We start from the raw sequence: 71,681 nt of genomic DNA on the forward strand, positions 1-71,681 counted from the left end.
GAGTGCACAGTACAGAGGGAGGAGGAGTGCACAGTACAGGGGGAGGAGGAGTGCACAGTACAGAGGGGAGGAGGAGTGCACAGTACAGGGGGAGGAGGAGTGCACAGTACAGGGGAGGAGGAGTGCACAGTACACAGGGGGAGGAGGAGTGCACAGTACAGAGGGAGGAGGAGTGCACAGTACAGAGGGAGGAGGAGTGCACAGTACAGAGGGAGGAGGAGTGCACAGTACAGGGGAGGAGGAGTGCACAGTACAGAGGGAGGAGGAGTGCACAGTACAGGGGGAGGAGGAGTGCACAGTACAGAGGGAGGAGGAGTGCACAGTACAGAGGGAGGAGGAGTGCACAGTACAGAGGGAGGAGGAGTGCACAGTACAGAGGGAGGAGGAGTGCACAGTACAGAGGGAGGAGGAGTGCACAGTACAGGGGGAGGAGGAGTGCACAGTACAGAGGGAGGAGGAGTGCACAGTACAGGGGAGGAGGAGTGCACAGTACAGAGGGAGGAGGAGTGCACAGTACAGGGGAGGAGGAGTGCACAGTACAGAGGGAGGAGGAGTGCACAGTACAGAGGGAGGAGGAGTGCACAGTACAGAGGGAGGAGGAGTGCACAGTACAGAGGGAGGAGGAGTGCACAGTACAGGGGGAGGAGGAGTGCACAGTACAGGGGGAGGAGGAGTGCACAGTACAGAGGGAGGAGGAGTGCACAGTACAGAGGGAGGAGGAGTGCACAGTACAGAGGGAGGAGGAGTGCACAGTACAGGGGGAGGAGGAGTGCACAGTACAGGGGGAGGAGGAGTGCACAGTACAGAGGGAGGAGGAGTGCACAGTACAGGGGAGGAGGAGTGCACAGTACAGAGGGAGGAGGAGTGCACAGTACAGAGGGAGGAGGAGTGCACAGTACAGAGGGAGGAGGAGTGCACAGTACAGAGGGAGGAGGAGTGCACAGTACAGGGGGAGGAGGAGTGCACAGTACAGGGGGAGGAGGAGTGCACAGTACAGAGGGAGGAGGAGTGCACAGTACAGAGGGAGGAGGAGTGCACAGTACAGAGGGAGGAGGAGTGCACAGTACAGAGGGGAGGAGGAGTGCACAGTACAGAGGGAGGAGGAGTGCACAGTACAGAGGGAGGAGGAGTGCACAGTACAGAGGGAGGAGGAGTGCACAGTACAGAGGAGAGGAGGAGGAGTGCACAGTACAGAGGGAGGAGGAGTGCACAGTACAGGGGGAGGAGGAGTGCACAGTACAGAGGGAGGAGGAGTGCACAGTACAGGGGAGGAGGAGTGCACAGTACAGAGGGAGGAGGAGTGCACAGTACAGAGGGAGGAGGAGTGCACAGTACAGAGGGAGGAGGAGTGCACAGTACAGGGGGAGGAGGAGTGCACAGTACAGGGGGGGAGGAGTGCACAGTACAGAGGGAGGAGGAGTGCACAGTACAGAGGGAGGAGGAGTGCACAGTACAGAGGGAGGAGGAGTGCACAGTACAGAGGGAGGAGGAGTGCACAGTACAGAGGGGAGGAGGAGTGCACAGTACAGAGGGAGGAGGAGTGCACAGTACAGAGGGAGGAGGAGTGCACAGTACAGAGGGGAGGAGGAGTGCACAGTACAGAGGGAGGAGGAGTGCACAGTACAGAGGGAGGAGGAGTGCACAGTACAGAGGGAGGAGGAGTGCACAGTACAGGGGGAGGAGGAGTGCACAGTACAGAGGGAGGAGGAGTGCACAGTACAGAGGGAGGAGGAGTGCACAGTACAGAGGGAGGAGGAGTGCACAGTACAGAGGGAGGAGGAGTGCACAGTACAGAGGGAGGAGGAGTGCACAGTACAGGGGGAGGAGGAGTGCACAGTACAGGGGGGGGAGGAGTGCACAGTACAGAGGGAGGAGGAGTGCACAGTACAGAGGGGAGGAGGAGTGCACAGTACAGAGGGAGGAGGAGTGCACAGTACAGAGGGAGGAGGAGTGCACAGTACAGAGGGAGGAGGAGTGCACAGTACAGGGGGAGGAGGAGTGCACAGTACAGAGGGAGGAGGAGTGCACAGTACAGAGGGAGGAGGAGTGCACAGTACAGAGGGAGGAGGAGTGCACAGTACAGGGGGAGGAGGAGTGCACAGTACAGAGGGAGGAGGAGTGCACAGTACAGGGGAGGAGGAGTGCACAGTACAGAGGGGAGGAGGAGTGCACAGTACAGAGGGAGGAGGAGTGCACAGTACAGAGGGAGGAGGAGTGCACAGTACAGGGGGAGGAGGAGTGCACAGTACAGAGGGAGGAGGAGTGCACAGTACAGGGGAGGAGGAGTGCACAGTACAGAGGGAGGAGGAGTGCACAGTACAGAGGGAGGAGGAGTGCACAGTACAGAGGGAGGAGGAGTGCACAGTACAGGGGGAGGAGGAGTGCACAGTACAGGGGGAGGAGGAGTGCACAGTACAGAGGGAGGAGGAGTGCACAGTACAGGGGGAGGAGGAGTGCACAGTACAGAGGGAGGAGGAGTGCACAGTACAGAGGGAGGAGGAGTGCACAGTACAGAGGGAGGAGGAGTGCACAGTACAGGGGGAGGAGGAGTGCACAGTACAGAGGGGAAGGGGGGGCACAGTACAGAGGGAGGAGGAGTGCACAGTACAGAGGGAGGAGGAGTGCACAGTATAGGGGGAGGAGGAGTGCACAGTACAGGGGGAGGAGGAGTGCACAGTACAGGGGGAGGAGGAGTGCACAGTACAGAGGGAGGAGGAGTGCACAGTACAGAGGGAGGAGGAGTGCACAGTACAGAGGGAGGAGGAGTGCACAGTACAGAGGGAGGAGGAGTGCACAGTACAGGGGGAGGAGGAGTGCACAGTACAGGGGGAGGAGGAGTGCACAGTACAGAGGGAGGAGGAGTGCACAGTACAGAGGGGAGGAGGAGTGCACAGTACAGGGGGAGGAGGAGTGCACAGTACAGGGGGAGGAGGAGTGCACAGTACAGAGGGAGGAGGACTGCACAGTACAGAGGGAGGAGGAGTGCACAGTACAGAGGGAGGAGGAGTGCACAGTACAGAGGGAGGAGGAGTGCACAGTACAGAGGGAGGAGGAGTGCACAGTACAGAGGGAGGAGGAGTGCACAGTACAGAGGGAGGAGGAGTGCACAGTACAGGGGGAGGAGGAGTGCACAGTACAGGGGGAGGAGGAGTGCACAGTACAGAGGGAGGAGGAGCTGCACAGTACAGGGGGAGGAGGAGTGCACAGTACAGAGGGAGGAGGAGTGCACAGTACAGAGGGAGGAGGAGTGCACAGTACAGAGGGAGGAGGAGTGCACAGTACAGAGGGAGGAGGAGTGCACAGTACAGAGGGAGGAGGAGTGCACAGTACAGAGGGAGGAGGAGTGCACAGTACAGGGGGAGGAGGAGTGCACAGTACAGAGGGAGGAGGAGTGCACAGTACAGAGGGAGGAGGAGTGCACAGTACAGAGGGAGGAGGAGTGCACAGTACAGGGGGAGGAGGAGTGCACAGTACAGAGGGAGGAGGAGTGCACAGTACAGAGGGAGGAGGAGTGCACAGTACAGAGGGAGGAGGAGTGCACAGTACAGGGGGAGGAGGAGTGCACAGTACAGAGGGAGGAGGAGTGCACAGTACAGAGGGAGGAGGAGTGCACAGTACAGAGGGAGGAGGAGTGCACAGTACAGAGGGAGGAGGAGTGCACAGTACAGAGGGAGGAGGAGTGCACAGTACAGGGGGAGGAGGAGTGCACAGTACAGAGGGAGGAGGAGTGCACAGTACAGAGGGAGGAGGAGTGCACAGTACAGAGGGAGGAGGACTGCACAGTACAGGGGGAGGAGGAGTGCACAGTACAGAGGGAGGAGGAGTGCACAGTACAGAGGGAGGAGGAGTGCACAGTACAGAGGGAGGAGGAGTGCACAGTACAGAGGGAGGAGGAGTGCACAGTACAGAGGGAGGAGGAGTGCACAGTACAGAGGGAGGAGGAGTGCACAGTACAGGGGGAGGAGGAGTGCACAGTACAGAGGGAGGAGGAGTGCACAGTACAGAGGGAGGAGGAGTGCACAGTACAGAGGGAGGAGGAGTGCACAGTACAGGGGGAGGAGGAGTGCACAGTACAGAGGGAGGAGGAGTGCACAGTACAGAGGGAGGAGGAGTGCACAGTACAGGGGGAGGAGGAGTGCACAGTACAGAGGGAGGAGGAGTGCACAGTACAGAGGGAGGAGGAGTGCACAGTACAGAGGGAGGAGGAGTGCACAGTACAGGGGGAGGAGGAGTGCACAGTACAGAGGGAGGAGGAGTGCACAGTACAGAGGGAGGAGGAGTGCACAGTACAGAGGGAGGAGGAGTGCACAGTACAGAGGGAGGAGGAGTGCACAGTACAGGGGAGGAGGAGTGCACAGTACAGGGGGAGGAGGAGTGCACAGTACAGAGGGAGGAGGAGTGCACAGTACAGGGGGAGGAGGAGTGCACAGTACAGGGGGAGGAGGAGTGCACAGTACAGGGGGAGGAGGAGTGCACAGTACAGGGGGAGGAGGAGTGCACAGTACAGGGGGAGGAGGAGTGCACAGTACAGAGGGAGGAGGAGTGCACAGTACAGAGGGAGGAGGAGTGCACAGTACAGGGGGAGGAGGAGTGCACAGTACAGGGGGAGGAGGAGTGCACAGTACAGGGGGAGGAGGAGTGCACAGTACAGGGGGAGGAGGAGTGCACAGTACAGGGGGAGGAGGAGTGCACAGTACAGGGGGAGGAGGAGTGCACAGTACAGAGGGAGGAGGAGTGCACAGTACAGAGGGAGGAGGAGTGCACAGTACAGGGGGAGGAGGAGTGCACAGTACAGAGGGAGGAGGAGTGCACAGTACAGGGGGAGGAGGAGTGCACAGTACAGAGGGAGGAGGAGTGCACAGTACAGAGGGAGGAGGAGTGCACAGTACAGGGGGAGGAGGAGTGCACAGTACAGAGGGAGGAGGAGTGCACAGTACAGAGGGAGGAGGAGTGCACAGTACAGAGGGAGGAGGAGTGCACAGTACAGAGGGAGGAGGAGTGCACAGTACAGAGGGAGGAGGAGTGCACAGTACAGGGGGAGGAGGAGTGCACAGTACAGGGGGAGGAGGAGTGCACAGTACAGAGGGAGGAGGAGTGCACAGTACAGAGGGAGGAGGAGTGCACAGTACAGGGGGAGGAGGAGTGCACAGTACAGAGGGAGGAGGAGTGCACAGTACAGAGGGAGGAGGAGTGCACAGTACAGGGGGAGGAGGAGTGCACAGTACAGGGGGAGGAGGAGTGCACAGTACAGAGGGAGGAGGAGTGCACAGTACAGAGGGAGGAGGAGTGCACAGTACAGAGGGAGGAGGAGTGCACAGTACAGAGGGAGGAGGAGTGCACAGTACAGAGGGAGGAGGAGTGCACAGTACAGGGGGAGGAGGAGTGCACAGTACAGAGGGAGGAGGAGTGCACAGTACAGAGGGAGGAGGAGTGCACAGTACAGAGGGAGGAGGAGTGCACAGTACAGAGGGAGGAGGAGTGCACAGTACAGAGGGAGGAGGAGTGCACAGTACAGAGGGAGGAGGAGTGCACAGTACAGGGGGAGGAGGAGTGCACAGTACAGGGGGAGGAGGAGTGCACAGTACAGGGGGAGGAGGAGTGCACAGTACAGAGGGAGGAGGAGTGCACAGTACAGAGGGAGGAGGAGTGCACAGTACAGAGGGAGGAGGAGTGCACAATACAGAGGGAGGGGGAGTGCACAGTACAAGAAGGCACAGTACAGAGGGTACATAATGGGGCGCAGAATTGCACAGTAAAGGTGGGGGTAGGAGGGCACAATACAGGGGGTCAGGAGGGCACATTACAGGGTCCAGGAGAGCACAGTACAGGGACAAGAGAGCACAATATAGAGGGTGGAAGGAGAGCACAGTACAGGTCGGGGTGGGAGGGCACAGTATAGGGTGCAGCAATGTAGCTGAGGAAGCACAGAGAAGCTGCTGCCACGGATCTTACCTGTTCTGATGGCCTGTCACTGGGCTAAATCTACAATTGGAATAATATCTCTTCCCCATATAACCCCGTTTCTTCCTCTCACAATTTTGGTGCTTTGTAGGGGTTAAGGAAGAACCCCGAGGTGGAGCATCTTACTATTGCTGCTTCTTGTGAGGTCGGGATGTGTACTGCTCCGATCACATGGGATGAATAGGAGAGGAGGGCCGGTGGAGATCGGAGCAGTACACAACCCACCCACACAAATAACAATAGTAAGATGATCTGCCTCGGGGTCCTTTCTTAACTCCTGGAAAGTAGTGGGGGGATGTCATTCTGATTGTAGATTTGGTCCAGTGACAGGCTGCTGCTGTACCCACACACCAGATTCCAGGACACTGCCAGGGACACGGCTATCCCGGGACACCTTAGTAAAAAGCTTGACTGACTGTCCCTGGAATATTGGTATGATGTAATGAAAGATTATCAAGGGGCCCCTGGGCAGTGCCCATGCATTAAAGTGGAGCTCCACCCAAAAGGGGAAGATCCACTTACTTGCCTCCTCCCCCCAACTGCCACATTTGGCTCCTTTTGGTGAGGATCGGGTACCTAGTTTTCACAGATGAACTCAGTCTGAAGTTTGGCCCTCCTCCTCCCTCCCCCGCTGCTGAGCCATTCACAAAGCCCAGCGAGCTTCACGCATGCGCAGTAGGGAATTGGCTGTATTTATAGCTGTGGACTTTTATTTTTTCTGAAGGGGCCTAGAGCTCCTCTTTAAGATGGCTCCGCTCTCCCATAATCCCTCATCTCTATGGTCAGCTCTATATTTATTCTCCAGGGATTGGCCACAATGTTCCCGATTCATCAAAGGACAGACATCTCCATCCAATGATATGATTACAATGTGGTCAGATTTATAGATCCTTCTAGAAGTCATATAATAGAGCCACTAATGTTCTACTAGTAAGGCTCACTGACCCACCAGGAAATGTTACCAATGGAATTAGTGGTCAGTGGGCGTGGCATGCTGATAATGTGTCTCACTGATTGGACTAAACCTGGCAATATTATCTCCTATACCCAATGCCGCCATCTTGTGCTATAACCAAATATCATAGAGTAGGTACCCTTCATGTATTCATAGTACTTGTGTGGATGTCGTTATTGATTAGCAGAACATCAGAAGACTTAAAGTGACTCTGAATACATCCCAGTGTACAGCGAAGTCAGATTTAACCCCTTCATTACACTCACCTCTCCAGTCAGCAGGCTGAGGATCTCCATGATGAGGTTCAATATTGTCTCATTCCAGGGAAATCCCTTCCTTACATTCTTCACAAAACTCAAATTCTGCTGATTGTCCATCATGACGTCCTTGTAGAGATCCTTGTGTCCTTCTAAATACTCCCACTCCTCCATGGAGAAATAGACAGTGACATCCTGACACCTTATAGGAACCTGACACACACAATGATACAGTCACCATCCAGACACATCCCTTGTCTGTTACTGGATAATGTCCCAGAATTCCCAGAATCCTCCTCACCTCTCCTGTCAGCAGCTCCATCATCTTCTTGGTGACTTCTAGAATCTTCTCCATGTTGTGTCTCTCAGGTTTTAGGGAGTCACATGGAGGCACTGTGATGGTCATATGATCACCTGACTTCACCAGAGGAAATCTCTGTATTGGAGAACCAATAAGAATATCATGTTAGAATCCCAGAATCCTCCTCACCTCTCCGGTCAGGTCTGTGTTTTATTAATAGAGATAAGAGTGATGTCATGTGACCTCCCAGAATCCTCCTCACCTCTCCGGTCAGGTCTGTGTTTTATTAATAGAGATAAGAGTGATGTCATGTGACCTCCCAGAATCCTCCTCACCTCTCCGGTCAGGTCTGTGTTTTATTAATAGAGATAAGAGTGATGTCATGTGACCTCCCAGAATCCTCCTCACCTCTCCGGTCAGGTCTGTGTTTTATTAATAGAGATAAGAGTGATGTCATGTGACCTCCCAGAATCCTCCTCACCTGTCCGGTCAGGTCTGTGTTTTATTAATAGAGATAAGAGTGATGTCATGTGACCTCCCAGAATCCTCCTCACCTCTCCGGTCAGGTCTGTGTTTTATTAATAGAGATAAGAGTGATGTCATGTGACCTCCCAGAATCCTCCTCACCTCTCCGGTCAGGTCTGTGTTTTATTAATAGAGATAAGAGTGATGTCATGTGACCTCCCAGAATCCTCCTCACCTCTCCGGTCAGGTCTGTGTTTTATTAATAGAGATAAGAGTGATGTCATGTGACCTCCCAGAATCCTCCTCACCTCTCAGGTCAGGTCTGTGTTTTATTAATAGAGATAAGAGTGATGTCATGTGACCTCCCAGAATCCTCCTCACCTCTCCGGTCAGGTCTGTGTTTTATTAATAGAGATAAGAGTGATGTCATGTGACCTCCCAGAATCCTCCTCACCTCTCCGGTCAGGTCTGTGTTTTATTAATAGAGATAAGAGTGATGTCATGTGACCTCCCAGAATCCTCCTCACCTCTCCGGTCAGGTCTGTGTTTTATTAATAGAGATAAGAGTGATGTCATGTGACCTCCCAGAATCCTGCTCACCTCTCCGGTCAGGTCTGTGTTTTATTAATAGAGATAAGAGTGATGTCATGTGACCTCCCAGAATCCTCCTCACCTCTCCGGTCAGGTCTGTGTTTTATTAATAGAGATAAGAGTGATGTCATGTGACCTCCCAGAATCCTCCTCACCTCTCCGGTCAGGTCTGTGTTTTATTAATAGAGATAAGAGTGATGTCATGTGACCTCCCAGAATCCTCCTCACCTCTCCGGTCAGCAGGTAGATGATCTCCAGGGTGAGGTTTAGTATCTTCTCAGTCATGTGACTCCGGTCCTCCTCCATCCTCATTGGTGCCGTCATTTGATCTATACAGGTCTCCTTGTAGACGGATAACTTTGGGAAATGAAAGTAAGAATTATTTGGATGGTGTTGGTCACACAATAATAGGATGTGGATGTGAGGGGGGTAATAGGAGGGTTGCTGTACATTTAACAACTACTCCCCCCCATGGGAACACATTTAGTTTGGACTGTTTGGTACATTTTTGAGGTGTGGGACCCTCTTGTCCTGCCGGATCAGATATTCCCCTTTCTATGTTGGGTTTGTTTGGTTTCTGAACTGGATTTGATTAGTTTTAGATCTGCAGACAAGGAATGATAAATACGATCCTTCCTTTGACTTGTTTGCTCTGAGGCAGTGATGTGAGGACAATGTCGGGTCATCATGATGTCCAGGAAGGGGAACTTGCTGACTTTTGGTCGGAGTTGTCGGCTAATCAGGATAATTGGCAGAACTCCGGCTGCAAGGCTCCAATCTCCGGCAGCCTGCTGACTGATCGGAGTGATGTCACTGTCACTCTCTGCAGTAAGAGAAGGGATCGGATTGGATAGCAGGAGGATGCTGCTGGTGGAGTACAGAACTGTGGGGGGAGGAGTCAGTTTTGTTCTCTCCAATAACAACCCATCTGCCATCTATGCTGCTTATGAAGATTATAACATGTAAGTGTACTATTTGTTTTTATGGAATAAATGACTTCATCATTCTAATGAGGATCTCGCGCTGTCATTTCTTTGTTGTTTAATCTCCTTGGATCTTCCCGGATCTTTATCTGACAAGCTGCAGGACCCTTGTATGTTGGAATGAACATTTGTCCTCATCATGCTGTTACCATAGACTGCTGTCTGTTGGGCTGGACCTTGTAGTGCACATTACTGGTGTGTGTTTTTTATTTCAGTGCTGGTAGGAGGACAGCAGGGGGGAGGGGTTTGTTCTCTTGGTCTATTTTGTATCCTGTAACATATTTCTAGAACGGTGAAATGGTGAGGTGAAGGCTTCCTTCACTTGCTGGCAGAAGGTCTTTAAAAGAGAAGTATGATTTTTTTTTTCTTTCAGATTCATACTTACCTAGGTGGATGCAGCATCGGTCCCCCGGCACCTCTTCACTGAGAACCGATCGATCGAACATCTGCGATGGCTCGGTTCTCACAGCTCTGCCCCCCGCACTCACTGGAGATGTGGAGGGGTGGGGAGCGCCCGTCTCAGTCTCTCAGTGGCTCGCTGAGAGGCTGAGATGGCCATCAGTCCAGACACCTGGAAGATCCAGACTTCATTGTGGTGATGATGCGGTGCCTGGACTGATTCCAGTGATGTCCCCAGAGAGAGGACTTCATCCCGCTCTCTGCTGAAAACAGGTCACAAGAGTGCAAAACGAATTGTACTCCTGTAACCCATAGGAGAAGACCAGCCAAGTGATCTCAAGCTGGACTTCTCCTTTAAGGAGGTGAGAAAAGTATGTGCAGGTGGGGTGAGAGGACCATCAGAGACCAACAGCCTGTGTAGTGTAATAATTGTCCTTTGTAGGCCATGTATGGTCAGGATGGTCATTGTCTTGTCTATTTATTGTCAGTGATGTTTGTTTAGAGGAACATATTACTAGAATTTATCTCCAAAATGAAGAGAATGTTCCGGCCCCATAAGTGGGGAAATGTTCTGACCCTGAAGGGGTTAATCTAGGTTTCCACACTATATATGTGTGTATCATCATCTGCTGGAGATAAAAGACATCACAGTGACTATGGAGGAAGAGGACGGACATGACGGGGGTTACTGGGTGTAAATAGAAAATAAGATCTTATTACCTCGTCTTCTCTCTACTTCCTCCTGACTCACCTCTCACCCGGAACTTCCTGTCTGTACCTGACATCACTTCCTGTTTTCCATAGAGACTTCCTGTCTGGGTAGAAGTGAGATCACCATCTTGTGGAGTTCAGAGGAACTGCAGCCCCAAGAAACGTCTCATGATAACCATTCCTGAATAACAGGGCTAAGTTAAAAACATAACTCCCGAAATTGAACTTTTTGGTGAATAAAATTCAAAAATATATCAAAAAGCATAACAATATACATATCAGTCCACTCATAATGAATATGTAAAACATAAATTGCAAGGATGTAATGTTTACATAGGAATGGTGGCGGAGATCTCTCAAAGTAAGAACATTTCCTTGTATATAAATAAAATAATTAATGTGAAAAAAGCTGTAAAACAATAAAAAAAATATATAGACTTCAGCCATAAAGACATTGTGATTCAAGATCTTCTAGATCACATAGAAGGAGGACTCATCGACATACCTCCCAACTTTTTGAGATGGGAATGTGGGACACCTATTAGTAAAAGTATGTAGCATCAGACACACACCCTGCCACGCCCCCTTAAAGGAGAATCATACAAAAAAATGATTGGTTAAACCCACAAGTGCTTTTTACCACTACTATTCCTTTACAGTGACCGGTAAAATTTACAAATGCAGCAATTTAGAAATTGGATGAAAGGTTTAGCACTGGGAAACAATTTTTGAAAGATAAAAAGTGCATTTTATATACAACTATAAAGATCAGACCAAAATGAGGGACACATAAGTAGGAAAGAGGGACAGAGGGACATTGTTCCAAATCAGGGACAGTCCCTGAAAATCAGGAACAGTTGGGAGCTATGCATTGGTGATTTCATACATTTGTTTGGAAGGATAGAACAATCCTCAGAAGGGATCATGTAGGATGACAGGAAAGTCTCCTGACTGGTGAGATCCAACAGACATCCCAACTCTCCCACATTTCGGCTGTGGCTCCCTGACACTCGCAAGTGCCACACAATATCCTGATTATGGACGGGTGCGCGGGGTGCACCCAGGGGCGGCGATACCGCTAGGCAAAACTAGGCAGTCACCTAGGGCGGAGACACAACCGCTGGCTTACCTACTCTCCATTGGGAGGAGAGAGGGCACCTGATGCTTGTGAGTGCCTGTGCGGCTGTGCCTCAACCTCTACCCCTCCCCTACCTGGTGGCTATGTGACCAGTGGCATAGCATGGGAGGAGGCAGGCGGGGCACCACCCTGGGGCCAGGTGCAGAATGTAAAGGGGCACTGTTGTACTGTCCCCGGTGTGATGGCCATTTAGCAGGGGCAAATAGGTCCAGCACTAGTGGCACTACGGCATCAATCCACATAGCCCTTGGGTGCAGGTGGGCATCCATCGCCACACACGGCAGTAATCAGCGATCTGAGGGCAGATAGGTGGGTGGACCTGAGAGAGCCCAGGACTCAGAAGAAGAGCTCCTCCGGCACCGCCTCTTCCTCCTAGACTCCGCCTCCCGAAGAGGTGAGAAGCAGCTGGGCAGGCGCAGCGTACCGTACCCCGTGCTTCCAGAGCAGCATGGATTGCTCCAACTTCCTCCGCTCTCTAACGTCACGTGAGGCCCGGAGCGAGGACTTTCCTCTAAGGACAGGCTGATTTGGGACACAGAGGACAGCCAGGAGCAGCTGACTGGCTGAAAGGATCAAAGCGGATCTTCACAAGAAGACAGACTGGCATTGAATGGAAGGTACCGTACCATCACATCATCATCATACACACACAGGTCTGCAGACAGATTCTAGTACAATGGGACAAAGGAGGGACTGCAGATAGGGACAGGGCTAGGGGTCTCACTCATCTCTCCCCTCACTCCCCTCTTTCAGCCCTCACTCTCTCTCTGAGCCCCCCCTCTCTGTCAGCCCCCCTCTCTTTGTCAGTCCACACTCCCTCTCTCTCTCAAACATCCTCTCAGACCCCCCTCTCTGTCCACCACACCATGTGTAATTCATATACAACATAAAGTGCTTTGTGCTCAAGATGCTGTTCCCTGCAGATCCACTGCTTCCACTTTGCTCCTACTTCATTAATCTCATAATATTTGTTGCTATATAAAATAAAGTAAAAACCTGTGCAGATGTATGTAATCATACAATATTTTGTGCTCAATATAGTGTTCTCTACAAGTTCACTCCTTCCACTTTGCATCTACTTCAACAAACTTATTTTGCTCAAAAAAATTTCTCAAATAAATAAAAATCACCACTAAGGGGGCGCCCTCACCATCCCGTGTGTAAGAGGTGGAAGAAGGCGTGGCTACACTACAGCTGGCACAGTTTGGAGCACCGAGAACTTTACACCTTATCAACTTTTCATTGATTGGTGGATTTTATTGAGCAAAATAAGTTCATTGAAGTAGATGAAAAGTGGAAGCAGTGGACTTGCAGAGAACACTATATTGAGCACAAAATATTCACATGAATTTGCACAGATTTTTAGTTTATTTAATATAGCAGCAAATATTATAAGACGAATGAAGTAGGTGTAAAGTGGAAGCAGTGGATCTGCAGGGAACAGCATCTTGAGCACAAAGCACTTTATGTTGTATATGAATTTGCACATGGATCAGTTTACTTCATTTATTGATAAACACCATAAGATGAATGAAGTAGGTGTAAAGTGGAAGCAGTAGATCTGCAGAGAATATTATTTGAGCCCCTAGCACTTTATATATGAATGTCTCCACATATTTTAGTGTATTTGTGATGATTTATGTGCACACACAATAGGACAGCGCTGTGACACATAATGCTCTTCTAGTTGATAAAGGGAATACTTACCTTTGTTACAGCAGCAGTCCGGTATAAGTTATTTTTGTAGGTATTTGAGTTGTTACACATAGCGCCGGTTTTATTCTATTTATATTGGTGACATCATTGTCCAAATCTGGGGATCAGGAGCCATTTCCACCCTTTACTCTCGGCTGGGGTTCTTTGCAGGTAGGTGCAGTCAGGGGAGGAAGAGCCTCACCCGCCATGAAGGTAAAAAAACAAAACAAAAATAGAAGATTGAGCTTCTAGGGTCGTAGCTCGGCTTCCTGGGAAATTTGGGGCTCCTTGTTCAGCCTGTCAGAAGCTACTTACAGAGTGGACAGTTTAACTGCTTGCCGCCCGCCCACCATCAAATGACCCCGGGGCGGTGCGGCTCTCATTCTGGGACGCCGTCATATGATGGCGTCCCAGAACGGCCGCTCTCGCAACCTCAATCTCGCGTCCACGGCTCTTTACCCATGTGATCGGCTGTGTCCAATCACAGCGGGTCACATGTAAACAAGGAAGTGCCATAATCAGCTCTCCTCGCCTCACACTGACAGGGTGTGTGGCGAGGAGAGCCGATCAGCGGCATCTCCTCACAGGGGAACATCTAGGAATGTAATCAGGGCACTGATCACAATATTGCAAAATAGTGTCACAAATCAGTGCCCACCAATGCCAGCTATCAGTGCCCACCAGTGGCAGCAATCAGTGCCCAACACTGCCCACAAGTGCCCCCAATCAGTGCTCATTAGCGATGCCAGTCAGTGCTGCCAATCAGTGCCACCTATCAGTGCTGCCCATCAATGCCCATCACTGCTGTCCATCAATGCCCATCAGTGTCGCCCATCATTTCCACCCATCAATGCCCATCTGTACCGCCTATCCGTGCTGCCTATCAGTGCCCACCAGTGCCGCCTATCAGTGCCCACCAGTTCCGCCTATAAGTGCCCACCGGTGCCGCCTATCAGTGCCCACCAGTTCCGCCTATAAGTGCCCACCAGTGCCGCCTATCAGTGCCCACCAGTGCCGCCTATCAGTGCCCACCAGTTCCGCCTATAAGTGCCCACCAGTGCCGCCTATCAGTGCCCACCAGTGCCGCCTAACAGTGCCCATAAGTGCAGCATATTAGTGCCTCCTCGTCAGTGCCACCTAATCAGTGCCCATCAGTGCCGCCTCATCAGCGCACATCAGTGAAGGTGAAAAATTACTTAGTTACAAAATTTACTGACAGAAAAAAGTAAAAAACATATTTTTTTCAAAATTTTTGGTCTTTTTTTGTAAAAAATAAAAAACCCAGCAGTGATTAAATACCACCAAAAGAAAGCTCTATTTGTATGAAGAAAATGATAAAAAATGTGTTTGGGTTCAGTGTAGCATGACCGCGCAATTGTCATTCAAAGTGCAACAGCGCTGAAAACTGGCCTGGGCAGGAAAGGGGTGTAAGTGCCCAGTAGGCAAGGGGTTAAATCCAAGCTGGTACACTCTGAGAGGATGAGATCACAGAGCCTCTCCTCACTTCTTATCAGAGGCACTGAGCTCAATCGACACCTTGGAGTCTTGGACCAATGGTAAAGTAGCATTGGCCAAGCTGTCCAATAAAAATGCTGCAGTGGAGGCACGCCTCTCACTGCAGTGTCATAGAAGGGGGTGTATCTAAAAGACAAACACTCCCTTCCAGCCCCGCCCTCTTATCTAGAAGGAAAAAACACGTTTATGTGTATAAGAATTACCCACAATCCCATGATTTTCTCACACAGTTAGGAGGGAGAATGAGAATCTTCTGCTGATGAAAAGGTACGAGCTAAATCATATATTATTATGTTATAAGATAATCATTTATTATTTATCTATTTACTGTGACATTTCTGGTTATAACTTCAAACTTCAGTAATTTGTCTGTTAATCCACCTGCTTGAGTACAGATTTTGAAAATATAGTAAATTACCTTAAAAATAATATATAATAATTATTTGTCTATTACTTATGGTAATTAACCCCTTCCCACCCAGGCCAATTCTGACTTCTCTGCTACATGTAAAAATCATCATTTTTTTTTACTAGAAAATTTATCAAAACCCCCAAACATTATATATATATATATTGTTTTAGGAGAGACCATAGAGAATATAATGGTGGTCATTGCAACTTTTTATATCACACGGTATTTGCGCAGCAATTCTTCAAACACGTTATATTTTTAAAGAAACTGTTTCATGAATAAAAAAAAAACAATAACGTTAGCCCGATTTTTTTTATATAATGTGAAAGATGATGTTACACCGAGTAAATAGATACCAAACTTGTCACGCTTTAAAATTGCGCACACTTGTGGAATGGCGCCAAACTTCAGTACTTAAAAATCTCCATAGGCGACGCTTTAAATTTTTTTTACAGGTTACATGTTTAGAGTTATAGAGGAGGTCTAGTGCTAGAATTATTGCTCTCGCTCTAACGATCGCGGTGTATGTAACCTGTGTGTATCCGGCTCTGATACTATCCAGTCCCTCACCAGCCACTCACCTCACCGCACGTCCCTGATACACACACAGCACAAGGCCGTGTTCACACTACCAGACATTTCTCTGGGCTGCAGTTCTTCTGATCTCCACAAGGTGGTGATCTCATTTCTACCAGGAAATCTCTATGAAAGACAGGAAGTGATGTCAGATACACACAGGAAGTCTCTATGGAAGACAGGAAGTGATGTTGGCACACACAGGAAGTGATGTCAGATGCAGACAAGACGATCCATGAGGTATAAAGTACAAAGGAGACATTGCTGGAAGAGGCAGCAGAGGCGGTAATAAGATCTTATTTTCTATTTACACCCAGTAACCCCTCATCATGTCCGTCCTCTTCCTCCATAGTCACTGTGATGTCTTTTATCTCCAGCAGATGATGATACACACATATAGTGTGGGAACCTAGATTAACCCCTTCAGGGGGATCAGTTGATGATGAATATATCTTCCTTCCAAAGCTGGCCATACATGGTTCAGTTTTATCGTTCATCCAGCGGGATGAGAGGAAAAAACTGAAGTGATTCCCCCATCCACACATTGGAGGGGGATGGGGGAATCCTCCCCGCTGCACTATTGTATTCTGACAATGGGGGGCGCTCCTCCGCTCTCAGAATACACAGATCAGTGATGAAGCTATTGGCTGCAGCCGCTGATGGAGTGACTTTTATCCGGCAGTGACCACACATGGATGGAAATGTGACCGATCCCTGCTGAACCAGCTGAATTTCCATGTATTTGTAGCACTGGTAGATTTTTCAATCTACCGCTTATAGGTAAATTTAGTGGGTCATCTGTTCTGTACATAGTTCAGATTTAATTTACAGTTAGATTAGCCTCTGTTCTAGTTTGGCTGTGTTGCGTGCAGTTCCGCATTCTGCCTGTGGGTGTCGTTGTCACCATGGGTCGGTGTTGGAAAGCAACAAGCTGAAGTGTATGGATGCTCTTCTGTCCCGGAGACAACTCGGCGGAGGTGGTCCTCCGGGTTGCATTCTGGGAGAGAGTATTTATAGGACAGATGCCATGTGTTAGAGAACTTTACCTAGTGGCCCTCCTGGTCTAGAGATATGTGTTAGTGAGTTCTAGCTGGCAGCCTGGAGGGTTGCGTTGCGGCAGCCGAGCGGGTGGACCCAGAAGTCTGTCTGCGGCCTGCTGTTGCTGGGATGGTCCTGTGCTGTCTGTCCTGCGGGAAGAAGCCGGACAATCGGGAAGATCCAGGGGAGGACCCATCTTGGAAGGGACCATGCAAGGCTGGTCTTAAGAAGGGTCTGGTGACTAGAGGAGATATCCTAAAGTAATCTACCGCACAAGTACTGTCGGGTCAGCTTAAAGGTTCTGGTACTGTGTTTGCTGTTCATCGGGGACTACTACATCCTGTGGCAGAGGATCGTACAGGTTTTGTTTCACCCAAGTCTGTGGCAGAGACTTTTTGTTTGTGCTGCATTCCGGCTGCTGGGTTAGTGAGAGAAACCTATCCGGGTGGGCAAAGATTTAATCCTGAGCTGAGGATACGTTCATCCCTGAGATTTCAATTCCTTAGTGCTACACCAAGAAAAGGTATTTGAACTTCCCTGCAACTCTTCTTCTACCTCTTTCCTGATACTTCTTCCAGTTATATCCCATTAAAGCATTGGAAAAGTACTCAAGTGACTGGTGCCTACATTGTCTGATAATAAGCTCAACGGGACCCTAGAACCGGTACTGGTGAAATTACAGGTAAAAAGGTGACGGTAATAGCCCGCTAAAAATCAGCAGCTCCACCGTGAGTTAGTGCTACATATCTATCGTCACCATAAGTGACCTCCTCCCCTCCCCCTCATCTCCTTCATTATGTAAGTCATGCTGAGATAATCTCCCATTGGCTGAGCAATATTCTCATTTGTCTCTGAGCTCCTTCTTGCTATTCCTCGTCCTGCCTGTTGTTTCCTTGGATTGATTTTCTGTGTAGTGACCCCGGCTTCATCTCTTGGATGCCTCGTCTGTTGCTTGTCCTGACCTTTATCCTGATTCCTGGATCTCCTCCTCATCTCTCCTCCATATCCTCTTACACAGCTTTTCTCCACACCTGCAGTGATCCTGGGGGGTGGAAACTTGGCACCAGCACTCAGCAAAATCCATCCCCACCATTAGGAGCTCTGGGGAAAAAAGGGACCCCTCTGTCCTCCTCCCCACGGTGTCTCTCTCTGTCCTCCTCCCCACGGCGCCCCCCTCTGTCCTCCTCCTCCCCACGGCGCCCCTCTCTGTCCTCCTCCTCCTCCTCCTCCTCCCCACGGCGCCCCTCTCTGTCCTCCTCCCCACGGCGCCCCTCTCTGTCCTCCTCCCCACGGCGCCCCTCTCTGTCCTCCTCCTCCTCCCCACGGCGCCCCTCTCTGTCCTCCTCCTCCTCCCCACGGCGCCCCTCTCTGTCCTCCTCCCCACGGCGCCCCTCTCTGTCCTCCTCCCCACGGCGCCCCTCTCTGTCCTCCTCCCCACGGCGCCCCTCTCTGTCCTCCTCCCCACGGCGCCCCTCTCTGTCCTCCTCCTCCTCCCCACGGCGCCCCTCTCTGTCCTCCTCCTCCTCCCCACGGCGCCCCTCTCTGTCCTCCTCCTCCCCACGGCGCCCCTCTCTGTCCTCCTCCTCCCCACGGCGCCCCTCTCTGTCCTCCTCCTCCCCACGGCGCCCCTCTCTGTCCTCCTCCTCCCCACGGCGCCCCTCTCTGTCCTCCTCCTCCCCACGGCGCCCCTCTCTGTCCTCCTCCTCCCCACGGCGCCCCTCTCTGTCGTCCTCCTCCTCCCCACGGCGCCCCTCTCTGTCGTCGTCCTCCTCCCCACGGCGCCCCTCTCTGTCGTCGTCCTCCTCCCCACGGCGCCCCTCTCTGTCGTCGTCCTCCTCCCCACGGCGCCCCTCTCTGTCGTCGTCCTCCTCCCCACGGCGCCCCTCTCTGCCGTCGTCCTCCTCCCCACGGCGCCCCTCTCTGCCGTCGTCCTCCTCCCCACGGCGCCCCTCTCTGCCGTCGTCCTCCTCCCCACGGCGCCCCTCTCTGCCGTCGTCCTCCTCCCCACGGCGCCCCTCTCTGCCGTCGTCCTCCTCCCCACGGCGCCCCTCTCTGCCGTCGTCCTCCTCCCCACGGCGCCCCTCTCTGCCGTCGTCCTCCTCCCCACGGCGCCCCTCTCTGCCGTCGTCCTCCTCCCCACGGCGCCCCTCTCTGCCGTCGTCCTCCTCCCCACGGCGCCCCTCTCTGTCGTCGTCCTCCTCCCCACGGCGCCCCTCTCTGTCGTCGTCCTCCTCCCCACGGCGCCCCTCTCTGTCGTCGTCCTCCTCCCCACGGCGCCCCTCTCTGTCGTCGTCCTCCTCCCCACGGCGCCCCTCTCTGTCGTCGTCCTCCTCCCCACGGCGCCCCTCTCTGTCGTCGTCCTCCTCCCCACGGCGCCCCTCTCTGCCGTCGTCCTCCTCCCCACGGCGCCCCTCTCTGCCGTCGTCCTCCTCCCCACGGCGCCCCTCTCTGCCGTCGTCCTCCTCCCCACGGCGCCCCTCTCTGCCGTCGTCCTCCTCCCCACGGCGCCCCTCTCTGCCGTCGTCCTCCTCCCCACGGCGCCCCTCTCTGCCGTCGTCCTCCTCCCCACGGCGCCCCTCTCTGCCGTCGTCCTCCTCCCCACGGCGCCCCTCTCTGCCGTCGTCCTCCTCCCCACGGCGCCCCTCTCTGCCGTCGTCCTCCTCCCCACGGCGCCCCTCTCTGCCGTCGTCCTCCTCCCCACGGCGCCCCTCTCTGCCGTCGTCCTCCTCCCCACGGCGCCCCTCTCTGCCGTCGTCCTCCTCCCCACGGCGCCCCTCTCTGCCGTCGTCCTCCTCCCCACGGCGCCCCTCTCTGCCGTCGTCCTCCTCCCCAGGGCGCCCCTCTCTGCCGTCGTCCTCCTCCCCAGGGCGCCCCTCTCTGCCGTCGTCCTCCTCCCCAGGGCGCCCCTCTCTGTCGTCGTCCTCCTCCCCAGGGCGCCCCTCTCTGTCGTCGTCCTCCTCCCCAGGGCGCCCCTCTCTGTCGTCGTCCTCCTCCCCAGGGCGTCCCTCTCTGTCCTCCTCCTCCCCAGGGCGTCCCTCTCTGTCCTCCTCCTCCCCAGGGCGTCCCTCTCTGTCCTCCTCCTCCCCAGGGCGCCCCTCTCTGTCCTCCTCCTCCCCAGGGCGTCCCTCTCTGTCCTCCTCCTCCCCAGGGCGTCCCTCTCTGTCCTCCTCCTCCCCAGGGCGTCCCTCTCTGTCCTCCTCCTCCCCACGGCGCCCCTCTCTGTCGTCCTCCTTTCCACGGCGCCCCTCTCTGTCCTCCTTCCCACGAAGATGACAGAGCGGGGTTTAAAAAGGAAGGGGTGTGGCCTTGACAGGAAGGGGTGGGTCATATTTAAATTAGGGGGTACACAAGTTTAGTCAGGCCTAGGGCAGCACAAAACCTAAATACACCATTGAATGACAAAGGTGGATGATAGAAGGTTATGTCCATAGAGTATAATGGGAAGTAAAATATAAAGTCATTTACAGACAAATCTGAGAAGCTCAGCAATTTCCCCTCCCCCACAGGTGTTCCTCCAGTAGAGGAACAGATTGTATGATTGTCATTATTTGGGATTACAGCTGTTTTCTATGGAATGACAGATAAATGATAGAAAGGAATGTCCATAGAGTATAATGGGAAGGTGAGATGTTACCCGGAGTCAGAACCATTGGTCATATCAGATCAATCCTTAGCAGACATTCTCTCCATGTTCAGTGATGATCATTAAAATCGAGAGTAATTGGATTATAATTGTTTTCTATGGAATGAAAGAATGAAATGCCCATAGAGTAGAATGTAGATCAACTTTTTTGCAGGCAAATGGCGTCCCTATGGGGGGGGGACCCTGGGGCAGCTGGCACCCGGGTGACACCCACCAGAGGGTGACTCCAGGTGTGGACTGATACTGAACGCCCCGGCTCCCTCTTTCCCTTCCGGGATCTCTGTAATCCCTTCAGCTCCACGTGATGTGCGAGGGAGGGTGGGGGTGGACGGAGTGACACTGACAGACAAGGTGCCCTATCGTCCCCCCACAATCACATCTCTCTTGGACTGCAGCCTGCGGGATCCTCCTCGGCTCTGATGTTCACATACACAGGCCGGGAGGAAGAGCGGGGGAGGAGGCATAGGAGGGACACCTGCCCTATGAGGTCTGTAATAACAACAGGAGTCTTACATGGTGATTGGGAAGGGGGGTTCTGGGGGGCCTGGACAGCTAACAATTGTGCTGCCAAGAGTGATTTTAGGGAGGGTTGGGGTTAAAGGATATGTGCTAGGGGGTGCTTTGCTTTGGGTAGGATATGATTTGTGCTAGAAGGAGGAGGGCCCCCAGCACAATTCCTCCCCCCTCCCAAAGCACCCCCTAGCACACATCCTTTAACCCCCCCAAATCAAAGATCCCTATCCCCCCCAATCCCATCCTGGCTCCATCCATTCCCCCCGATCCCATTCCAGCTCTATTCATTCCCCCATCCCAGCTCCATCCACCACTCCGATCCCATCATGGCTCCATCTATTCCCCCGATCCCATCCCGGCTCCATCCATTCCCCCAATCCTATTCCGGCTCCATGCATCACCCCGATCCCATCCCAGCTCTATGCACCATCCCGGCTCCATCCACCACCCTGACCCTATCCCAGCTACATTCATTCCCTCAATCCCACTCTGGCTTCATCCATTCCCTCAAACCCACCCTGGCTTCATCCATTCCCTCAATCCCACCCTGGCTTCATCCATTCCCCCAATCCCATCCCGGCTCCATCCATTGCCTCCGATCACATCCCGGCTCCATCAATTCTCCCCGATCCCATCCTGGCTCCATCCATTCCCCCCGATCCTATCCCGGCTCCATCCACTCTGCCCGATCCTATCCCGGCTCCATCCACTCTGCCCGATCCTATCCCGGCCCCATCCACTCTCCCCGATCCTATCCCGGCCCCATCCACTCTCCCCGATCCTATCCCGGCTCCATCCACTCTCCCCGATCCTATCCCGGCTCCATCCACTCTCCCTGATCCTATCCCGGCTCCATCCACTCTCCCCGATCCTATCCCGGCTCCATCCACTCTCCCCGATCCTATCCCGTCTCCATCCACTCTCCCCGATCCCATCCTGGCTCCATCCATTCCCCCCGATCCTATCCCGGCTCCATCCACTCTGCCCGATCCTATCCCGGCCCCATCCACTCTCCCCGATCCTATCCCGGCTCCATCCACTCTCCCCGATCCTATCCCGGCTCCATCCACTCTCCCCGATCCTATCCCGGCTCCATCCACTCTCCCCGATCCTATCCCGGCTCCATCCACTCTCCCCGATCCTATCCCGGCTCCATCCACTCTCCCCGATCCTATCCCGGCTCCATTCACTCTCCCCGATCCTATCCCGGCTCCATCCACTCTCCCCGATCCTATCCCGGCTCCATCCACTCTCCCCGATCCTATCCCGGCTCCATCCACTCTCCCCGATCCTATCCCGGCTCCATCCACTCTCCCCGATCCTATCCCGGCTCCATCCACTCTCCCCGATCCTATCCCGGCTCCATCCACTCTCCCCGATCCTATCCCGGCTCCATCCACTCTCCCCGATCCTATCCCGGCTCCATCCACTCTCCCCGATCCTATCCCGGCTCCATCCACTCTCCCCGATCCTATCCCGGCTCCATCCACTCTCCCCGATCCTATCCCGGCTCCATCCACTCTCCCCGATCCTATCCCGGCTCCATCCACTCTCCCCGATCCTATCCCGGCTCCATCCACTCTCCCCGATCCTATCCCGGCTCCATCCACTCTCCCCGATCCTATCCCGGCTCCATCCACTCTCCCCGATCCTATCCCGGCTCCATCCACTCTCCCCGATCCTATCCCGGCTCCATCCACTCTCCCCGATCCTATCCCGGCTCCATCCACTTTCCCCATCCTATCCCGGCTCCATCCATTTTCCCCATCCTATCCCGGCTCCATCCATTTCCCCTGATCCCATTCCTGCTCCTTCCATCACCCTGATCCTATTCTGGCTCCATCCACCACCCCAATCTTATTCTGGCTCCATCCACCACCCTGATCCTATTTCGGGTCCATCCACCCCCTCATCCTTTTCCAGCTCCAGCTATCCCCCCCATTCTATTCCAGCTCCATCCATCCCCCCAATCCTATTCCATCTCCATCCATCCGCCCATCCCATCCCGGCTCCATCAGTTCCCACGGATCCCATCCCGGCTCCATCAGTTCCCACGGATCCCATCCCGGCTCCGACCATTCCCACCGATCCCATCCCAGCTCCGACCATTCCCACCAATCCCATCCCAGCTCCATCTATTCCCACTGATCCCATCCCAGCTCAATCCTTTTCCACTGATCCCATCCCAGCTCCATCTATTCCCACCGATCCCATCCCAGCTCAATCCTTTCCCACTGATCCCATCCCAGCTCCATCCATTCCCACTGATCCCACCCAGCTCCATCTATTCCCACCGATCCTATCCCAGCTCCATCCACCACCCCAATCTCATCCCAGCTCTGTCCATTCCCACCGATCCCATCCCGGCTCTGTCCATTCCCACCGATCCCATCCCGGCTCCATCCACCACCCCAATCTCATCCCGGACTCATTCATCCCCTGATCCTATTGCGGCTCCATCCACCACCCTGATCCCATCCACCACAGGGGGGGCTGACACCATGCTTTGCCACACCAGGTGACACCAACTCTATTGATGCCATTGGAGAGATGTATTTCTTCTAAGACAACTGCCTCATTTAAAGGCTTTACATTGCCTGTAAATAGGACAGTTGTTTCATGTTGAATGATCAGGATAAACAAATACATTTATATATGAAGATGCAATCCCAAACTTTGCACTATTCTTTTTACTTCAAATCTTCACATACATTATAGGTAATCTGAGAAAAGCGACTGCACAATTTTGAACATATCCATGTTCTTCATCATATGAGAAAAAAAAGGGGAAGGGGGAGGGGAACTTGGTGGGACTTTATATGAAACGTATGTGAATACGTCTCCATCCCTGATTCAGTAGAAACAAAAAGAGAACTATAGTGGGACTTTATATGAGGTATGTGCGGCGGCAGAAACGCAGTCAATGTAAAAAACACACAAATGTTTATTGCTGAATAAAACATAACAGGTAAGAAAATACATTCATATATTTGTGTCCATAATGACAGCATATAACAAGCATAATATGTAGAAAATTGTCAATAACAGTAAATAATACATTGTATAATAAATATATGACCACTACCAAGATAATATACTGCAGGATAAGAACATAACATCCATCCTAGATGACATGGACCACCTCAGAAACAGTATAGAAGTAAAATCTGTATATATAAAATTGGTTAAACCATCCAATGAAGATGAGATGCATCCAATGAGCCCTACGCGTTTCGTAGATTTAATCCACTTTTCTACTTTTCTTATACCTGTTTCTCCAGCTTGTCCTTGGTGGAGGTCTCCATCCACTTCATTCATGTTTTTTACAAAAGTGCGATCACTCTCTTAATACATTTTTTAAAATGATCGTATTGGAGTCTATGCGAGCGTACGAAGCCCCACTCCTCTCCCCCCTCCTCTCTGCAGTACCGGCATTCTAACTGTGGGGGCCTGGCTGTGGCTTCACATCCGGGCACGCACTGTGCGCTGTGAATGGCCGGGCAATCTTCTGGGACCTGTGACATGTCCCAGAAGATTGCAGGAAGGGGGGATTGGTGATCTTCCTTCCGACGCCGCAGCGCCTGGGGAGGAAGTGGGAGCTGGGTGACCGTAAAAACTGGGTACCCATCCCCCCCCCCCAAAAAAATGACATTCCAAATGTGGCATGTCAGGAGGTCACCTGCACTTAAAGCGGAAGTTCCATTTTTGGGTGGAACTCTGCTTTAAATCCACGAAACACGTAGGGCTCATTGGATGCATCTCATTTTCTTTGGATGGTTTAACCAATTTTATATATACAGATTTTACTTCTATACTGTTTCTGAGGTGGTCCGTGTCATCTAGGATGGCTGTTAAAGGGGTTGCAAATCCTCGTGCATCCTATGCATTAAGATGAAAATACGCCTGGCAGTGACAGGCCCCCCCACCCCGTTTTACTTACCCTGGAACTTGACCCTCGTGCTGTCTCTCTGCCCGGGGTTCTCGGCTCTTGATTGGATAGACTAATAGCAGCGGACTTCTCAAAGAGGTTGTAAACCTTCGTGTTTCACATTCTATGCATTAAGGTGAAAAAACTTCTGACACTGACCAGCCCCCCGTTTTACTCACCTGAGCCCGTTCGCTCCCTCAGCAGAGACGCGCTGTACCTCTATGCCCGGGGTTCTCAGCTCTTGATTGGATAGATTGATAGCGCAGCCATCGGCTCCCACTGCTGTCAATCAAATCCAATGACGCGGACATCTATGATGGAAAAGGACCTGGGGGTCCTAGTAGATGATAGGCTCAGCAATGGAATGCACTGCCAAGCTGCTGCTAACAAAGCAAACAGAATATTGGCATTAAAAAGGGGATCAACTCCAGAGATAAAACGATAATTCTCCCGCTCTACAAGACTCTGGTCCGGCCGCACCTGGAGTATGCTGTCCAGTTCTGGGCACCAGTCCTCAGGAAGGACGTACTGGAAATGGAGCGACTACAAAGAAGGGCAACAAAGCTAATAAAGGGTCTGGAGGATCTTAGTTATGAGGAAAGGTTGTGAGCTCTGAACTTATTCTCTCTGGAGAAGAGACGCTTGAGAGGGGATATGATTTCATTATATAAATACCGGACTGGTGACCCCACAATATACAAATACCGTACTGGTGACCCCACAATATACAAATACCGTACTGGTGACCCCACAATATATAAATACCGTACTGGTGACCCCACAATATATAAATACCGGACTGGTGACCCTACAATATATAAATACCGGACTGGTGACCCCACAATAGGGAGAAAACATTTTTGCAGAAGGAAGTTTAACAAGACACGTTGCCCCTCATTAAAATTAGAAGAAAAGAGGTTTAACCTTAAACTACGTAGAGGGTTCTTTACTGTAAAAGCGGCAAGGATGTGGAATTCCCTTCCACAGGCGGTATTCTCAGTGGGGGGCATCAATAGTTTCAAAAAACTATTAGATAAGCACCTGAACAACCACAACATACAGAGATATTCAATGTAATACTGACACATAATCACACATAGGTTGGACTTGGACTATATGTAACTATGTGAGGTGAGGAGGATTCTGGGAATATCATTTAATTTTACTATTTGTGTTCAGATCTAGAGTTTTCCTCCTGTGAAGTCTGGAGATCATATGACCATCACATTACCTCCACCTCCCTCCCTGATAGAATAGAGAAATACAAAGAAGATTCTAGAAGTCACCAGAGAGATCATGGAGGAGAGGTGAGCGGTGCTGGGAATTCTGGGACATTATCCAGTAACAGACAAGGGATGTGTCTGGATGGTGACTGTATCATTGTGTGTGTCAGGTTCCTATAAGGTGTCAGGATGTCACTGTCTATTTCTCCATGGAGGAGTGGGAGTATTTAGAAGGACACAAGGATCTCTACTAGGACGTCATGATGGACAATCAGCCGCCCCTCACATCACCGGGTAAGAGGAGACTTTATTGTAAAGGAGAGAGCAGTACGGAGGCTCCACCTAGATCCCCCATCATCTGATAAACACATAGAAACAATGTATTCAGTCAGTGTGTGTGTTTCCTACAGATGGATCCAGTAATGGGAACCCACCAGAGAGATGTCCCCGTCCTCTGTATTCCCGGGATTCCACACAGGAAGGTCACACCATCCCTCACCATCATCAGGTAGATGAGGAACAATCACTGATAGTATCATTAGGATCTGTACATTATCTGCATTGTTACCATTGATGTCATTTTTATTATATATTCAGAGTGGAAACCTGAGAGATTCTAAAGTTGATATTAAAGAAGAGATAAAAGAGGAGGATGATGAGGATGGGGTGATGGAGGAGTTTCTAAAAGAACACAAAGATCTGTTCCAGGACACCATGGTGGAGTCATTCAGCTACAGAAACCCACCAGAGAGATGTCCCCGTCCTCTGTATTCCCGGGATTCCACACAGGAAGATCACACCATCCCTCACCATCATCAGGTAGATGATTGACAATTATTGGTAGTTCTGATTTATACACAGCATGTTTGTTACAATGAATGTTTTATTATATCATTCAGAGTGGAAATCTCGGGGATGATAATATTGATGTTAAAGAAGAGTATAAAGAGGAGGATGAGGAGTATGGAGTGATGGAGAAGTTTTCAGAAGGACACAAGGATAAGATGGAGCCACCAAATACCAGGAACCCACCAGAGAGATGTCCTCATCCTCTGTATTCCCGGGATTCCACACAGGAAGATCACACCATCCCTCACTGTTACAAGGTTGGTGGGATGGAGCATCTAGAACATGGACTCCTAGAGATGATGTATGGATTTTTTATGTGATGTCACAATAATAAAGCTTATATCTTACAGATGATATTCTCTCTCATTTTCTTGATTTAGAGTGGAGATCCAATCGATATAGAATTTGAGGTTAAATCAGAAGAAGAAGAGAGGTATGTGAGGGATGATCAGCAGTCTATGGAGGAGGATGGAATAACGGGGACATTTATAGAGGAGGACACTCCTACAGAGATCAGCACAGGTGGGTCATTAACACTAAATACATTCCTCCACCAATACTGCTCACTGATTGGTCCAGAGTAGGGCGGGGACTTGGTGATAATCTTCCTTCTCTGTGCTGCAGACACAATGTATGGATGTAGAATACTGCATTTATAGAAATTCTGGGGTTCAGCTGGCAGCAAAAGGTTTATTTTCACCATAAATGTTGCTCTACCTAGGTACCTTGGGCATGTGCTTTGGGTCTTCTACCTCTTGCCCAGGTATAGCATGATCTCTGACAGAACAATAATTGGGGTGGGCAACTACATGGCAAATGAGGTTTAATGTAAAATAATGCATTTGGGTGGCAAAAATCTGAATGCAATCTATAGACTGGGGGGAGAACCTCTGGGGGAATCTAGGATGGAAAAGGACCTGGGGGTCCTAGTAGATGATAGGCTCAGCAATGGCATGCAATGCCAAGCTGCTGCTAACAAAGCAAACAGAATATTGGCATTAAAAAGGGCATTCATTCCAGAGATAAAATTATAATTTTGCTGCTCTACAAGACTCTGGTCCGACCGCACCTGGAGTATGCTGTTCAGTTCTGGGCACCAGTCCTCAGGAAGGATGTACAGTAGATAAGCACCTGAATGACTACAACATACAGAGATATACAATGTAATACTGACATATAATCACACATAGGTTGGACTTTATGGACTTGTGTCTTTTTTTGACCTCACCTACTATGTAACAATCCTCCCAGGATTACTTGTTCTGTTGTCTGCTGGCTGTGCCGGGTGGAGGGATATGTCTGTATAGTCTCAGACCCAAGTCACTGAGTGCAGTCTCAGGAGATGGGAGGCAGCGGTGTGGGACCTCTACAACTTGTCTCATGTAAACATTTAATCTTCCACTGATTGCTGAATACCAATATTATCAGTCCTAACACACTGTATAAATTATATTGTACATTACATACTCCTAACCCCTGCCCTATATATTCTATTGTGTACATTACATACTCCCGACCCCTGCACTATATAATATATGTTGTACATTACATACTCCTGACCCCTGCGCTATATTCTATATGTTGTACATTACATACTCCCGACCCCTGCACTATATACTATATGTTGTACATTACATACTCCTGACCCCTGCACTATATACTCTATGTTGTACATTACATACTCCTGACCCCTTCACTATATACTCTATGTTGTACATTACATACTCCTGACCCCTGCACTATATACTCTATGTTGTACATTACATACTCCTGACCCCTTCACTATATACTCTATGTTGTACATTACATACTGCTGACTCCTGCACTATTTACAATATGTTGTACATTACATAGTCCTGGCTTCTGCTCTCTCCCCTCTACCCACTGCTATATATATACACATAATACAGGGCTCGACAAACCCCGGGTGCCAGGTCGCATTTGCGACTAGAATTAGCGACCTGGTGCCTGGGGCGTCACAGCTGGGGTATCCTGTGTCCGTTCGACACCCCCCTCCCAACGCGATCGCGTTGGGCCGCGCCGGTAATTGAGGCCGCGACTTGCGGCCTACTGCAGTCCTATGGTTCCTTCTGCAATCGGGCGCCCTCTGGTGGTGGCCGTTGGTATGACAAGACATCCACCAATGATAATGGAGCTTCCCCTGCCTGTTTTCACTGCCTGCTCATCTCCTTCCCTTTACTTAGAACCCCCAAACATTATATATATTTTTTATTCTAACAACCTAGAGAATAAAATGGCGGTCATTGCAATACTTTCTGTCACACCATATTTGCGCAGCGGATTTACAAGCACACTTTTTTTGGGAAAAAATACTTTTTTTAATTAAAAAATAAGAAAACAGTAAAGTTAGCCCAATTTTTTTTATATTGTGAAAGATAATGTTACGCCGAGTAAATTGATTCCCAACATGTCACGCTTCAAAATTTCGTCCGCTCGTGGAATGGCGACAAACTTTTACCCTTTAAAATCTCCGGCGACGTTTAAAAAATTCTACAGGTTGCATGTTTTGAGTTACAGAGGAGGTCTAGGGCTAGAATTATTGCTCTCGCTCTACCGATCATGGCGATACCTCACATGTGTGGTTTGAACACTGCTTTCATATGCGGGCGCTACTCACATATGTGTTCGCTTCTGCACGCGAGCTCGGTGGGACGGGGGCGCATTTAAAAAAATTATTTTTTTTTCTTATGTATTTTATTTTTTATTTTTACACTGTTTTTTTTTTTTTTTTTAAATTGTCACTTTTATTTCTATTACAAGGAATGGGGCACATTCAAAATTCTTTTTTTTTACTTATTTATTTTAACTTTTATTTTTTCACTGTTCTTTAAAAAAAAAAAAAAAAAGTCACTTTTATTCCTATTACAAGGAATGTAAAAATCCCTTGTAATAGAAAAAAAGCATGACAGGACCTCTTAAATATGAGATCTGGGGTCAAAAGACCGCAGATCTCATATTTACACTAAAATGCATTAAAAAAAAAAATTGTCATTTGAAAAAAAAAATAATAAAATGTCCCTTTAAGAGCTATGGGTGGAAGTGACGATTTGATGTCGCTTCCGCCCTGCAATGACTTGGAGATGGGCGGGGGGGCCATCTTCCTCTCACTCGTCTCCATGTCAGGCCAGGGACAGATCCGGATCGCCTCCGCCGTTACCGACGGCCACGGTAAGCGGTGAAGGGCACCGGAGAGCGGCAGTAGGGGGGGCCCTCTCCTGCCGCCGATAAAAGTGATCTCGCTGCGAATCTGCTGCAGAGACCACTTTTATCTGAAAGAGAACCGCTGGCTCTTGAAGAAGATACCGGGGTTATGGAGCTAGCTGCTACCATAAGAACGGTATTTCTCTTCAAAGACAGGGCGTATGTAGTGGTCCTGCGGGAAGGAAGTGGTTCATTAAAATGAATTTATTATTTGTCATCTCCCTGCTTGGCCCCTTTCACACGGGCTGTCTGATCAGGTTCACCTGTCAGTTTTTCAGGAGGACCTGATTGGAGCCTTAGCGGGAATATGGCGGTCTTATGTCCCTGCATGGCAGGAAATTAAAGCAGTCACATTCGTTCTAGTCGTCTCTGTGTAAATTTAAGATTGGTTCATTTTTATACTGAAAATAAAGCTTTGTCGGTCGTTTAAAAAAAAAAAAAAAAAACCTGGCTCCTAACTTTTTTAGCTGGCTCCTAGATTCCAAGCAAATTTGTCAATCCCTGACATAATATGTATTCTCTTTTATTACACCCATTTCCTAGCAGCTGGACATTTTATATCTGATGATCTGATTGGAGCACAGCAGGAACCAATCTGCTCATGTCTAGTAATAATCTTTTTATTTCTATTTTAGTAGATGGACGGGAGATGAGGAAAACCTCAGAGGATTGTCTCACTTTGTCTCCAGACTGTAAAGTAGAAGATGAGGACATCACACAGTATAGTCCAGGAGAAAACCCGACTACCTCAAATGTCCATCCGGCACCACACAGTGTAGATGGACCATCGTATTCCTCTTATCCTGAGGAACCTCAGACTGTGAGGGACGGTGCCGTCCTTCCAACAGAGAAGAGACTTTCCTGTACCGAGTGTGGGAAGTGTTTCCCTTCTAAATCCCATCTTAATGTGCATATAAGATCTCACACAGGAGAGAAGCCGTATTCTTGTCCTGAGTGTGGGAAATGTTTTTCACAGATGTCCAATCTTTACCAACATCAGAGATCTCACACTGGGGAGAAGCCATATTCCTGTCCTGAGTGCGGGAAATGTTTCCATTCTAAATCCAAACTGAATGTGCATAAGAGGTCTCACACTGGGGAGAAGCCATATTCCTGTCCTGAGTGCGGGAAATGTTTTTCAGTGAAGTCTGATCTTTCCACACATCAGAGATCTCACACAGGAGAAAAGCCGTATTCCTGTCCTGAGTGTGGGAAATGTTTTTCACTGAAGTCCTATCTTGACACACATCAGAGATCTCACACGGGGGAGAAGCCGTTTTCCTGTCCTGAGTGCGGGAAATGTTTTTCACAGAAGTCCCATCTTTACAGACATCAGAGAACTCACACGGGGGTGAAGCCGTATTCCTGTCCTGAGTGCGGGAAATGTTTTTCAGTGAAGTCCGATCTTTACGGACATCAGAGATCTCACACAGGGGAGAACCTGCATTCCTGTGCTGAGTGCGGGAAATGTTTTTCAGTGAAGTCCCATCTTTACACACACCAGAGATCTCACACGGGGGAGAAACCGTATTCCTGTCCTGAGTGCGGGAAATGTTTTTCACGGAGGTCCGATCTTTCAAAACATCAGAGATCGCACACAGGAGAGAAGCCATATACCTGTCCTGAATGCGGGAAATGTTTTTCACTGAAGTCCTATCTTGACACACATCAGAGAACTCACACAGGGGAGAAGCCGTTTTCCTGTCCTGAGTGCGGGAAATGTTTTTCACAGAAGTCCAATCTTTCCACACATCAGAGATCTCACACGGGGGAAAAGCCGTATTCCTGACCTGAGTGTGGGGAATTTTTTTCACAGAAGTTCCATTTTTATACACATCAGAGATCTCACACAGGGGAGAAGCCGTATTCCTGTCCTGAGTGAGGGAATTGTTCCTCACTGAAGTCCTGTCTTCCTGTACATCAGGGATCCCACACAACCCTTGAGGTGTATTAGTGCCTTGAGTGTGGGAAATGTCTTCTATATGAATGTTGCTGGACATCCCAGGTCTCATGTGGGGAAGAAGCACACCCTGATATACACCTCAGATATACTCCATGGCTGATCTTCATCATGTAAGAAACAGTTGATAAGGAGATCAGAGATCACCAAAGACATGGATGAAGTGTTGTAAAATACAATGGATGGGCGGCTCATACAGGTCTGGTAATGTACTTTTATGTCATGGCTTTCTTCCAGGTCCGCACCCATGCACGCGCACACCCAGAAACCTCCACTGTCATTGGCTGTAGGACAAGTTTGTCAGCAGGTTCCAGCCAGTGATTTTGCCCCGTACCCTGCTGATCACCGGCAGCCAATGACAAATCACTCCTGTGTTTTATTTTGTAAACACGGGGAGCTATCTTGTGATTTCTTCTCTTCCTGAGTCCTTTTCGGTTCAGGAAGAGAAGAGAACACCACACTGTGAGTACAATCACCACACTTTACACCCACACACCTTAGATTGGCACATTTACCCCATTGATTGCCCTCATTCACCCTTTGATCACCCCTGTCACCCAACCAGTGCCATTAGTACAGCGTCAGTGTACAGTATTTTTCACCAATCGCTGTATTAGGGTAACTTGTTACATCAGATAGTGCCAGGGTCAGCTAGCATTAGATTGTCCGCACACTATCGCACTCACACTATAGGATCCTGATCACCACCATTGCTAGTATAGTGTCTGTATGATCAATATCCTGATCACCACCATTGCTAGTATAGTGTCTGTATTAATCAATAACCTGATCATGAACATAACTATATTAGTGTCCCCCTTAGTATAGTGTCTGTATGATCAATATCCTGATCATGAACAGAACTATATTAGTGTCCCCCCTTAGTATAGTGTCTGTATGGATCAATATCCTGATCATGAACAGAACTATATTAGTGTCCCCCCTTAGTATAGTGTCCCTAATAACGCAGGATCAGCCCTTCTGCCCCCCAACAAGTGCAGTGTCAGTAGATCACCGGCACCTCTGATACATTGCACACATAACCACAGTGTTGGCAGAATCAGGCCTGATCTCCTCTAGCACTAGCAGGTAAGTTTTATTTGTGTAGCACCCTGGAGTTTAGGCAGGGAGCTCCTCACACATTTACTTGCCAGGAGTAGTTATCCTGGTTGATTTTGAGAGATCTACTGATTTCTCCCTAAGTTTGGTCTTGTTGCACTTTTCTCTTCTACCACTAGGTGGCCGGGCACTTGGCGGTACTAGATATGAGAAGGACAACCCAAGGTCAGGTTATGTGTATATGGGGTATCTCAGCCAATGGTCAGGGGTTTTCTTGAATCTCTTGGCCTGCTGGGAGAACCTATATATTGAGGTGGAGTCAGGTGATCGATGTTCGGTGCCACCTGGACAGCTGTCTAGGTGGATGTGTGTCGTATGCCCGTGCTGCTAGACAGGAGATTGGGCCTATCCCGGGCACATCTGACTGATAGGCTATCTGAGGTCCTATCCAGAAGTAAGTGAGCAGCGCAGGATTGGCACTGTGGCTTGCAGTCCAACCAAAAGTGACGGTTCTGCTGGCCGGAGAACCTGTCATGGTCGGAGGTAGAGGGGAAGCTGTCACCACTAAGGGACCAACCACCTTATTACCAGGGACTTCAGTGAGTAATGGAAGCAAGTACCAGAGCAGTATTCTCACTGAACGGGCATGGTGGAGAATCAGGAAACTTCAGGTGGTGATCAAGCCAGGGACCCAGCCAGCGGAGGTGATGCTTGTAGAGCAGCCTTGTGTGTCAAGCCAGGGACTGAGCAGGCCAGTGGAGTGAAGCTTGAGAAGTATCCGGAGTGCCCAGTTAGGGACCCAGCAAAGAGGCGGGGGTGACGCTTGAGGAAGATACCACCATGAAGATTGGAGAAGCACAAGGGATTCAGAGTCAGTGAATCAGAGGGTCTAGTGAGAGACCGGGAGCTCAGTGGGCTGAAGAACTACAAGGAGAAGTTGTAGTGAAGGTGAAAGAACTGTTATGCTTTGTGTTAGGAACTGTTAAAGACTGTTGCCATAGGAGACAGCATTCCTGCACGTGCAGATGTGGCGTCTTGCTGGATGCCTTTCCCTGCACGGCTGTCCTCCTATTGAAGTCTTGGAGTCTGCTAATTGAACTTGCAACTACTTTAGGGTGTCCTGGCCCTAACCCTCTTTCCCCGAAAAAGTTTGTAAGAGAAATAAACATCTCTTTTGCATTCAAGAAGTGTCTGGTGCCCAATAACTTCCGCCTTGCACCCATTATGCTTCATAACCAACCATTTACCGAAGGATGTCAGCTATCTCTGGCCCTGGAGGTTCTCACTAGACTGAAGGAGGCCGGAGACCTTGCTACATTTGTAGTTTTTCAAGCAGTCGTTGACAGCCAGAAGCTCTTTTTCCTGTGAGTCACACTAGGTATCTGAATTTAGTGGCCAAAATTTCCCAAAAAAGGTACACTAGTGAAGAGGCCTACAGGATTCTGAGTATGATATCTGAGAGTGAAGGAGGAGTCCTCACTGACAGAATCAGGCTCTGAATACAAACCTGTAGAGAGCAGCGGCATCCCGACAGGGAGCTCAGGGGATGGAGGAGAGGTCCCTGCTAAGGTCAGGCATACCAGACCCTGAGTAGATGAAGTGCTAGGAACACTTGATTTGTCTTATATGTTGCGGAATGCCAGTACTAGTGTCCCACTACCTTTTGGTGAACTGGCAGGCACCAGCGGCCTAGTACATCCTAGTCTTTTATATACCAGCACTGCAGTATTTCGTGTTGACCTAGCGGGTCCCACAAATGGAGGCCAAATTGGTGAGGTGGCTAGCACTAGTATTATCCTGCAGACAACAAGAATTGAACCACAGACCCATAGAGCCCATAGTGTTCTTCCAGATGTGCTTGTGCAAGTCCTGATTAGCAGCCCACAGATTGTGCAGCGCTCGTACTTCCCCCATTCACTGCCCAACCTGGAATTCAGGTGGAAACAGCAAATTTAACAACTCCCCTAGATTTTTGGAGACCTATCAAGGTTTATAAATGTTGAACTTTTTTGGGCCTAAAACCCAATGTGGGCGTTACTAAAAAGAATGAGCCGCGATCATATTGGTCCAGAAACCCGATTCATCATATGCCCGTGTTCTCTGCTGCAATGCCCAGGCATAGATATGAGATGATAATGCATTTTATGTATTTTAGTGATCACACACTTTGTCATCCTCGGGGTGACCCTGAATATGATCAGCTTTACAAAATTCCGCCCCTCAAACTACCTCCCCCAGAAATTTTCAGATGTGTATACGCCCCAACAAACCATCTATATAGATGAGTCCATCATACATTTCACTGGCCACCTTCCAATCAAACAGCATCTCCCCAGCAAGCGTGCCAGATCTGGGGTCCAAATGTAGAAGCTCTGTGATAGGGCCACAGGCTATACATGTCATTTTTTTATATAATATCCAGCACATAAACACCACTTTACATTAGTAAATTAACCACAATCTCGGAGAATACTTCCCTGGACTTCCGGGTCTAGGGAGTCTGTGCAGCCCACGTGACACTTTTTAGACACAATCTTGGAGATGGCTCGTGGCACCGTGCGACCTAAATACCGGGCACTTTCACCCCCGTCCTGCTCAGGCCATTTCTCAGATTTCATCGCTGTCACACTTTGAATGACAATTGCGCGGTCATGCTACACTGTAACCATGTGATTTTTTTAAATCATTTTCTTCACACAAATAGAGCTTTATATTGGTGGTATTTAATCACTTCTGGATTTTTTATCTTTTCCTAAAAAAAGACCGAAAATGTTGAAAAAAATAAAGGTTTTTCTTAGTTTCTGTCAGTAAATTTTGTAAATAAGTAATTTTTCTACTTCACTGATGGGCACCGATGAGGAGGCACAAATATGCCTCACTTATAGGCACAGATAGGCGGCACTGATTACTGGCACTGTGTGGGCTTTACTGTAATCAGGACACTGATTATCAGTGCCCCCATTACATACCTAGATGTCCTCTGCGAGGAAATGCCGCTGATTGGCTCTCCTCTCCTCACACTCTGTCAGTGTGAAGCGAGGAGCGCCGATTACCGGCATCTCCATGTTTACATGTGACCCGCTGTGATTGGACACAGCCGATCACATGGCTAAAGAGCTGCAGCCGTGGCTCTTTACAGAGATCGGGGTCCCCCTGTGTTCTAGCAACACGGCGCAGCTGCGATCACCCCCTGGGCACGCGAGAGCGGCCGTTCTGGGCGCTGTCATATGACGTCCACCCAGAATGAGAGCCACCCCGTCGTCATTTGACAGCAGGGCGGGCGGCTAGTGGTTAATTCCATTAATGCAGAAACTATGGTTCAAATTTGCACTTTATCTGATGTAGTTGAAGAGCCTCTCTGTGTCCACGAATATAATCTTTATATGGGAGGGGTGGACTTCAATGACCAGATAATGAAGCTCTACTTATATTCCCATAAAGCCAGATGCTGGTACATGAAAGTGTCTGTATATTGTCAGAACTATTGAGGTTAAAAAGAATTAATTTGTAATGGTCTAAATATATTATTTTTAAATGTAATTCTCTGGACATGAGTAGTAGCCATCTTGTTCAAAACATTTTTTTTTAAGAGATTAAACTAAGTTTACTGTCCTTAGAGAAGAGAGTTTCATAGGAAGGTTTTAAGGCCTCACCATATATTCTACTAAGTTATAAATTATGAATTCTTGTCAGTTAATCAGCTAAGGCATTAGCCAAGGAGGCCCAATGTTATGTTAAGATAAGGGCAGGGCAGCCATCAGAAATTTTTGGGCCCCTTACACAGCTTTAGGCCTTGCCCCCCCGAGCCTGACCACCAACATTCCCCAGGGCTTCCCCATGGGCCATCCCACTGAATCCAAACACCGGCCACCTCACCTGTACACACTCAGCCCCCCTCAATCCTGTATATATGTCAGCCCCCCCTCACACCTGTATATATGTCAGCCCCCCCCACACCTGTATATATGTCAGCCCCCCTCAATCTTGTATATATGTCAGCCCCCCTCAATCCTGTATATATGTCAGCCCCCCCCACACGCACACCTGTATATATATCAGCCCCCCACACACCTGTATATATATCACCCCCCACACACCTGTGTATATATCAACCCCCCCACACCTGTATATATGTCAGTCCCCCACACACCTGTTTTTATGTCAGCCCCCCTCACACCTGTATATATGTCAGCCCCCCTCAATCCTGTATATATGTCAGCCCCCCCCACACGCACACCTGTATATATATATCAGCCCCCCTCACACCTGTATATATATCACCCCCCCACACACCTGTGTATATATCAACCCCCCCACACCTGTATATATGTCAGCCCCCCACACACCTGTATATATATCACCCCCCCACACACCTGTGTATATATCAACCCCCCCACACCTGTATATATGTCAGTCCCCCACACACCTGTTTTTATGTCAGCTCCCCCCACACCTGTTTATATGTCAGCGCCCCCCCCACACACTTGTATATATGTCAGCGCCCCCCACACACACCTGTATATATGTCACCCCACCTGTATATTTGTCAGCCCCCCACACCTGTATATATGTCACCCCCACCTGTATATATGCCAGCCCCCCCACACTACCCTGTATATACGCCAGCCCCTCACATACACAAATCTATTAACACACAAGGCTCTGGCCCCTCCCTGTACACAAACAGCCCCCCTCCCTTTCCCTCACAGCCCCTACTTGTAAAGAAGATCTTTCTACCTGGTCCCAGCCTGTTTTCACAAAGCTGACATGTTGCTGAGAAGCATTGTGCAGATCACATAGTAGCCAGAGGTGGCAGTAAAGAGCTCGATGTCTAATCTCAATGAGACGAGAAGAGCAGAAGCTGTGAAAACGTTTCTGTAATGCACAACACGGCTCCCCTTCACCCGTCCTGACTTCTTCTGGGGCCCCTTACAGTTGTGACGGCTGTACCCCCCTGATGGTGGCCATGGATAAGGGACTCCTAGGTTTCAAATAACAGTGAACAGACATTGGGGCTGATTTATGAAACGTTTGTGCCATGAGTTGAGGCGCACGGCGAAGCGCAACGTACATTTTGATATTTACGAAACGTTTGCGCCGGTAACACATCGCTAATCCCCATTTACGAAAGTAATCTCGGCACACGGGAGAGTGCGATCAGTGCGCCACTATGGACATGGAGCACGGCATCTTCAATTCAAAATGAAAAGAAGCTGGAAGTGCCAATATTATGGGGTGATGTGAGGAAGTTTAGTAATAACTGCACAAGTAACAAATATCCCCAAAATAGAATGAGAAAGTAACTTTTTCTGAACAAGCCTGCTGTGCCTGCAAGTACGTTTAGAACTGCGTAAGATCAATGTAAGCACTGCGCATGCGCAAGCGTCTCTTGCGCTCGTTCAAATACGTTTGTTCACTGTGCAGCCAAAATCTTAGTAAAAGTCAAGCAATGCAAATGCAATTGTGTGGGTTGAACGGGCGCAACTCTAATCTTGACAATTTTTTGTTTACGCTGGTTCACCCTTATGTATTTTATTAAGGATATTTGCACACAGGTCATGTTAGCGTGTTATGTTGCCAACATGTGACATGTACCTTGTTATAATTATGTAAAAAGACTCTCACTCCTCTAGCTCCTCCTAAAAGAGTATTTACCTTTCCCCCGCTAAGGCACATGATTTCCTAGGGCTAACTTTTTTGCTTTTAAAGGGGAACTCCACACTCCATTCTCCAATGCTCTCGTCTCCCCTTCTAATGCATATGTTTTATTTGGGCTAGTTTTTGCTTTTAAAAGGGGGACTCCACACTCCACTCCATTCTCAAAAGACTGTGAGCTGCCTTCACCAATCCAAACCACATCCTTTTTCAGAGCAAACAAGCTAGGAAAGGGGCGAGAAGAGCGATCGCCCAACCCCCTCCTGAACCATACAAGGCTACGTCTACTCAACATAGGTGGGTGCCTTTGGGGCATGTTGGGCTCAGCCCAATACCAACCACAAAGCACTTTGTACCCTCTAGTTTAAAGGGGCTTTCCATATTCTGTAAAGCCCCCCTGTCTGCAGGCCCCCACAACCCCGGCCTAGGGTTGTGTGGAAGAGGCCCTTCTCCCCCTGAATATGGGAACAAGGTGGTTGACTTTTGGGGTGCCTGAGCCCCTCTTGCCCCCAAGAGTACACCCCCTTTCATGGGCTGGCTTGCTGTGTTTGGCTAGGGGTTTGTTAGTGTGTGGGAGGGGCACAATCTTTTGTTAGTTTGGGGTGGGATTTTTCATGTGGGGGGTTCTCATTTTAAGCCTTAACAGACCCAAATGGCCTTGTATGTATTGGGGGGGGGGGGGGGAGGCTATTTTTTGTTTTGTGTTAAAATCTTGCAGCTGCAATGTCGATTTGTAAGTTTTCTCTAAAGCCGTACATCTTTGAAGCAGCATTTTGGATAGATTCTACAAATGTACCACTTTACAGGCAGAGTAACCCCCCCCCCCAAGTTACTAGATTTTAATCAATTTTGCATTTTTAAAGGCACTTCTCCTTGTTTCATGTTTTGGTGTTGTCCAAATTGGTGACATTGATCTAAGTCCCTCAGGATGAGACCTGGGCCCCCCTACCCATTTTAAGGCCAATAACTAGAATATAAGCCAGCCAAGTGGGGACTAGCAAAATTAACAAGTCAGTTTCCATAGACTGCAATGGTATTTGTTGTCTAACTTTTGCCCATGTTAGGCTCTTTGTTTGCCCCCCTGGACCAGGGGGTGTTTGTCTCATCTTTAATTTGGTAGCATGCTGGAAGATGTGCTTAATTTTGGACAGGGGGTTGGCTTATTTTGTGCTAGCTGCATGTGGGTTGTTCTGGGCATGCTCAGGGACTTTGCTTTTTTTTTTCTGTGCCTTTTGGTGTGTGAAATGCATTTGGGTTGTTCTGGGCATGCTCAGGGACTTTGCTTTTTTGGTGCTTTTTGTGTGTGAACAGCACTTGGATGTTTCTGGGCATGCTCATAGAGTGTGTTTTTTGGGTTAGTAATTTAAGGACATCCTTAACAGGTGTACCCACTTTGAAGTTCAGTCTCTACATTGGGTGAACTTGCGTTTTGTGTGTTTCATGGACTGTGCATGTGTTTTCAATTGCCTCATTAGCACACAAACCTATTTCATATAAAGCTTGCAGATAGCATTCTTTACCTTGCCATGAAAAGAGGCAAGATTGTGTGTGTGGGGGCGGCAAGAGAGTACATTTGGGTGTCCTTATCGAGTTTGTAACACATGTATTTTCTCTTTGTATTTTATTTGTTCTGTTTTGCAAAGACATATTTTTTTTTTACTTTGGTTTATTGTATTTTTTGGGTGGGGGATATTTTCCCCTGAAATTATTTTGATGTTGTCAATGTGTGTCGTTTGTAGGTTGTTCACTTTGATTTAATTGTCTGTGCTGCATTATTTTGCAAAATCTTTCTCAAGATGTTGTGAAAATTTTTAAATCCTTAATAGATATCCATTTGTGTGTGCAGTCCTTTTATCTCCTGTTAATTTCCAATACAAAATGGTCAGACCTAAAATAACATATTCTGTTAGTGTCCCAAATTTAACCTACATGTGTTTTTTGCTTTCATCGCTCTTTTCCAAGTCCTGTTTTGGTGACCAATAAAATTTCTTGCAAATTTTGATGTTTGTGTTTTTTGTTACTGTTCGTGCACCAGATTTCCCAGCTGCAGCTTAACTAGGCTGATTGGCATTGGAAGACAAAACTGGTGTGATTTGTCAGTTACTTTCCTGGTGCCTTCATGGTAGCATATGCATGGATTGTGTGTATGCTGCCATGGATAGTCACCAAGAAAGGAAAAATACAGAGCGGTAAGTATTCTATTTTCCTTTTTAGCACAGTGGTTCTCAGCCTCAGTCCTCAAGTACCCCCCCCCCCCCCCCCCCCGACAGGACATGTTTTGTGAATTTATCTCATCTAAAATAGCTGTCCAAGATACCAAGTCATTTACTGTGATTTAAAGCACTTGTGCAAGATGAAGGAAAACCTGCAAACATGGCCTGTTGGGGGTACTTGAGGACAGGGTTAAGAAGCACTGATCTAAAATCAAGCTCAAGACAATCCTATTCTAATTGTGAACATTTGAGGGAAACCAAGTGAGTGTTAGAACCCTTGCCTGTCTTTTTTAGGTTGGGCTTTGTGTCCCTTTTCTTAAAATTGTCTTCACTTCCTGTCACATAGCCAAACAGGAAGTGAGGGTAAAACCCTACCAATGTCTTTTCTTGGGGACACACAGGTCAATCTAACTAGTGTCCCCATTAAGAAAATTGCACTCTGGCACTTTGTTGTGTACACCCCAAATTATTAGGTAGTTTTAGGGTTTAGTAAAGGCAAATCCACTCTGCAATACAAGTGTAGTCGCTGTAAATCTGAGGGGAAGCACTGGTGATTTTATCATCCAATCATGTAGAAGCAAAGATGGTGTATTTTTATCTTCCTTGCATGTCACCCTCAGATCTCCAGCAACTGAACTTCCAAGTGCACTTGTAGTGAAAAGTAGATTTGCCATTAGTAAATAAACCCCGTATTCAACCCCAGGTGAAAGGTGAAAAAAAACTAATAAGGGAGAAGAAGAGAGAAAAAAATTATTATATCCCCCCCCCCCAAGTTCCATGAAACAAAAAGTTCCAGGGCGTCACCTCTATTGGTCCAGGGGATAACCTTTCAACCCAAGAAGCGATTGCTTCCCAGAACACCTTAATCTTAGGGCAAGACCACCATAGGTGGAGAAAGGTGCCTTCCTGTCCGCACCCTCTCCAACATCTGGCGTCTGCCGTCGGGAACCTCTTTGTTATCTTAACTGGGGTCCAATACCACCTAGTCAAAAATTGATATGACATTTCTTGAATCTGAGAGCTTATAGACGTAGAGTGCGTCAAATTAAATAGTTTCTTAATTTGTGCTGTGGTAAGATTATGACCTAGTTCTCCTTTCCATTCTCTAATAAAGTGTGGAACTGTTCGATTTTGTGTCGCGAGAATCAGTCTATACATCTGTGACATCAAGTGTCTTTCAGTGGGTATATTTACACACATGGATTCAAAAGCAGTAAGAGAACTCACTGGTCTCATCCCGGGTTTCAGGCCCTTGAAAAAGCACCCCAATTGATGGTATCTCCACTCCTCCATAGGTATCCTCCCCATTTTCGATCTCAAATCTCGCAGGGGGGTTAATGTTCCATGAGGGGCAAATTTGCCACATGTCGTATCCCCATCCTTCCCCCAGGCTCCAAAAAATCCCACCTCCTCCCATGGAGGAAACCATGGGTACCCCTCCAATGGGGTCAGAGGGGATATCCGAGGAGCATAGTCTCCTGATTGATTTATCCCAAATTAAGAGTGTGCTCTTTGTTAATGGTGACATCCATTTTGAGAGGCCCCTGTCTGTACTCGGAATCCACGGGATTCCGGACAGCTTCCTGCCTGCCATTATCTGCTCTATGGAGACCCATATTTTCTTAGCGGAGTCGTGGCACCAGTTCAGGATCCGCACTAAAGACATTGCTCTATAATATAAAGCTACATCTGGTAGTCCCATTCCCCCTTCCAATTTGCCTCTACGCAAAACATCATACGCCAATCTGGGATGTTTATCACTTCATACAAATGCTATGAAGGCCTTACGTAAGGTTTTAAAAAAACTTTGTGGGAAAGATAAATTATTTTGGGTAGTACACTCATCTTTATGGCGCTGACCCTTCCAAACCACGTTTATAACCGGCCCCACCATTTCTGCAGGTCCCATTACCCCCCTTCATTAAGGAACCATAGTTTAAATCATACAGTAGTTCAGGATCTGCTGTGATATGTATTCCCAAAATATGCCAAACTATCTTTTTATTTTGGACTATTAGGCTATGCACATGCCTGGATTCTTGCTGTTTTTTAAGCTGTCTAGCAAGTAGCCGACCACATTTATAACCCTGCTCATAAAACCGATGCACATAGTATCTATGCTTGTTTTTAGCTTTGCGGTCTAGGCATTGTGCTAAGTTATATCTCAAGTCCTCCAATTGTTGGGAATCTGCTGGGTCCAAGTGTCTTTTATGTTTGATTTCTAATTCATTAATCTCTTTCAATAAATCTATTTCTTTTTGTTTCTCTTTTTTAATCCGTGACCCATGTGCTATCAGTTCCCCCCTAATCACTGATTTGTGGGCTTCCCAAACAGCCTGCTCTGAAACTTCTCCAGGCATATTTGTTTCAAAATATGTTTTTATCTTATAAGATAAAGCCTCCACCACTTTATTACCGTCCAGTAAAGATTCATTCAACCGCCAAGTTTGTTCTAGGTGGCCTGCAGAAATTGGAAGGAAAGTCACGGTAATCGGAGCATGGTCTGAAATTGTTATTGGTTCTATAGTGAAAGAACGGGTCCTTTCAAGATAGAACTGGTCCACCAAAAAAATATCTAGGCGAGAATAAGTATCGTGTATTTTGGAATAATAACTATAATCCCTTTTCCCATAATGTGTTACACGCCATCCATCCACCAAGTGAAAGGAACGTAAGAGCTGTTTTAGATGCTTTAAAAGATATGTGAGTTTTGCCCGTTGACGTATCTATCTTTGAATCTAGGGTAAGGTTAAAATCTCCCCCCAGAATCAAAAGGCCCTCCCTGAATTCCTCCAACAGCTTCAGAGTCTTTACAAGGAAATTGACCGTTCCGGTGTTTGGTGTATATATTGAGGCAAATGTATAGCAGAAGCCGTGTAGTCTTCCCTTTACAAACAGGAAGCGACCCTCTGGGTCTATTTGTGAGACTATTACAACCAATGGACATGTCTTCCTAAAGGTTATGGTTACCCCCCTTGCTCTCGCAATCGGAGATGGTGCATGAAACCACTGGGTAAACACATGCACGGGCATGTTTGGAATGGAATCCTTCACGAAGTGCGTCTCCTGCAAGAAAACCACGTCCCCCCTAAGGTGGTGTAGTTCCTGCCAAAGACGACCCCTTTTTTGTGTTGAACATAAACCTCTCATATTATATGATATCACCTTTATTGGGGCTGCCATATCCGATAATACTATTGCCCAATATAATCTTCCAGTAGCTAGAGTGTCTCTTTTCTCCCAGCAGGTGTCCCCGGGGGGTGAAAAAAAAAAAAAGGGAAGAATTCCAAAAAGAGAAGTAAACCCCCCCACACCATCCCTCCCTCCCCATCCCCCCCCCACTCTCCTCCACCCCAATATTCCACTTTAGGGAATATGTACTAAACAATAAAGAACTCTTAGAGGGGGTGTCTCCCCCCCTAGACCTCTCCACCTTCCTGCTACACCGCAGGATATCAAGTCCCTTATATTGGACCTGGCCTACTGGGCGACCCATACCCATCCTCCCACGCATTAGTATATATCCCTCCCCCCTCCGGGCATCATAATATATTCCCCTTTATTTATAACTGCATCCGGCTATTTGTCCCCTCTATAGAGACCTTCCCTATCATCCCTCTTACTCATATACACTATGCGGGGTAACCCCCCCTTTTTCCCCTATAAATACGGGGAAAAAGAGGGAGAAGGAGCAGGGAAGAAAAGAGGAGAGGAAGAGAAACAAATACCACACACCTATTCATATGTTATTCACCTTAACAAACACCTCCATTCTGAAAATAATATCATATTCCCACCCTGTCCCCTCCCTCCATTACTTATCCTCTTATACACCAGACATCATGTCTTTCTATACACTGGTGGGACACAGGGGGTTTTTTTTTTTTTTTTTAACATCAAAAAAGTTTATTCAGAAGTTGAAAAGTCAGTACAAATCAAGGTAACTATAATCAAATCAGGTATCCTCACATAACAATATTTGGTCAACATTAGTTGACATTACGTTCGAAAGCAAAAAACTTATGTTATAATATGAAATAGATAACAATTTTGTTAAGTGCGGTCTTTGGCATAAAATATAACAGTGTTAAAGCCCCTTGTCACTCACACTTATCCCTGTCATGACCAATTCTTCTAAAAAATAAAGCAATAAAGAGAGTCGTCCGATTTGTATGTCAGATTTAAGAAAGACATTGAGAACAAAAAAAAAAAAACAGAGGGAAAAAAAAGGGAAACAGAAAGAAAAAGAATTTTATGACCATTAAATAGTCAGATAGATATCTGCAGGTGATCAACCGCGTTGCCCAGCTGTCTAGATCCAAGAAGAACCTGTTGATGTAAATACATGCGAACCTGTCTTAGACAGGTCCAGGTGTCTGGGCATCATTAATGTCACTGAAAGTCTTGGAATATTTGAAAACTTTCCAGGGAGCCAGGTCTCAAGAAAGCTTTCTACCTGTTCATTGGACTGGGCAAGAGTATCCTCCATTTCTCTTTCAATATGTTTATTGAGAATTTTGCAATAACAGAACAAATAAAGATAATACAGACGTTATCTCGTATCTGGGGTCAACATGCCCCAATCACAGAGGCCAAGGGCCTATACAGACCATCAATCTTCAAGGAAAAAAAATTAAAAAATAAAAAGTTTAATACATACGAAGAAAAAAGGAGAAAGGAAGAGACTGAACTTAATACCATAAAATATATGTATTTCCGTAGTTGTCATATATAAATTGAGATTAACCTCACTATGTTGGGGTACCAGGGAAACCTAAGTAAGTTAAGTTGAGTTAAAAAAAAAAACTCAACCCAGGGTCACAGGGAGTTATTACTGTAGGGGACATTGGGGGGATTTCACAAGGTATATTAGCACTATCTAGTCGGGCGGGTCACCCCTTTGGGATCATTCTGTGACCCGCTCGGCTCCAACCGGGTTAGTTGGATATCTTGGTATACCCCTCCCATCCCAATATAGCAATGTATCCAGACCCTAAATGCCGTTAACTCGCAAGGTAGCTCTTCCCTGTTACAGAGCTACTCATTTTACTGGGAGCATTTACAACCGCTGGTACAGTGTATGTATGTCTCGTGTCCGTAAAAAGGTCTCAACCGTATAAGTCTCTCCATCCAGAGAATCAGCCAGAAGGTATGTAGAAAGAAGAAAAGAAAAGAGAAGAAAAGGCAAAGAAGGGAGTAGGGGGAGGGGGAATAGGAAGAGAAGGTCACTTCAAGTGGAGTAGCTTTTCAGGTTAGTATATGACCTGGATAAAGTGGGACCTTGATGTACATTGCCCAAGGTTCCCAAATGGCCATGAATTTTTGGGTCTTATCCAAGAGAGTTGCTGTCATATATTCCTGGGTCATTATCCAGGAAATTTTACGTTTTGTAGCTTGGATAGAGACCTTAGGTTTTTTTCCAAGCTCTTGCTAGTGATGTTTTGGCTCCTAAAATCATGAAGAAGATTAAAGCTTGCGTATGCTTGTGAACCCCAGTGATTCTGTGATTCAATAGTGCAATTTTAGGGTCTTGGGAGATTGCTGACCCGGTGACTTTCCACACTAAAGCAATAAAGTGATTCCAGAATCTGCGGATGCGTGGACACGTCCACCATATGTGGTGAATAGTCCCCAAATGGCCGCAACCCCTAAAACAAAGGGGTGAAGCATCCGGGTATATCTTTGCTAGTCTTGTGGGGACATAGTACCACCTAGTGATCAGTTTGACATTTGCTTCAATTAAGCCCGTGTTTAAAATACCCTTATAAGAATGTCTAAAGGAGTGAAACCAATCCTCCGGATCCAGGTGGAGGTCCAGGCCCGACTCCCAAGCTCGAGCATAGGTAGGCAAGTTCGCGTTCTGAGCAAGAGAGGTATATATGAGTGATATACCACCTCTCTGATCCGTGAGGTTTGAGCACCACTGTTCATACGCGGTGGGATTGGGGAAGGTAGATTTGTCAGTCCATAGAGTGTGCCTAACCCCCATCTCTCCAGGATCTTAAATAGATAGGGCCAAGCTACTGAATCGAAGGCCTTTTCCAGGTCTATTGAAAGTAGCATGCCCGTTTGTTTAGGGCCTCCATCCCATTGGGAATTTAAAAGAGAGATTATATCTATGGCCCTTCTCACTTGATCAGGCCCCTGCCTCCCCGGGATGAAGCCCACCTGGTCCTTATGTATATATCTCGCTATGAAGCTAGACATTCTGGTGGTCAGAATTTTTGTCATGATTTTGACATCATTGTTTATCAGAGAGATCTGGCGGTAGTTTCCTACCTCGCTGGTGTCTTTCCCCGGTTTAGGAATCACCGATAGAAAAGCTGTGTTCAGGTCCCTGTCTAGGGGGGCTCCATCCCGTAGAGAGTAAAAAAATGTTGTCATATAGGGGGCCAAAAGAGTCCCAAATTTTTTATAGTAACCGCTAGGGAAGCCGTCGGGGCCTGGTGTTGACCCTTGTTTAAGCGATTTGATTACTTCCAATACTTCTTCCGAGGAAAAGGGTTCGTCTAGTAGTTCCCTATGATTTTCATTAAGCTGAGGGATAGGGAGGTCCCTGAGAAAGGCATCTATTTTGGAGGGCGAGGGGGTGGAGCTATCTGTATATAGTTTTTGGTAGAAGTTGTGGAAGGCCTTCATGATGTCAGGATTTTGTGTTAGGTCCCCCCCTCCCATTCAGATTTTGGGGAAAGATAATATTCGTGTTTTAGGGCTTAGTTTAGTTGCTAGTTTGGCCCCTATTTTGTTCGCTTGATAATAGAACCTGGCCCCTGTCCAACGGAGATGTTTTTCTGCAGAAGTGGTTAGAATAAGGTTGAGTTGGACTTGAGCCGTTTCTAGTTTTAAAAGAGTTTCCTTTGTAGGGTTACGTTTGTGCGATTTACTTGCGACAAGGAACTTGTCTGTGAGTTTCTGGGCATCTGCTCTTTTCTCTCTCTTTAGTTTAGAGGCTAACTGTATCAGACGCCCCCTCATCACCGCCTTATGTGCTGCCCAGAGCGTCGAGGGAGATACCAAACCAGTATCGTTTTCCTGAAAATACTCCCTGATGGACCCCTCCAGGATAGTGCAGTGTACTGGGTTGCTTAAAAGAGATTCATTAAGTCTCCATTTGTGTGGCTGTGCTACTCTCTGTGGGCATACCATTGTCAAGGACATAATGGAGTGATCCAAAAGTGATGTGTCCCTAATTTGGGCTTTCGTAGCTAGAGGAATTGCGACGGCTGGTAAAAAGATGTGATCTATCCTGGCATGGGTCCGGTGCGGGGCTGAATAATGGGTGTAGTCTTTTGCCCTTGGATTGAGTTCTCTCCAAATATCCACCATCCCTAGAGTGTTTAATTGTTGAGCTATTTTGAGACTTTGTCTGGGGGGGATGTCTGGTCACTGGTTTCGGCCCCCTAGATTTGTCTAGGATCGGGTCAAAAGGAGAGGTTTGAGTCCCCCCCATGACCACCGTCCCTTTAAAAAGTGGGCACAATTTCTGTAGCATATGTTCGAAAAATTTTCCCTGTCCCCTGTTGGGAGAATAGTAGGAGAGAAAAGTAAACGATTCTCCATCTATAGTGCCTACAGTCATCAGGTATCGGCCGTCTGGATCCCTGACCACCTCGGACATTGAATAGTTAATCCTCTTAGAAAAGCCTATTGCTACACCTCTAGTTTTGTTCTCGGCATTGGCCAGGTAAAAGTTGGGAAAATTTTGGTAAAGAAATGAGGGATTGTATGAGGAGGGGAAGTGCGTCTCTTGGATGAGGACGATATCAGCCTTTAAACTGTGGTATTGGTGAAATAATTTCCGTCTTTTGATTGGGGAATTTAAACCCTGGGCATTGTGGGAAAGGATCAGTAATTGACATGGAGTATTAGTGGTCACCATCACGGATCAGAGAGGTAGAAACACTGTTAGGAGAACAGAAGCTTACCCCTGGTGGACCAGCCTTCTGAAGTGTGAACTTGCTCAGGTAGTTCTCTCTGTCTCAAGCTTGCGAGTCGGAACCGCCCCAATTTGTCGATGAAACTGAGGTGACCTGGTTGTTGGGAGGGAAAAAGGGTATGAGAGAGCAGGGTAGAAAAGAAAAAGAAAAAAAAGTTTGTTAAGGTAATTCCTAAAAATAACATTTGATCGTGTAGAATTAGGGGATAAAGAGTTGTCACCCTCAACCCCATGGACCAGGGAAGGCAGCGATTCCACCTCCCTGGGAAATTTTGGATGGTGTCCGACAGAAATGCAACTTCCTCTCGGAGACAATGAAAAGCGCACGGCAACCGTTCCGGCCCTCCCGCCCTAAAAAGAGAAACTGTTAATGGATTTAGCCCCGTAAGGAGGCCAGACCCTCAGGTACAATAAAATTGAGCTCCCTGGAGTGGAGGGGGTATATATTCCTTTATAACGGTCTTTGCGAGGGCACCCCGCGGGTTCGAGGAACCCCCTAACTTCAGGGATCCCCATCAGCCCCCCAGCACCCTCGCCCACACTCTCCCTCCCCTCTAATCCCAGGGGGAAGTGCCATAGAGAATATAACAATATAATAACCTATTAAACAATTTAAACAGCATACAACACACCGTTAATTTACCCTGTGTCACAACTCCAGGGTAACCCAAATGAGTGCCTGGTAAATGAACTGAATTCCGGGAAAAACATCCAACTGAGCTACATAACGAGTAGGTTTTGGAAGGAAAAAAAAATTCCTACTAGAAGTAAACAATTGAGAATGAATGCCAATCTAGGACCCCCGGTGGGATCCCAGAGAAATGTGCCCGAAGGCTCAGAGGGAGTCTGTTAGAAGTCAACAGAACAGATCCTGAAGGAGCTGTGCCAGAAATCTTCTCAGATCCCAATGATCGGTCTGTTAAGGGGGGCGTGAGTCTTTGGCCCTCTTGCTTTGTTGCTTTTGCCATACCGGTGTAATTGGGCTAGTTGGAGGAGGTCTCTTGATTGAAGAAGATCCTTTTCCTGTTGCCTGGGGTGGTATCTCTTGGGTAATGAGGCCTAATTGGATCAGCAGCCGCTCACCTTCAGCGAAGGACGAAAAACCAAAGGGCTTGTTCTGAAAGGAAAAATTCAGGCGAAAGGGGAAGGCCCATCTGTATGTGATTTCCCTTTGTGATAGAATCAGTAGAAGAGGTTTTAGCGACCGCCTTTTCTGGACCGTGAGGGGAGACAGGTCAGCAAAAATCTGTATTTGATGATCCCTTATGGCAAGCTTTTCATTTGATCGTGCCGCTCTCATTACCTCCTCTTTGACCGAGTAATAATGGGGCTTAACTATAATGTCCCTGGGGAGTCCATTCTTCCTCACTGGCTGGAGTGCTCTGTGTGCTCTGTCTAACTCCAGTTTGTGGTCTGGTATGCCAGGGATAAGGTTCTTGAGAAGGGTACGGACCGCCGGTTGCACTTCTTTTACCGATTCCGGAAGACCGCGTATTCTGAAGTTGCATCGGCGGGACCTGTTTTCGAGGTCATCGATTTTAAAGAGGGCCGCTTCAAGTTGTTCCTGAATGTCCTGGATCCTGGCTGTATTTTGATTGATTCTGGCTCATGACTGGTCAGTTTTCTGTTCTATGTGCTCAATCCTCATCCCCAAGTGCTGGAGGTCAGCCTGTATAGCTGAGGTGATTTGTGTTGCTGTTTGGGCAAGACCTCTGGCCAGCATTGTGGAGAACGCTTCCATCAAAGCAGGTAGATCTGTGGGGTTTTGTAATGGAGCCTTTCTGTCAGTAACAGAGTAGGTGGGAGTGCTCATTATGTCCTTCAGGGGGGTGAGATGGAATTCTCCCATGGATCTCTCTATCAGGGATTCTGTGGATGCTGGTGAAGCAGGGGCTAAGTAATGTGCACTTACTGCGTTCCTCCCCTGTATGGAGCTGGGGGCAGGTTCCTCTTCCTGGTCCGCAATGGACTCCTCTGCTTCTTGGTGTGAGCTGTGTGAGCTCGAGGCCGCCATCTTGGATCGGCCTGGTTGCAGCAGCGATTCCTCCAGCTGTCTCGCTAAGTCTCTTCTAGCGGGGCACCCGGTCATCAGTTTATGCCCGGGGATGTCCCCGAGCAGTCCACGGTGGAGCGGGTCCGGTCCAGGGTCTCTGGCGGCTACAGCGGGCTGGCGTGGGCAGGAACGGTGCGGAGCTCTGTGGCTAAGCAGCCATGTCAGGACGCTCCGCGCATGCGCTCTCCGTATCCTCCATTTCATAGAAATCTGCAACCCTATGTAGCCATTCAGTGACTGTTGGTACTTGTGTAGACTTCCAATGAATTGGAATAAGTGATTTGGCAGCATTTAGTAGGTGCCTTGTGAGAGAACGCTTGTATTTTTTTAGAGACCAATTTGAGATGTGTAGCAGGCAGCATGCTGCATCCAGAGGCAAAGTCGTCTCCGTAATCAGTTTGATTAGATCTAAGACTTTATTCCAGTAGCTAGCGATCAATGGGCATTGCCACCAAATATGCAGCAAAGATCCCCTATCTTTCATGCATCTCCAGCAACGGTCCGACGATTGTGGCTACCACTTGTTTAACCCCATTGGTGTTAGATATCACCGTGTCATCTATTTATACGCTGTTTCTTGAACCTTAGTGCTGATGGAGCACTTATGTGATAAAATACATGCGTTCTCCCATTGTTTAGGGGTTATGTTTATCTGCAAAGCATCAGACCACCTCCCTCTAAGTCTGTCATCTGCTGGTCCCTTTGCTTCCTGTAACTAAGCGTACGAAATGGAATTGTTCTGCTGACCGGTTCCCCCTTATGGCACACCGACTCAAACTCCGTCAAGGGTCTAGAGAAATCTCCCCCGTTGTGGTTATCCTTAAGATAACTTCTAGCCTGTAAGTAAACCCAAAAGGGAAGCTCTGTCACATTATCCTCCCTCTTTAGGACCTGATAATCTTTTACTTTACCCTGATGATAACATTCACCTGCCAGTAAAGGTCTGTCAATGAGAGGTGACTTAAGGTGAGAATTATTAATCCCTGGGATAAACCCTGGGTTATCTTTCATTGGTGTTAATGGGCCTAACGCAGAAGTGATCTCAATACCTCTGGGTAAATCATGAATCAATTTAAGGGTAGTTCCTGTTATGGGGTGGCGCTTTAGGTCTTCAGGATAATTGGACCATTGTAACCATGGGGCAAAGGAGAGTGGTGTGGGAGAGAGATCCATCTCCAACTTCACCCAATCTTTACTGTCTCGGAGGCAATGCCAATCTATAATCCTCGCTGCGTGTGATGCTAGATAGTAATCTCTCAAGTTGGGTACTCCGAGCCCCCCACATTTCTTTTACTTTTAATAACGATTCAAATTTGATTCTTGGTTTTTTATGAGCCCAGATGAATCTCAAGAACAAAGTTCTTAAGGTCCTAAACAGACTTGGTGGTAACTTAATCGGTAATGTGCGAATTACGTAAAGACCCTGGGTAAAACGGTCATTTTAATGATGGCCGCTCTACCAAACCACGAAAAGGTTCCCGAGTGCCAGTTGTGTAGGTCTCTGTCTATATTTTTCAATAGTGGAAGGAAGTTTTGGTCATACGATGACGAGATCTGTGGAGTTAAATTAATTCCTAAATACTTCAGTTTTTTAGGGTCCCATTTGAAAGGGGAGTTGGCCATTGCAGAGGAGAGTGAGTGGGTGGGAAGCGAAATGTTCATGGCTTCTGACTTAGAATAGTTTATTTTTAAGTTAGAAACATAACCATAAAGTCCGAATTCCCTAATGAGGTTGGGGAGAGTGATTTGAGGCTTAGATATAAAGAACAATAAGTCATCCGCATAAGCAGCGATCTTGAACTCCCGATCCTTCACATGCCAGCCCTTTACAGAGGAATTTAAATTGGTTTGTCTAATGAATGGCTCCAAGGACATTATGAACAGGAGAAGGGATAAAGGGCACCCCTGTCTTGTACCGTTGGCAATGTGGACTCTCTCGGAGAGTGTGCCATTTAATTTTTAATCTTGCCGTGGGCTTTTGATAAAGTGCTGAAATCCAAGCCAACATCCTCGCGCCCAGACCTACATGTTTGCAAGTGGCCAGCATGTAGTCCCAAGCCACTCAGTCGAAGGCCCTCTCCGCATCTGTGGATAAGAGAAGGCCTTCTGTGCCACCTGTTCTAATCTTGTTTATTAGCAACAGAGATTTAATAACATTATCCTTGGCCTCCCGACCAGGCATAAAGCCTACCTGTTCGGGACCAACTAATTTATGAAGGACAAGTTTCAGTCTGTTGGCAAGTATTTTTGCGAAAATTTTAACGTCTATATTCAACAGGGATATGGGACGGTAGCTTGCACATTCATGAGGGTCCTTGCCCACTTTTGGGATGACCGTTATAAATGCCGAGAGCAAGTCAGGTGTTATCTCCCTGGAATGAGACATGGAGTTCAAGGCCGCTGCCAATGGGGCCGTTAAAAGATCTGTAAATGTTTTATAGTAAATTGCCGTATACCCGTCCGGGCCCGGGCTTTTACCTTGTTTCAAATTTTTAATGGCAAGTTTGATCTCAGTTGTGTCTATTGGACATTCCAGTGTATTGGCCTCTATGTCTTCCAAAGACGGGAGCCCACTTTTTTCTAGATACTCTCTGATGATCTGGGATCTGTCACCTGTCATTCCTGGCAGTTTATGTTGTTGTGGTAAATTGTAAAGACTTGTGTAGTAGTCATGGAAATGTTTTGCAATATCCTCTGTAGAGACATCTAAGGTACCGTTCGCTCGTTTGATGCCTGGGATGTTGGTGTTATGTGTGTGTATTCGTAAAGCCCTTGCTAGTGTCGTCCCAGGTTTGTTACCTTCCTCGTAATAAATCTTCTTGAACAACAAGAAGCGTTTGGCCTTAGTGTCAAAGAGGTTCTGCAGGGATTTCCTAGCGTTTAATAGTTCCGTGGTCGTGCTGACCGACAGGGACTGTTTATGTAAAGTTTCCAGATAGCGAATGCGATCTATCAAGTGTGTAATCTCTCTTTCTCTTTGTTTTTTCCGCTTCGAGCCTATCGAAATCAGTTCCCCCCTCATTGTACACTTATGAGCCCCCCTAAAGTGTTAGCGGGTCCATCCCAGGAGTGTTATTTTGGTCAAAAAAGTCTCTCAGGGAGTCCCCCAAATTGTGTACATATGTAGGGTCTGAAAGTATGGAGGAGTTGAGTATCCATATCTGGGCTTTTTGTGGCTGTTTCGTCAAGTCTAAGGTTAAAGCTATAGGTGCATGGTCTGATATGGATTGCGTGCCTATGCAGGCTTCTGAGTGTAGGGAGGTCATTTTGTGAAATAAAAAGATAGTCTAACCGTGAGTATTTCTCATGGGGCGTTGAATAAAACGTATAATCTCTACCGGTCGGGTTTAAGAATCTCCAGGAATCTATCAACTTGAGAGAGTGGAGAAGGTTTTTGATACTTTTCAGTGTCCTATATCTGATACTGGTAGACCCGTTAGAGGTGTCTGTCAAAGGATTCAAGGGTATATTAAAATCCCCTCCCAAAATCAGATACCCAGATGTGAATTCCTGTAATTTATGAACCATCTGAGTGCAGAAGGTTAAATGGGCTTTATTTGGGAAATAGACATTCGCTATGGTAATGGGTATGTCGCCATATGTCCCTTTCAAGAAAATGTACCTTCCCTCCGAGTCTGTCATTTGTTCCGTCAAATTAAAGGGTGCATTCTTATTGACTAGGATTGAAACCCCCTTCGTTTTTGCCTGATCATTGGTGGCATGAAATGCCCTAGTGAAGGTTGAGTCGGTGAGCCTGGGAACATGCCCAGTCTTAAAATGGGTCTCCTGCAACAGTATAAAATGTGGCTTACCTTTTTTAATTTCTCTGAGCAATGTGGTATGTTTTTTGGGTATGTTCAACCCTTGAACGTTATGTGATTACCGTAGGGTTGCATCCCAGGAATGGGTAGGCCATGATGCAGACCCAGAGGTGGTGTCGTGAACTGAGTTCCAGAAATATGTACTTACACACCATCAGTGTATTCGTAAAGCGGGCAACGCGATTGATCAAGGTCTATAAGAGAAAAAGAAAATTAAAAAGAACAAAGAAAAAAACAATGAACAATGAACAAGTTTAGGTTAACCTCTAGATAGGGCCCTATCTAGAGAAATAGTGTGTCTGGTAGTCTACTGATAGCACCAGATCACTTTGTGGGGCAAAGGGAGGCGGCCGCCTGGTATGAGAACAAAAGTAAGAATATTATCCTGTGTCTGAAACAATTCACAGAAAAACAACGTGTAGTCTGGAAATATATCTGGCTAACCGCGTCTCCATGTAACACACAGCCTTGAATATAAACTACAATAATAAGAGTATAATAAATTCACCCTGACTAACAGGGGGTCCAAGCTCCCTTAATGTGCGGGACAGCTAAACTGTTATGGTTTCTTAAACAGTAACTGCAATAATGCGATCTCATCTCCTCTCATGGTCATCACCTCCAAAGTGTTGTGACCACCTGCGGCTTTTATTCCACCCGTGCACTATTGGCTGCTGAACATAAATACTATGCAATATTGAATTACGTTTTGTCTTTGACATTTTAACAAACAACCTCCATTATGCTCTGGAACTCCATGTGATTACCAAAACCTGTTGGAAGCTAAATTTGGAGCCCGGGCTGGAAAAAAAAAAAAAAGAAGGAGGGGAAGAACCCCCCCCTCCCACAAAAAAGAAAATATGGAGATTTCTTAGAGAAAAAATTCAAAAAGTTGTGACTGTCAGTGAACTAGTAAATGGTGCTGAGTCACTATGGTCGATGAGAGGAGGATCAACCTGATCCTTAATCTTCTGCATGGTCACGATCCACTCTTGATCTCGGATTCGGGGTGCCCAGTTTGGAACCTCCAGATCTCTCCTGTTTCATCTTCTTAGAGAGTCTCTTTTCTGGCGTGGAAAATGGCGACCGAGGCGGGCTTCTGTCATGCGATGGTAGTGCAAAGTCCGCGTACCAGTCAGGAAGTTCCACTAGATCAAGGCCTAGTCCCGCACAGAAATCAGGAAGATCTGCTGGGATGCAGAGAACGTGTTGGTGGCCATTCGCTGACACAATGAGCGCAAAAGGAAAGCGCCAGGTGTATCTGAGATCCCTCTCCCTGAGCTTATCCAGTAGCGGTCGTAAAGCTCTGCGTTTTTTTTAAAGTAATTTGTGATAAATCATGAAATAGCATTATGGTTTCACCATTAAAGATGATCCTGTCATTTCTTCTGGCTCTGCGCATTATATCTTCCTTCAATTGAAAGTTCTGTAGGCAGCATATTATGTCACGCGGCGGGGCCGTATCAGGGCCTTTAGGCCGAAGAGCCCTGTGAGCCCTGACAAATTCTATTTCTGTCTCTTCTTGCCTGTCTAGGAGGCTATTGAAGACCCTCTGAAGGGCAGGAGTTATCTGGTCCACCTCCACTGATTCAGGGATCCCCCGCACCCTAATATTGTTCCTCCTGCCCCTGTTGTCGAGGTCCTCCACGTGTCTATTCATCTCAATGAAATGATGTGCATGAGAGACAGTGACCTGATCCAGTCTGTGTAGGGCCTTGTCTCTCTGCCTCCCTGTGTGCTCTGAAGCCGCCAGTTTCTCAGTGAGAACTACTAAGTTTGTATTCAGGTCTGTGATTGCAGCTAAAAACGTGAATTTGATGTCCGCCGTGAATCCAGACATATCTGCATAGGTCAGGGGTTTGTTCACTCTAGATTTGCCCCTACCTGTGTCCTCTGTGGATTCCGAGTCTCCGCTGAAATCCTCCTCCTGGAGCTCGGCCTGTTGCATCGGCGCCATCTTGGGACCGGCCGTGCTGCTGCCCGCCGCCGGCTTTTGTCTCAACAAATCGGTGATGTTCCTGGCAGCGGATGGCTGTTGTCCACGGCGGGATCGTGTCTGCGGGGTGGTGTAAAGTTTTCTGCCCGGCATCGAAGGCTCTGCGGCAGGGTGTCAGGCTGTAAGGCTGTGTGACTTATGGAGCTCTTCTAGTGTGCTTCCATCCGAGCCACGTGCCAAGCCACGCCCCCCACAGGGTGTTTTTATCCTCCATCTTTACAATTCTCTCTTTATGTCAGATTAAATTACTAAAAAATATATATGTATACTCTTATATGGAATCCACCAGATCTTCTGTTGTTGTATATGCAATAGGTATATCAAGAAGTCACATATGTTCCAAAGGATGTATACATGAGCCCACGTACACACACCTATAAATACAGCCCCCGTTTACAAGACTGACTGTGAGAAATATACATGTATATACATAAGTGTGCCAAAACATACCCGATCACAGAAGTATGTGTAAATAAATAAATGACTCCGTGCCGTCTAACACCAACTGTGTGTAAAGAGCGTGTTCTCATATACACATCCCGTGTGTATATTCTTATATGAGATCCACCAGATCACTGTTGTTGTATATGCAATAGGTATATCATAAAATCACATGCAATCCAAAGGGTGTATACGTGAGCCCATGTACACACACATACACACACACACACACACAATCCCTGTTTGCACACTTAACTGTGAACGTAGATCCCAAATACAAGTAAACAGTTAAATATAAACACAAAACAAAAAAAAAAAAAAACAGAATTAAAGAAATGAATCCTCAAACCATTCCCTTTCCTATTCCCCTCCCCCCTCTATCTCAATTTCCCCACAAAGTGAACCCCATCACGTCTGTCATATTTCCTTATGTCCCTTTGATTGATTTCTACATTGGGATCTATTGGGCATTTGTTGCCATTGGGCAGGGCATTGTGGGGGGTTCATAAAATTATTCCTCCTCCAGTCCACAAAGTCAATTGGGGGTAAATCTAAAGTCTCTACAAACACTTGCAGATCCTCCTTAGTGCGCAGGGTTACTGTCTTGCCATTTCGAGAGGCCGTGAGGCTAAACGGAAACCCCCATCGATAGTCTCTACTGCGCATAGGGCCTCTAATAGAGATTTAACATTCCATCGTCACATTAAGGTCCTACGTGATAAGTCAGGGTACAGAGATACATGTACTCCCTCCAAAATAATTTCAGATTTGCTTCGAGTTATTTTCATAATTGATTCCTTAACAGTATATTTATGTCATTTGCATATGGTATCTCTTGGCTTCTCAGAATTTGGGGTTACATTAGGGGGGACACGGTGAACCCTATCCACCTCAATGTTCTCTGGTGAGGAGTCCCCCATTATCTGGCGGAATAGTCTTTGAACAGTTGGGAGCAATTCAGGTGACCGAAACGTTTCAGGTAATCCTTTTATTGGAATATTTTGTCTATAATCTCTATTTTCATAAACGTCTAACTGGTCCCTGTAGAAATTCAGGGCTTCCTCATGTTTTACAGTGTCTTGAATGTCTGCTACTGCTTGTACCACTGCTTCATGACTATTTTCTAGTGACTCTACCCTGTGACCCATTGCACGTGTATCCTCTCTGAGGTTTTCCACCGCTTGTTGACACCACTGTTCCACCGCTGATATCAGTTCCTGGATATCTGATTTAGTGGGAAGGGACCTTAAAAGCTCTCTAATGTCCAGCTCCAGACCCTCTAGACCCCCACCTGTCCCTACAGACAGTTTATCTCCATATTGTATTGGGACAAAGCTAGGGGTTTTGGTCTGTGCTACTGATCCCTCTCCAGGGGAGCCTGGTCCATCCACATTCTTTCCCATACCAGCCCCCACACTTTCTTCCTCCGACCCTGGGGGAGTCCTATCCTTTGTGGATACTTCCTCACTGAGGTTCAATACTGTCCTGTCTCCCCCGTTCCTACTAACCACTTGGGTCTTTTATGCAATTTGCTCTTGTACCTGGGAGTCCACTTTAGATGGGCCATCTCTCCTTCTCTCTGTTCCAGAGTCAGCTTTCATTGGAGTTTCTCCATATCCCAGACCGCTCCGGCTGGGGGATTGTAGAGCTGTCTCTATCACTGGGGGTCCGCGCTTTTTACTGTGCTGCCATCTCTGTAAGCCGTCCTTCCCCTTCCCAGCCCTGGAGATCTTTGCTCTGTGGTTTGCATACAGCGACCCGGCGTCGTCATTCTCTGATCCGTTTTCCTCGGTTGCAGATTAGCTCACAGCCCGGGGAGGTGTAGAGTGGAGGGCGTTACTCAGCACATCCACTCACACAGGTAAATGAATTCTTTTTAACCTCAATAGTTCTGACAATATACAGACACTTTCATGTACCAGCATCTGGCTTTACGGGAAAATAAGTAGAGCTTCATTATCTGGTCATTGAAGTCCACCCCTCCCATATAAAGATTATATTCGTGGACACAGAGAGGCTCTTCAACTACATCAGATACTGTGCAAATTTGAACCACAGTTTCTGCATTAATGGAATTAACCACTTGCCGCCTACCCACCATCAAATGACGACGGGGTGGCTCTCGTTCTGGGTGGACGTTATATGACGGCGCTAAGAACGGCCGCTCTCACGCGCCCATGGGGTGATCGCAGCTGCGCCGTGTTGCTAGAACACGGGGGGACCCCGATCTCTGTAAAGAGCTGTGGCCTCAGGTCTTTAGCCATGTGATCGGCTGTGTCCAATCACAGCGGGTCACATGTAAACACGGAGATGCCGGTAATCGGCGCTCCTCGCTTCACACTGACAGAGTGTGAGAAGAGGAGAGCCAATCAGTGGCATTTCCTCGCAGAGGACATCTAGGTATGTAATCAGGGCACTGATAATCAGTGTCCTGATTACAGTAAAGCCCACACAGTGCCAGCAATGAGTGCCCATCAGTGCCAGCAATCAGTGCCCACCAGTGCCAGCAATCAGTGCTTATTAGTGATGTCCATCACTGCTGCCCATCAGTGCCGCCTATCTGTGCCCAGTGCCACCCATCAGTGCCTATAAGTGAGGCATATTTGTGCCTTCTCATCAGTGCCCATCAGTGAAGGAGAAAAATTACAAAATTTACTGACAGAAACTGAGAAAAACCTTTATTTTTTTCAACATTTTTGGTCTTTATTTTTAGAAAAAAGATAAAAAATCCAGACATGATTAGATACCACCAAAATAAAGCTCTATTCGTGTGAAGAAAATGATAAAAAAAAATCACATGGTTACAGTGTAGCATGACCGCGCAATTGTCATTCAAAGTAAATGGCCTGGGCAGGACGTGGGTGAAAGTGCCCGGTATTGAGGTGGTTAATTGTCCTTCCACTTCACTGCGAGCAATTCATTAGTTCTCAAGCAGGCTTTCTCCTCCTTTCTAAGTTGGATGTTTTACAAGTCGTTGGGGGAAGCCCCGGCATTTAGGTCACACGGTGCCACAAGCCAATTCCAAGATTGTGTCTAAAAAGTGGCACGTGGGCTGCACAGACTCCCTAGACCCGGAAGTGCAGGGAAGGTTTCTCAGAGATTGTGGTTAATTTACTAATGTAAAGTGGTGTTTATGTGCTGGATATTATATAAAAAAAATGACATGTATAGCCTGTGGCCCTATCACAGAGCTTCTACATTTGGACCCCAGATCTGGCACGCTTGCTGGGGAGATGCTGTTTGATTGGAAGGTGACCAGTGAAATGTATGATGGACTCATCTATTTAGATGGTTTGTTGGGGCGTATACACATCTGAAAATTTCTGGGAGAGGTAGTTTATGAGGGGCGGAATTTTGTAAAGCTGATCATATTCAGGGTCACCCCGAGGACGACAAAGTGTGTGATCACTAAAATACATAAAATGCATTATCATCTCATATCTATGCCTGGGCATTGCAGCAGAGAACACGGGCATATGATGAATCGGGTCTCTGGACCAATATGATCGCAGCTCATTCTTTTTAGTAACGCCCATGTTGGGTTTTAGGCCCAAAAAAGTTTAACATTCATAAACCTTGATAGGTCTCCAAAAATCTAGGGGAGTTGTTAAATTTGCTTTTTCCACCTGAATTCCAGGTTGGGCAGTGAATGGGGGAAGTACGAGCGCTGCACAATCTGTGGGCTGATAATCAGGACTTGCACAAGCACATCTGGAAGAACACTATGGGCTCTATGGGTCTGTGGTTGAATTCTTGGTGTCTGCAGGATAATACTAGTGCTAGCCACCTCACCAATTTGGACTCCCATTGTGGGACCCGCCAGGTCAACACGAAATACTTCTGTCCTGGTATATAAAAGACTAGGATGTACTAGGCCGCTGGTTCCTGCCAGTTCACCAAAAGGAAGTGGGGCACTAGTACTGGCATCCTGCTACATATAAGACAAATCAAGTGTTCCTAGCACTTCAGTTACCCGGGTTCAGGTATGCCTGACCTTAGCAGGGACCTCTCCTCCATCCTCTGAGCTCCCTGTGGGGGTGCCGCTGCTCTGTACAGGTTCTTATTCAGAGCCTGATTCTGTCAGTGAGGACTCCCCCTTCGCTCTCAGCTGTCATATTCAGAATCCTGTAGGCCTCTTCACTAGTGTACTTCTTTTGGGAAATTTTGGCCACTAAATTCACAGGTACCTAGTGTGACTCACGGGAAAAAGAGCTTCTGGCTGTCAACGACTGCTTGAACTACTACAAATGTAGCAAGGTCTCCGGCCTCCTTCAGTCTAGTGAGAACCTCCAGAGCCAGCTGACATCCTTCTGTATATGGTTTCTTGTGAAGCATAATGGGTGCAAGGTGGAAGTTATTGGGCACCAGACACTTCTTGAATGCAAGAGATGTTTATTTCTCTTACAAACTTTTTGGGGGAAAGAGGGTTAGGGCCAGGACACCCTAAAGCAGTTGCAAGTTCAATTAGCAGACTCCAAGACTTCAATAGGAGGACAGCCGTGCAGGGAAAGGCATCCAGCAAGACGCCACATCTGCACGTGCAGGAATGCTGTCTCCTATGGCAACAGTCTTTAACAGTTCCTAACACAAAGCACCATAGTTCTTTTACCTTCACTACAACTTCTCCTTGTAGTTCTTCAGCCCACTGAGCTCCTGGTCTCTCACTAGACCCTCTGATTCACAGACTCTGAATCCCTTGAGCTTCTCCAATCTTCATGGTGGTAGCTTCCTCAAGCGTCACTCCTGCCTCTTTGCTGGGTCCCTAACTGGGCACTCCAGATACTTCTCAAGCTTCACTCCACTGGCCTGCTCAGTCCCTGGCTTGACACACAAGGCTGCTCTACACGTGTCACCTCCGCTGGCTGGGTCCCTGGCTTGATCACCACCTGAAGTTTCCTGATTCTCCACCATGCCCAATCAGTGAGAATACTGCTCTGGTACTTGCTTCCATTACTCAATGTGGTCCCTGGTAATAAGGTGGTTAGTCCCTTAGTGGTGACAGCTTCCCCTCTACCGCCGACCATGACAGCTTTTCCAGCCAGCAGATCCATCACTTTTGGTTGGACTGCAAGCCACAGTGCCAACCCTGCGCTGCTCACTTACTTCTGGATAGGACCTCACACAGCCTAGCAGTCAGATGTGCCCGGGATAGGCCCAATCTCCTGTCTAGCAGCACAGGACATATGACACACATCCACCTAGACAGCTGTCCAGGTGGCACAGAACATCGATCACCTGACTCCAGCCCTATATATAGGTTCTCCCGGCAGGCCAAGAGATTCAAGAAAACCCCTGCCCATTGGCTGAGATACCCCATATACACATAACCTGACCTTGGGTTGTCCTTCTCATATCTAGTACCGCCAAGTGCCCGGCCACTTAGTGGTAGAAGAGAAAAGTGCAACAAGTCCAAACTTAGGGAGAAATCAATAGATCTCTATCAACCAGGATAACTACTGCTGGCAAGTAAATGTGTGAGGAGCTCCCTGACTAAACTCCAGGGTGCTACACAAATAAAACTTACCTGCTAATGCTAGAGGAGATCAGGCCTGATTGTGCTAACACTGCGGTTATGTGTGCAATGTATCAGAGGTGCCGGTGATCTACTGACACTGCACTTGTTGGGAGGCAGAAGGGCTGATCCTGCTAATGCTGCGTTATTAGGGACACTATATTAAGGGGGACACTAATATAGTTCTGTTCATGATATTGATCCATACAGACACTATACTAAGGGGGTGACACTAATATAGTTCTGTTCATGATCAGGATATTGATCCATACAGACACTATACTAGCAATGGTGGTGATCAGGATATTGATCCATACAGACACTATACTAGTAATGTTGGTGATCAGGATCCTATAGTGTGAGTGCGATAGTGTGCGGGCAATCTAATGCTAGCTGACCCTGGCGCTATCTGATGTAACAAGTTACCCTAATACAGCGATTGGTGAAAAATACTGTACACTGACGCTGTACTAATGGCACTGGTTGGGTGACAGTGTGGTGATCAGCAGGGTACGGGGCAAAATCATTGGCTGGAACCTGCTGAGAAACTTTTCCTACAGCCAATGACAGTGGAGGTTTCTGGGTGTGCGCGTGCATGGGTGCGGACCTGGAAGAAAGCCATGACATAAAAGTACATTACCAGACCTGTATGAGCCGCCCATCCATTGTATTTTTACAACACTTCATCCATGTCTTTGGTGATCTCTGATCTCCTCATGAACTGTTTCTTACATGATGAAGATCAGCCATGGAGTATATCTGAGGTGTATATCAGGGTGTGCTTCTTCCCCACATGGGAGCTGTGATGTCCAGCAACATTCATATAGAAGACATTTCCCACACTCAAGGCACTAATACACCTCAAGGGTTGTGTGGAATCCCTGATGTACAGAGAGACAGGACTTCAGTGAGGAACAATTTCCTCACTCAGGACAGGAAAGTGGCTTCTCCCCGTGTGAGATCTCTGATGTGTGTAAAAATGGAACTTCTGTGAAAAAAATTTCCCGCACTCAGGTCAGGAAAATGGCTTCTCCCCCGTGTGAGATCTCTTATGTTTGGAAAGATAGAACTTCAGTGAAAAACATTTCCCGCACTCAGGACAGGAATACGGCTTCTCCCCCGTATGAGTTCTCTGATGTCTGTAAAGACTGGACTTCTGTGAAAAACATTTCCCGCACTCAGGACAGGAATACGGCTTCTCTCCTGTGTGAGATCTCTGATGTGTGGAAAGATAGGACTTCTGTGAAAAATAATTCCCGCACTCAGGACAGGAATACGGTTTCTCCCCCGTGTGAGATCTCTGATGTGTGTCAAGATAGGACTTCTGTGAAAAATAATTCCCGCACTCAGGACAGGAATACGGTTTCTCCCCTGTGTGAGATCTCTGATGTGTGTCAAGATAGGACTTCTGTGAAAAACATTTCCCACACTCAGGACAGGAATATGGCTTCTCCCCTGTGTGAGATCTCTGATGTGTGTAAAGATTGGACTTCACTGAAAAACATTTCCCACACTCAGGACAGGAATACGGTTTCTCCCCTGTGTGAGATCTCTGATGTGTGTAAAGATGGGACTTCTTTGAAAAACATTTCCCGCACTCAGGACAGGAATGCGGCTTCTCCCCTGTGTGAGATCTTATATGCACATTAAGGTTGGATTTAGAAGGGAAACACTTCCCACACTCAGTACAGGAAAAGCTCTTCTCTGTTGGAAGGACGGCACCGTCCCTCACAGTCTGAGGTTCCTCAGGATAAGAGGAATACGATGGTCCATCTACACTGTGTGGTGCTGGATGGACATTTGAGGTAGCCGGGTTTTCCCCTGGACTATTCCCGTTATGAGAACTCTGATGTGTGGAAAGCTGTGACTTTAGTACAAAGCATTTTCCACACTCAGGACAGGAATACGGCTTCTCCCCTGTGTGAGATCTCTGATGTCTGTAAAGATTGGACTTGTCTGAAAAACATTTCCCACACTCAGGACAGGAATACGGCTTCTCCCCCGTGTGAGATCTCTGATGTGTGTAAAGACTGGACTTCTCTGAAAAACATTTCCCACACTCAGGACAGGAATACGGCTTCTCTCCTGTGTGAGATCTTATATGCCTATTAAGTTTGGATTTAGAATGGAAACACTTCCCGCACTCAGTACAGGAAAAGCTCTTCTCTGTTGGAAGGACGGCACCGTCCCTCACAGTCTGAGGTTCCTCAGGATAAGAGGAATACGATGGTCCATCTACACTGTGTGGTGCCGGATGGACATTTGAGGTAGTCGGGTTTTCTCCTGGACTATACTGTGTGATGTCCTCATCTTCTACTTTACAGTCTGGAGACAAAGTGAGACAATCCTCTGAGGTTTTCCTCATCTCCCGTCCATCTACTAAAATAGAAATACAAAGATTATTACTAGACATGAGCAGATTGGTTCCTGCTGTGCTCCAATCAGATCATCAGATATAAAATGTCCAGCTGGTAGGAAATGGGTGTAATAAAAGAGAATACATATTATGTCAGGGATTGACAAATTTGCTTGGAATCTAGGAGCCAGCTAAAAAAGTTAGGAGCCAGGTTTTTTTTTTTTTTTTTTTAAACGACCGACAAAGCTTTATTTTCAGTATAAAAATGAACCAATCTTAAATTTACACAGAGACGATTAGAACGAATGTGACTGCTTTTATTTCCTGCCATGCAGGGACACAAGACCACCATATTCCCGCTAAGGATCCAATCAGGTCCTCCTGAAAAACTGACAGGTGAACCTGATCAGACGGCCCGTGTGAAGGGGGCCAAGCAGGGAGATGACAAATAATAAATTCATTTTAATGAACCACTTCCTTCCCGCAGGACCACTACATACGCCCTGTCTTTGAAGAGAAATACCGTTCTTATGGTAGCAGCTAGCTCCATAACCCCGGTATCTTCTTCAAGAGCCGGCGGTTCTCTTTCAGATAAAAGTGGTCTCTGCAGCAGATTCGCAGCGAGATCACTTTTATCGGCGGCAGGAGAGGGCCCCCCCTACCGCCGCTCTCCGGTGCCCTTCACCGCTTACCGTGGCCGTCGGTAACGGCGGAGGCGATCCGGATCTGTCCCTGGCCTGACATGGAGACGACTGAGAGGAAGATGGCCCCCCCGCCCATCTCCAAGTCATTGCAGGGCGGAAGCGACGTCAAATCTTCACTTTCACCCATAGCTCTTAAAAGGGACATTTTATTATTATTTTTTTCAAATGACAATTTTTTTTTTTAATGCATTTTAGTGTAAATATGAGATCTGCGGTCTTTTGACCCCAGATCTCATATATAAGAGGTCCTGTCATGCTCTTTTCTATTACAAGGGATTTTTACATTCCTTATAATAGGAATAAAAGTGACTTTTTTTTTTTTTTTTAAAGAACAGTGAAAAAATAAAAGTTAAAATAAATAAGTAAAAAAAAAGAATTTTGAATGTGCCCCATTCCTTGTAATAGAAATAAAAGTGACAATTTAAAAAAAAAAAAAAAAACAGTGTAAAAATAAAAAATAAAATACATAAGAAAAAAAAATAATTTTTTTAAATGCGCCCCCGTCCCGCCGAGCTCGCTTGCAGAAGCGAACACATGTGAGTAGCACCCGCATATGAAAGCGGTGTTCAAACCACACGTGAGGTATCGCCACGATCGTTAGAGCGAGAGCAATAATTCTAGCCCTAGACCTCCTCTGTAACTCAAAACATGCAACCTGTAGAATTTTTTAAACGTCGCCTATGGAGATTTTAAAGGGTAAAAGTTTGTCGCCATTCCACGAGCGGACGAAATTTTGAAGCGTGACATGTTGGGAATCAATTTACTCGGCGTAACATTATCTTTCACAATATAAAAAAAATTGGGCTAACTTTACTGTTTTCTTATTTTTTAATTAAAAAAGTATTTTTTCCCAAAAAAAGTGCGCTTGTAAGTCCGCTGCGCAAATACGGTGTGACAGAAAGTATTGCAATGACCGCCATTTTATTCTCTAGGTTGTTAGAATAAAAAATATATATAATGTTTGGGGGTTCTAAGTAAAGGGAAGGAGATGAGCGGGCAGTGAAAACAGGCAGGGGAAGCTCCATTATCATTGGTGGATGTCTTGTCATACCAACGGCCACCACCAGAGGGTGCCCGATTGCAGAAGGAACCATAGGACTGCAGTAGGCCGCAAGTCGCGGCCTCAATTACCGGCGCGGCCCAACGCGATCGCGTTGGGAGGGGGGTGTCGAACGGACACAGGATACCCCAGCTGTGACGCCCCAGGCACCAGGTCGCTAATTCTAGTCGCAAATGCGACCTGGCGCCCGGGGTTTGTCGAGCCCTGTATTATGTGTATATATATAGCAGTGGGTAGAGGGGAGAGAGCAGAAGCCAGGACTATGTAATGTACAACATATTGTAAACAACATAGAGTATATAGTGCAGGGGTCAGGAGTATGTAATGTACAACATAGAGTATATAGTGCAGGGGTCAGGAGTATGTAATGTACAACATAGAGTATATAGTGCAGGGGTCAGGAGTATGTAATGTACAACATATAGTATATAGTGCAGGGGTCAGGAGTATGTAATGTACAACATATAGAATATAGCGCAGGGGTCAGGAGTATGTAATGTACAACATATATTATATAGTGCAGGGGTCGGGAGTATGTAATGTACACAATAGAATATATAGGGCAGGGGTTAGGAGTATGTAATGTACAATATAATTTATACAGTGTGTTAGGACTCATAATATTGGTAATCAGTGGAAGATTAAATGTTTACATGAGACAAGTTGCAGAGGTCCCACACCGCTGCCTCCCATCTCCTGAGACTGCACTCAGTGACTTGGGTCTGAGACTATACAGACATATCCCTCCACCCGGCACAGCCAGCAGACAACAGAACAAGTAACCCTGGGGGGATTGTTACATAGTAGGTGAGGTCAAAAAAAGACACAAGTCCATAAAGTCCAACCTATGTGTGATTATATGTCAGTATTACATTGTATATCTCTGTATGTTGTAGTCATTCAGGTGCTTATCTACTGTACATCCTTCCTGAGGACTGGTGCCCAGAACTGAACAGCATACTCCAGGTGCGGTCGGACCAGAGTCTTGTAGAGCAGCAAAATTATAATTTTATCTCTGGAATGAATGCCCTTTTTAATGCCAATATTCTGTTTGCTTTGTTAGCAGCAGCTTGGCATTGCATGCCATTGCTGAGCCTATCATCTACTAGGACCCCCGGGTCCTTTTCCATCCTAGATTCCCCCAGAGGTTCTCCCCCCAGTCTATAGATTGCATTCATATTTTTGCCACCCAAATGCATTATTTTACATTAAACCTCATTTGCCATGTAGTTGCCCACCCCAATTATTGTTCTGTCAGAGATCATGCTATACCTGGGCAAGAGGTAGAAGACCCAAAGCACATGCCCAAGGTACCTAGGTAGAGCAACATTTATGGTGAAAATAAACCTTTTGCTGCCAGCTGAACCCCAGAATTTCTATAAATGCAGTATTCTACATCCATACATTGTGTCTGCAGCACAGAGAAGGAAGATTATCACCAAGTCCCCGCCCTACTCTGGACCAATCAGTGAGCAGTATTGGTGGAGGAATGTATTTAGTGTTAATGACCCACCTGTGCTGATCTCTGTAGGAGTGTCCTCCTCTATAAATGTCCCCGTTATTCCATCCTCCTCCATAGACTGCTGATCATCCCTCACATACCTCTCTTCTTCTTCTGATTTAACCTCAAATTCTATATCAATTGGATCTCCACTCTAAATCAAGAAAATGAGACAGAATATCATCTGTAAGATATAAGCTTTATTATTGTGACATCACATAAAAAGTCCATACATCATCTCTAGGAGTCCATGTTCTAGATGCTCCATCCCACCAACCTTGTAACAGTGAGGGGTGGTGTGATCTTCCTGTGTGGAATCTCGGGAATACAGAGGACGGGGACATCTCTCTGGTGGGTTCCTGGTATTTGGTGGCTCCATCTTATCCTTGTGTCCTTCTGAAAACTTCTCCATCACTCCATACTCCTCATCCTCCTCTTTATACTCTTCTTTAACATCAATCTTATCATCCCCGAGATTTCCACTCTGAATATATAATAAAACATTCATTGTAACAAACATGCTGTGTATAAATCAGAACTACCAATAATTGTCAATCATCTACCTGATGATGGTGAGGGATGGTGTGATCTTCCTGTGTGGAATCCCGGGAATACAGAGGACGGGGACATCTCTCTGGTGGGTTTCTGTAGCTGGATGACTCCACCATGGTGTCCTGGTACAGATCTTTGTGCTCTTTTAGAAACTCCTCCATCACCCCATCCTCATCATCCTCCTCTTTTATCTCTTCTTTAATATCAACTTTAGAATCTCTCAGGTTTCCACTCTGAATATATAATAAAAATGACATCAATGGTAACAATGCAGATAATGTACAGATCCTAATGATACTATCAGTGATTGTTCCTCATCTACCTGATGATGGTGAGGGATGGTGTGATCTTCCTGTGTGGAATCCCGGGAATACAGAGGAGGGGGACATCTCTCTGGTGGGTTCCCATTACTGGATCCATCTGTAGGAAACACACACACTGACTGAATACATTGTTTCTATGTGTTTATCAGATGATGGGGGATCTAGGTGGACCCTCCGTACTGCTCTCTCCTTTACAATAAAGTCTCCTCTTACCCGGTGATGTGAGGGGCGGCTGATTGTCCATCATGACGTCCTTGTAGAGATCCTTGTGTCCTTCTAAATACTCCCACTCCTCCATGGAGAAATAGACAGTGACATCCTGACACCTTATAGGAACCTGACACACACAATGATACAGTCACCATCCAGACACATCCCTTGTCTGTTACTGGATAATGTCCCAGAATTCCCAGAATCCTCCTCACCTCTCCTCCATGATCTCTCTGGTGACTTCTAGAATCTTCTTTGTATTTCTCTTTTCTATCAGGGAGGGAGGTGGAGGTAATGTGATGGTCATATGATCTCCAGACTTCACAAGAGGAAAACTCTAGATCTGAACACAAATAGTAAAATTAAACGATATTCCCAGAATCCTCCTCACCTCTAGGGATGAGCTTCGTGTTCGAGTCGAACCCATGTTCGACTCGAACATCGGCTGTTCGATCGTTCACCGAATTGCGAACGTTATAGGCCGTTCGCGCTAAATTCGTGTGGCGCGTCACGGCCCATAATTCACTGCGGCATCGCAGTGCATTGCTGGCTGATGATTGGCCAAGCATGCACTATGACCCGCATGCTTGGCCAATCACAGCGCCGTCAGTAGAGAGAGCTGTAATTGGCCAAAGCCAGGGTGGCTTTGGCCAATTATGGCTCAGGGGATTTAGTACACACCCCACACTATATAAGGCCGCCTGCACGGCGGCCCTGTGTAGTGTGTGTTCCGGTGTGCTGAGAGATAGAGAGAGAGAGAGACAGTGTCATTTGATTTGAGTTAGATAGATTAGGCAGAACAGTCAGTCAGTTAGCTGCACTTACAGTGTATTGTGTATATATATGCATCCCAGGTGTTGCATATATATATATACACTGTATTCAGTTTAGCTAGATCCGTTCCTGTTATCTTCTATCTAGACTATTTACATTTAATGCAGTGCGTCCTGCTCACAGTGTTCAGCTAGATCCGTTCCTGCTATTTACATTTAGTGCAGTGCGTCCTGCTCACAGTGTTCAGCTAGATCCGTTCCTGTTATCTTCTAGACTATTTACATTTAGTGCAGTGCGTCCTGCTCACAGTGTTCAGCTAGATCCGTTCCTGCTATTTACATTTAGTGCAGTGCGTCCTGCTCACAGTGTTCAGCTAGATCCGTTCCTGTTATTTACATTTAGTGCAGTGCGTCCTGCTCACAGTGTTCAGCTAGATCCGTTCCTGCTATTTACATTTAGTGCAGTGCGTCCTGCTCACAGTGTTCAGCTAGATCCGTTCCTGCTATTTACATTTAGTGCAGTGCGTCCTGCTCACAGTGTTCAGCTAGATCCGTTCCTGCTATTTACATTTAGTGCAGTGCGTCCTGCTCACAGTGTTCAGCTAGATCCGTTCCTGTTATCTTCTAGACTATTTACATTTAGTGCAGTGCGTCCTGCTCACAGTGTTCAGCTAGATCCGTTCCTGCTATTTACATTTAGTGCAGTGCGTCCTGCTCACAGTGTTCAGCTAGAGCCGTTCCTGCTATTTACATTTAGTGCAGTGCGTCCTGCTCACAGTGTTCAGCTAGATCCGTTCCTGTTATCTTCTAGACTATTTACATTTAGTGCAGTGCGTCCTGCTCACAGTGTTCAGCTAGATCCGTTCCTGCTATTTACATTTAGTGCAGTGCGTCCTGCTCACAGTGTTCAGCTAGATCCGTTCCTGTTATCTTCTAGACTATTTACATTTAGTGCAGTGCGTCCTGCTCACAGTGTTCAGCTAGATCCGTTCCTGTTATCTTCTAGACTATTTACATTTAGTGCAGTGCGTCCTGCTCACAGTGTTCAGCTAGATCCGTTCCTGTTATCTTCTAGACTATTTACATTTAGTACAGTGCGTCCTGCTCACAGTGTTCAGCTAGATCCGTTCCTGTTAAATTCCTACTGACAGGCAGGCTTGTCTGGTTACAGTATATAAAGC

General features: G+C 47.5%; 3 protein-coding genes across 3 annotated transcripts in view; 1 reads left to right on the forward strand and 2 right to left on the reverse strand.

Annotated features, from left to right (window-relative positions):
* Positions 1-7,182: 7,182 nt before the first annotated feature.
* On the reverse strand, positions 7,183-10,711 carry LOC141122100 (gastrula zinc finger protein XlCGF66.1-like; the record flags this gene model as incomplete). Its single annotated transcript, XM_073611930.1, has 4 exons — positions 10,633-10,711; positions 8,759-8,887; positions 7,475-7,609; positions 7,183-7,386 (listed from the first exon to the last, which is right to left on the reverse strand). Coding segments are annotated over exons 2-4 (435 nt in total), but the record flags the coding sequence as incomplete, so codon positions are not given.
* Positions 10,712-16,139: 5,428 nt separating this feature from the next.
* On the forward strand, positions 16,140-36,143 carry LOC141122096 (uncharacterized). The gene is made up of 8 exons (XM_073611926.1): positions 16,140-16,244; positions 26,261-26,388; positions 26,475-26,598; positions 26,715-26,812; positions 26,902-27,123; positions 27,204-27,410; positions 27,534-27,675; positions 31,011-36,143. Exons 3-8 carry the CDS (start codon positions 26,565-26,567, stop codon positions 32,162-32,164), a joined length of 1,857 nt encoding a protein of 618 aa, XP_073468027.1. The 5' UTR covers positions 16,140-16,244; positions 26,261-26,388; positions 26,475-26,564; the 3' UTR covers positions 32,165-36,143.
* A 24,665-nt stretch (positions 36,144-60,808) lies between these two features.
* LOC141122095 (uncharacterized) overlaps positions 60,809-71,681 on the reverse strand; it is a 25,949-nt gene continuing 15,076 nt past the window's right edge. The window contains exons 2-8 of the mRNA XM_073611925.1: positions 69,943-70,070; positions 69,731-69,854; positions 69,517-69,614; positions 69,206-69,427; positions 68,920-69,126; positions 68,655-68,796; positions 60,809-65,400 (exon numbers count right to left, since the gene is read on the reverse strand). Of these exons, the coding sequence (XP_073468026.1) occupies positions 64,037-65,400; positions 68,655-68,796; positions 68,920-69,126; positions 69,206-69,427; positions 69,517-69,614; positions 69,731-69,815 (2,118 nt within the window). The 5' untranslated portion in view covers positions 69,816-69,854; positions 69,943-70,070 and the 3' untranslated portion in view covers positions 60,809-64,036. The remainder of the gene's footprint in view (positions 65,401-68,654; positions 68,797-68,919; positions 69,127-69,205; positions 69,428-69,516; positions 69,615-69,730; positions 69,855-69,942; positions 70,071-71,681) is intronic.

This window comes from Aquarana catesbeiana, unplaced genomic scaffold (assembly GCF_042186555.1).
Source record: "Aquarana catesbeiana isolate 2022-GZ unplaced genomic scaffold, ASM4218655v1 unanchor240, whole genome shotgun sequence".
In the NCBI taxonomy this organism is placed as follows: Eukaryota; Metazoa; Chordata; class Amphibia; order Anura; family Ranidae; genus Aquarana; species Aquarana catesbeiana.

Excerpts from the sequence above, each read along its gene's own strand:
- LOC141122096 (XM_073611926.1), top strand. The coding sequence starts at position 26,565 with ATGATGGACAATCAGCCGCCCCTCACATCACCGG. Across the intron at positions 27,124-27,203 it reads CCATCCCTCACCATCATCAG|AGTGGAAATCTCGGGGATGA; the intron begins GTAGATGATTGA and ends TATATCATTCAG. Across the intron at positions 27,411-27,533 it reads CCATCCCTCACTGTTACAAG|AGTGGAGATCCAATCGATAT; the intron begins GTTGGTGGGATG and ends TTCTTGATTTAG.